This window comes from Vidua chalybeata, chromosome 8 (assembly GCF_026979565.1).
Source record: "Vidua chalybeata isolate OUT-0048 chromosome 8, bVidCha1 merged haplotype, whole genome shotgun sequence".
Lineage (NCBI taxonomy): Eukaryota > Metazoa > Chordata > Aves > Passeriformes > Viduidae > Vidua > Vidua chalybeata.
The window spans coordinates 18,939,906-19,009,796 of record NC_071537.1 but is presented as its reverse complement, the minus strand read 5'-3'; the positions used below and the strand labels follow the sequence as shown (position 1 = coordinate 19,009,796).

Here is a 69,891-nt window from a genome sequence, read left to right as displayed (position 1 = left end):
CCCAGCCCCTTTGAGTCTGAGCTCTCCTCTTTCGCATGCACAGGATGGCTCTCTATTTATTCACTAACCGATCATTTGTCTGCCTTAAAGCACTTGGAAAGCACTGCCGCTGTCAGATCCTGGGGCTTTCATTTTCCACCCCAGCCACCCCCTTTCACTGTAACCCTCATGCAGGGCCATAACATGGGGATTTGCTCGCCCACCGCTGCTTTTTTTGTCCCCGTGTGAATGGGCACTAGCAGACACATCCAGCATCAGGTAGATATACTTTGTCCAGCGCCTGGAAACGGCTGGGCAGTGTTTGTCCAGCTGTGCCTTGGGTGCAAGACCAGTATTTGACAGAACCTTTCCAAGGCAACATCTAATAAACCAGCAACTACCATCCAGTCTCTTGGATGCAGGAGGCAATCCCAGCATCAGCAGGCATCAGCGTCAGCTCTGTCCTGCTGGGAAGGAGTGAGGGAGTCTGAGAGCTGTACAGCAGCTGCCAGAGGTGACAGCAATGCCTTGGCCACTGCACCAAGAGAGAGCTCATCACAGCTGCTCCTGAGGAGCGGAGTCCTCCCTTGCAGACCTGGAGAGTCTCTTTGGGAAAGGCAGGTTGTCATCATAGCATCAGAGACTGCAGGTATGGAAAAGGCAGCAGCCGGCCTGATGGCAAATTCTCCTGCAGACAGGCCAGGCCAACCAGCAAGGTCTAGCTGCTGTTCAGCAAGGGCAGCTGCGGCCTAAATAAACCAAAAATCAGCACAGCAGCTGGAGCAGGACTCAGAGGTCAAAAAGGCAGTTTGAGTATTGGGGGCCAGGGGAGTGTGACCCTTTCCATACAAGTTTCAGATGCTGACAAAGAAAAGAGCCTACAGTAAGCACAGACAAATTTCAGTCAAAAATGGGATTCAGTGATGGGTTTTATATGAAGTGATGGGAGCCTTTCACCTCTGCAGCAAATTCTTCAGAGCAGCAGTATATTTTCTGTCCCAGTGCCTTCAAACCCTGACAGGAGCCCCTTTGGGAAGGAGGGGTTTAGACAAAAGAAACAAGGAGAATTCCCTCAGTTATCCACCAGCTTACACCAAGTGGCTGAACAGCTGCTTTTTGACTTAAAAATCTCTCCCTAGCTGTGCTTGAGCTGCACAGCTCTTTCAGGTGTGACAGGCAGACCTGCCTCAAGTACCATAGCCTCCATGTGAGTGGGGACAATGGGACAAGTGACTCAGGTGGTTTCATAATCTGTCACAACAATAGCCAGCACATGCACTCTATCAACCCTACCATCTTTAGTTTGCCTGTTGAGTGTCAAACCACCTGCTACAGCAAGCAAGTAAAGTTTGCTGAGGAGCATTTTTCTGTTCTTGACCTGTGTAAAGGGCACCACCATCAGTTGCCTGTCTCAGAGAAGTGTTTGAGTCACAGGAGCAGTGGAGGTGACTGTACCTACTCAAAGAGAGCAGTCTTCTGGTTCAGCAGCTAATTACAAAGTCTCTCACGCAATTGCTCATGGACTTTCTCCCCTCCTGGGGTCATAAGACAGAAGTCAGATCCATGTGTCATCCTTCAAAGGACCTTCACCAGGGTGACAGCAACTGTACTGTAATTCTTGGGCATAGAAGCAGCTGCCAATGCAGGTAGGACCTTCAGGGCCAGGGCAGATACCAGCTGTCTACTGGGAACCATAAAGCCCTCCCTCTCTTAGTATTCCTCAGAAGCACCTCCCCTTGTAAGCAGCTCAGCAAAGGCTCTCCCGACTAAGCCCACATTTTCCCAGCAATTCCCTGGGGAAACTGCTACACATCAGCTCACAAGTGCAGGGTCCTGCCTCAGTCTGTAGTTCATTTGCTCATGCTGAAGGGCAGTTCTGTGACTGAGAGTTCACCTAGAAGCCTTCTCTGATGCCAGAGACATCTATCTAGGCCAAAGTATGCCTCAGGAAACATACCATAATAAATACTTCCAAGAAAATCCAGCCATCACACATTTACTTCCATCTGCACTTGAATTCGCTCAGCTCTGGACCACAGCTCTGTTTGCTTCATCCAGAGGCTTCATGCCCGATCTGACCACAGGGCAGGACGAAGGAAATTACCTATGATACATCTGAAATCTATCTGAAGCAAACACAAACCAGAGTGGGGAGCTTTGAGTAGTCCACAGGTCCTGAGGATGAGTTTTCATCTAGCACCATGCATGCAAGGTTCACAAGAGGATTTATGGATGGCCAGAGAAGAGGGCAGAGAGTAGCATATGATACCAGTGTACCCAGAGAGGGAAAGCCTTAGTGTTCTTTAGTCCTGCCCTTCCCCATGGAAATTGGACATTACATCTCCACCCAAAACCCAGCAGACATGATCCTCTCTCTCAGCTGCCAGGAGGCAGGAGTTGCTGTTCTCAGCAGAAAGCTGACGTAGGTAGGTAGGTAGGTAGGTAGGTAGGTAGGTAGGTAGGTAGGTAGGTAGGTAAAGACTTTGTTGCCCTGGACACCACAGGTACATGGCCTAGGAGACCTCTGCCTCCAGATCCATGTGCAGACTGATGACATCAAGCCAGCAAAGGACAGGGATTAGTAACCCCTTCTTTCATCTGAGGGAGGGAGACTCAAACCCACTGGGTTTAGTGCTGCAGGAGCATGGAAATACCCATGCCAATACTGCAGCTGGCCACAAGCTACAGCCTGTTGGTAATAAAGCAGAGAGTAGAACAGGCAGGGAGCTCTTTCAAACAAATGCAGAGCCTTTGAAAAGGGACAAGTCTTGAGAAGAACTTAACATTCAAAACTGACCACAGCAGAGAGTTTTGTGAGTTTCCTGGACAATCTTTGGAGGGCTAGCTTCATCTGATTGTTATAAGGACAGGGGAATTCTGTAGGTAAATGTATCTGCACTCAGTAGTGTTAGACATGCCTCATCAGCTTTATTTCCTAGTTGTACCCTATAGTACTTATGTATCAGAAAGAACAAGAATGCTTATAGATGTAAACACCACAACTGCCTAAACCAGCAGGTGACACAAGGCAAGAAATACAAGCATCCTTTCTAATACATCACATTTAAAGAGATAAGATTAAAAGGAATAATTTCTTAAATGGATAAAAACATATACTGAAAATAAACTTTATTTAATAGCAATTCATTAAAAGCTTCTCCCACCATTATTTTCACCAATTTTATACAGAGTTGAATATGCAAGTGAGGCAGGTATGTTGTCTTACCAAAATCTAGCCCTAGGCAGCCTGCTAGATGAAACCAAGGCCCACCATCACATGCCTGCCTGTAATCTCACCAAAGTTACACTTTGTTAATGATCCAGGTACTTGGGTCTCCATTTCCAGGATCAAATACAAGAAAAGGCATGTTCTTATGGTTGTATATGAACCAGTCTGAAAATTTAAGAACCCGTGCAGAGACCAGAAGAGAACCTACTGCTCTACTTGGCATCAGCTTAGGGCCCCACTGTGTTCCTTGGATTCCTGGAAAGCAGTCACTTATGGACACGAAACACTGATTTTGTTTATTTTTATTTCACTTGGGTTACTCACAGGTTAGTTTGAGAAGATTTCTCCCCAGAGAGCATTGGAATCAGCCAGGCTTTGCTGGGTCAAACTGCCAATATCCTTGGTTTTCCTAGTTGGTGCCCTCTTTACTCTTTCAGAAGCTGTTCTCCATTAACTGCTGTGCAATTTTGTCTCCCATATCCAGGACCTCAGGGCAGTCAGTAGAGCCACCAAAGCTACATGCCTCCTAGTATTCAAGCTACTTTCCTGTGTCCTTTGGGAAAAGTACAGTCAGGTGATACCAGCAAGGTGCTTTCTTCCCCCTACTCACAGGTAACTTTTATCCTGTCAGAAGAAGAGGAGTCAGCAGTTGGTAAGAGAAGAAAAACACCTTTCTGGTACTCCTGTCACTCAGGTAAAAATCATTTTAACATGCTGGCATGTGTCCTGTAAGTGGTGGGATCAAAGCAACAGGTTTGGAGACAGACAACTTGCTCAGGCAGTGATTCCCATGGTTTTAGATGTGCAAAATCCAAGGGCAGTTCCAGTAGATGGCAGAGCTCCTTGGCAAGGTGCAAAATAGTTGCCCCGAGGAAGGATTTGGACTGCTGTGTTTTCTGCAGTAGCTGGAAAGGTGCTATCCTGGGCAGCATAAGCAGATGGAGCTTGAAAGCACAGGAGATGAACAAGACCCAGCTCTCCCTTTCTGGGAGGCCAAGGCAGCCACTGACCTGCAGTGCCTTCACAGCTCCCAACCTGAGCCAGGCCTGATCCACCTCGCCCATCAGTTCTGCCTCATTGACCACACACAACCTCTTCCAAATGCTGCTGTAAACAGCAGGCTCTTGGAGGGGGCTGGAAGGTGGCAATGGTAAGGTTCATGAGCCACCTCCTGGCTCTCTCCTCTCCAAGCACAGCCACATTGCCATGTGGAGGAAACCTTTGGCAGCTGTTTTGTGCTGGGAGACAGGGCTTGTTGAGCTTGGCTGAGTAATCCCAGCCGCTCCCGTCACTGCAGCTGCATGCATCCTTGTTCTCCCAACCCAAGGATCGCTGCCTCGCTGAATCACCCCATTAAATTGCTAATATCTTATTGTTCTTTAAGATTTTGAAACTTGCTGCGAAACGTTTACAGATAATTTTTTTTAGCCTGCAGTCACTGTGCCTAATGCCCAGTCATTGAGTGCCATATGTGTTTATATGCACTGCAATTTTCCACTTGATTACATTTTACCACAAACACTTTCATCCACTCCGCAAAGACAGCAGCAACACATCCATAATGTTCAGAGCAGCCCAGACAGACAGAGCTCAGACACAAATGTCTCCACTGGATGGACATTGCAAAATGTGAGATTCTTAAAATCAACTGGCCCAGTTTCCAATTCTGAAGTCTCCAAAGGCACAAACACCTCAGTCACCTAACAGAATGTGGGAAGGTAACGTCGTGCTCCAGCTTTCCCATTCAGCACCAGGTGCTGCTTGTAAGTCTGGAGCAGCTACACAACATGGACATGCTTGCCAATAACCAAGGGTATCTCAGATTTTCCAGGAGACAGGGGATGACCCAGACTGCTATAAACTGCTTGATTAGCACCTGAACCTGAAAAAAATCCATTGGGACAGCAATGGCACAGCACGCAGCACAGACAAGTTCTGAAATTAGATCCTAAACCTCGAAAAATGAAGGCAAGTTCTCCTTCAGTCTTCAACTAATTGGGCATAGTCCAGCTTGTCCATTGTGGGGGATTTCAGCTCCTGATGGCTACACTTTCCCATGTGCAACTAGGCAAGTCACCTTGTCACCTCAAATAGCACAAAGCATCCTGGCCAGAAGGTCAACCTCTACCTGGGGAAGGGGGTCCCGTTAACTCTACCTGGCTCAGGGCCACAGCTGTACTGGTGCAACCAGGTCAGTCTTCCAGGAGAGGAGAGGCAACATGATCTACACAGCGACACTGGCATCCCCATGTGAGCTTGTTCTTTTCACCAGTTCAGCACAGAACAGGGAATGCTGGCTCAGCTGCAGCAGTGAGCCAAGCCTCAATACTGTCCTGATGTGGCAACAGTGCTTTTGCTTCTACAGTCCTTGCTCTGTGATGTCCCACCCTCTCCACTGCCTGGTGGCACTCACTGTGGGGAAGTGGCAAACATCTGCCATGTAATGATCAACAGCTCTCAGTCCATGCCTATCCACCTGAGCCTGCATTGCTGACCAGCTCTGCTGACAGACATAAGGCTAGTTTGATGAGGAAGCTCTTCATAACCCTGGAGATCAAACAAAGTAGCCTACAACATCCACAAAAGATTTTACATAGAGAAATAGAATAACCTGGTACTTCCCTTACATCCTGGGTTATCTGGAATAACCTCGGCCTTCAGATCTATGTTCTGCCTTCAGACAGTTTCTTGTGTTATGCCCAAGAAATGTTACTACCTCTTACTGGATGCAAACTGTCCAGGGACAGGCCAGTTTGCATGTCTGCTGCTAATGGACATCCTTGACCGAACTCATGGGAGCAAACATAACCACCCTACACTGGAGAAGAGGCACTAAAGCTGTTAGTGGCCACTAGTCAGGCAGCCCAAAGCCAGTGTTCCTCGCCCTGGACCCATGAGCACAAATGTGCAGAAAACAAGGCAAATGAGAGAGCCTAGCTGCCAAGAAGGGCCACCACTGTTCTGCCAAGCATTTACAGCCTCTCTTTCAACAACACTGATTAGCACCACCAGCACAAAATCAATATTTACTTGAGAGAAATGCCGGTTGAGAGAAACCCAGCAGTGACCCTGGCAGAGGCCCACTCCCAAGACATGGGGCAGCATGTCTGTCAGAGGGAGCACACACTGCCGGCTGGAAAGTGCCTGTTAACTGCCCTTTTGTTTGAGACTTCCTACCTTCCAGATATCTGATGCAGTCAGCCCTCAAGGGGCACAGATGTTTATTTTAGATGAGTTCATTGCCCTCCTTTGGGACTCAGGTTATATCAGTTTTTAGGTCTGTATCTAAAAGGCAACTTTTTTGAGGAGAAAACAAACAACAAGAGGTGTAGGAGTGAGATTATATTTTTTTCCTTGGCTGCTTCACTGAACCCATTCAGCCTGCTGCTAAAACTCCCATGCCTTTCATGCAGGGCAAGAACTCAAGCTCACATGGCAAATAGGAAGAGGGTCTGAGCTTCCTAGACTCAGTTGAGAGCTATCACCTGCTTGGCTGTGTCTCACAGAGGAGAAGCTACATTTAGCTTCTGTGTTGTTGCCTCCATCCCACTGCAAGATCTGGCAATTTCAAAGCACAGCTCGTTCTATCCACCACACTCCTTGGTCTATTAAAGAGTTGGAACAGTCTCATGCTAGAGCCTTTTATCTGGGATGAGCCTATTAACTCTCTTCTAGGCTCAACTCAGGGCTTATTTACTTGTTTAATGCACGAGACTAGAGAGGATCCCTCGAGTCACTGTATTCAATCTCCCACCTTACAATACTTGACCACCTTGTCCCAGATCTTTCCATCACATTCCATCTGACTTCTATAGCACATCACCTACAACTTCTTCTTCTCCTTTACAATCTCTTCTACTTCTGTAAATGTTAGTAACAATCTATCACCCTGCACAAAGGGTCTCTAGACATCCCCAGAGACGCTAAGGAGAGTGGTTATTACTACCTCTCATTCCCACTGTGGAGGATATCAGCTTTCATGCATACGAGGGAAGAAAATAATTCTATATGTACAGCATTCCTCAGTTCCTTGCTGATGGGACAGTGGGTACTGTAAGGCTTGATAACAGCAGATTATAAAATCCTTTTGGGAACATCATGCATCTGATGTACCCCATTTTCATCCTAGCTAGGTGACAGGGCATTTGCAAGAGCAGGTACTGTGGCCCAAGAGCTTCTCAGGCTGCAGGTGTATAGAAGTCATCCTCAAGACATGGCAAGTCCAGGTGAACCATGGCACAGACTCAGAAGCAACTTCCTTCTTGCACATGACAAAAGGGAGTTTTCCAGGAATACTTCCACATCCATCTGCAAAATCATCCCCATTCTTTTTCACTTGACGATCTCAGCCTGCTCTTCTTCCTCTTCTGACAGCTTTTCCCTCCAGTCACTCTGTTGGAGGCTGATATTTTCCTGAGAAGCCCAGTTTCTTCTCAACTGCCTTTGCACTGAAACCAAGATTTGAAGGAGAGCCTCAGGAGAGGGAGGGAGCAAAGTATGACACATTCAAGCTATAGTGAAATGACTTATTCATCACAGCTAATGGGGGCCCACATGGCACCCCAACTGGATGCTGCCCCACTGGCCATTTCCCAGCTGACTCTGCTGGAGTTTCCCCCCTGCTCCCCTCTCCATGTTTCTGACGGTGTCACTCCAATGGAAGTGGCTGATCTGATTGGCGAGAGAACACGAGGGGTGTCAGAGAAGGTGCTCACAGACATTTCTTGGCTGCCTCAAGGAAATAAAGGCCATCGCTGAGCCTGTCAAAATGATTAATCGCTTACAGAGAATGAGGGGGAGGAGGGAGAGGGAGGGAAAAGGAACGGGAGGAAGGAGAAGAGAAAGACAGATGGGATGGGGAGAGCTATAAACAAATAGGAAAAGCAGGAGACACAGGATTGCTTCTGTGCTGGGGAGGAATTGGAAGCAAGAGGCCCCAGGCTGTGCTTGGAGTGAACTGGTGGCAGATGAATGGGTCCTTCACAGCCCCCAATTCCACTTGGAGATTTCTTCCTCAGGTGTGCACCACTCCCAAACACAGGCTCAAAGAGCACTAAGGCCCTGCTCCACCAGAGCAGTGTCAGACCTGACAGCCCAAGTAACATGGTCCTGTGACACCTCAGTTCTATAAATCTCTGCAGTTCCCTTGAGCTGACAGACCAGAAGGTTATTACCTCAAATGCCAAGCAAGGCCTTGCCTCCAGCTCCACAGCCTGTAGTGGCTGGCATTTGACTCCAATACCCACCAGCACCAGTAAGCTGCCAGGAGGATTTTAACCCAATGAAACACAGATGACTGGGAGCAGCTTCTGAATATCAGAGGTCCTGGCAGGGAACTTGCAGCAGAATCAGCCCTTTGCCTGTGGTACTAATCTCTTCCACAGAATCTACCCCCTTGGATGCTATTATAACCCCATGTACCCTCTCTGTGGACATGGGGACTGTCCTTTTATAGAAGCAAACAATTTGACCTCACCCCTTTAGCTGCTTTCAGCTCAGCTCGAGCCCTCACACAGCTCACTGCATGAGGCTAGTACTGCTTAAGCATCTCAAGGGGCACAGAGCATGCAGCAGATCTTGTAACACAGATTACCTACACACAGGAGAGAGCCTCCCTTCCTGGCTTCCCAAGAGGTTAAGTCATATCCAAAGGTCCTCCCCATCAAGCCATTCAATGGCAAATCCTGACTATTCAGAAAAAAAAAAAAAAAAAAACAAACCCACAGCTGACACTGAGACAAAAGTCACACTGAGCTCCTGCCATCCAGTAAGAGTGACATTTCTTACAGAAAGGGCAGTGCCCTGCCATGTCAAAGTCTGGGATTGCTCAGGGTTTGCTTCAAGTTTGTGAATTCTGACCCCACTACCTACTACACCACAACTTACCTTCCCCCTCTATACAGAGCATGAGGTGCACTCCAAATGTAAACACACATTTAAAAAGTTGCTGTAAATGAGAAGCAGCCTTCCTCTTGTGTTCAAGAGGGAATAAAAGTCACTACCTGACATATCTTCCCATCCTAAGCAATATGACCAGTGATTCTCCTAACTGCTGTCTTGATGAGCTCTGGATGAAAAACCCTGTTAGATTCTGTCCTGAGATCTACTGTTTTCTCTTTCATTTGAGTTCCTGTGGTGAACACTAGCCATGGAAAGAGGCTGAAAATCCAAGCTGCTGTCATTTGTCTGAGCTCAGAGCCAGCTGGGAATGAGACAACATGGCTTCAGCTCTCCCCTTTTGTTCTGGTTTAGGGTAAATTTGAGAGAAAACCTCTAAAGAGGTTCCTCTAGAAAGCAGATTCAATCAAGCCCCTCCCCCAACTGGTCTGGGAAAATATTTCTTTGGAGAAAAGTGGAAAAAAACTGTTTATTTAACAGGCAAAGTATTCACCAGCACAAAAAAAATGAGCAATACTAAACATCAAAACCTCTTGCTGCTCTGAAGAGATGGCAGATTGAGAAAGTCCTCTTCATGGGCTGTTGCTCAGCTCACTCAGTCTGTTAGTCCTTCCTGTGCTGGAATACAGTGTCCTGGGCCCAGTGGGCCACAGGTGTGAGCTCTTGGTGTTTTACCTTTGTATCTGATTTGATTTCCAGTCACAGAAAGAATAATCACCCTGATGGAGACCTTCACCTCAAGTAAATGACCCAGCCTTGCAAAGACAGGAACTGCCACTGAAATCAATGAATCCAGTAAGCTTAAGTCTTCAGATGAACCAAGCAACACTGTATGCCCTGCAGATGGTCTGCCATGCCTCCTCCCAGGTTAGAACTGTTGATTTAATCAGAGGCAATGCCTCTTCATGCAAACTATACCAGTGTTTAACCTGACAAGACCATGAATGGCAGCTGTAGGAAAAACAGGTAACATAGATTTCATTGGTACGATAATTTGATCAAAACCAACAAAACCCAAACAAAAGCATATAGTGGATTGTGGATGACTGGATGATGAGGTAAGACAGCAAATGACAGACACAGAGAAGTCACCATTGCCTTCTTTTCTTTACCTGTCATGCAGTCCATCAGGTTCTTCCTCGCTCTTGTAGAAAATGACATTATCAGGAAAAGAGCCTGAAACTGCTTTCATGTTGCCTAGCCTAAGCTTTCTGCCTGCCAGTCAAGGCCTTTGCCTCCTCTCTTCCACACCACAAACTGCATGTAAGATGTGGAGAAAGGAGACAGAAAATTTAAGATGTTGTTTCTGTGGTTTTTGCTGTCAGTTTGTGGCCAGGCACCGAGATGGAAGCGCAAGGTGTCAGTGGGGGAAGGACTGGTCCCCCAGATATGTTCTCTCCCTTACTAAGTAGGACTGGAAGGATTTAAGCTTTCCAAGCCAGACAAAACCCTCTTTGCTGCTCTGTACCTAGGCAGAGATGGCTCTGTGGAGCAACAGGAGCACTTAGTTATGCATCTTGTGGACTTCACTGTGGCTCTAGTGGCTGCCTCCATTGTTTGTGGGATAATTCTCCCCCCCTTCCCTCCTTCTAACAAAGATTCTGATTAATGATCGCTCATTCCTAATTGTCAAATTTCTTTTCCTTCATCCTGTGTCTAATCACCAGTGACAGAAGCCATTACGCAAATGAGAGCATACGACTTCCCACAACTGTTCTCGTTGGTAAAAGCCTTGTAATTTAAAGCTCTGATTTGTAGAGGAAAGCTGCGTTTCCCCAAGGCGTCCGGGCATCTGTTCCACTTACACTCCAAGAGCCTCGACTTCCGCTCCCTCCCCCCACAATTAGTCCTCTGCTTGCAACAAATATTTGACTTTTCAAGGCAGTAATTAGAACTTACTTTGCATGTGTTTGTCACAGTAACAGCATCTTTCCCTTTCCGTCTAGGCAGCAGCAACGCAGAGATGTGCCCAGGGAAGATGGTGGCTTCATGACTTCCAAGGACATTGATGCTTTCTGTTCCAAAACAGGAACAGAAGATAAAAACCAGAAGCAAAAGTGCAAGGAAGCTTCTCACACACAAGGCAGAAATGCATTTCTCTAAGCGTAGAAACACGTGAGCAAAGGCATGCTCATGCTCTGCTGCAATTGCTGCTATGCTGCCAGGGCTGAGACCATGCATTAACAAAGGCCTGCCAGGAGATTGCTGAGACCCTGAGAGCACTACCTCCATTCTAGGGCTTTAAAGCACAGTTGGCTGTGTTCAAGGTCAGCTTGGACATTGATAAGAGCTGTTGCAAACAAAAGAAGTCTCGGCCCAGGCCTGCCCCTCTCTCTCTCAAGAGCTGCTTTGACGCCCGTTGCCCCCAGCTGAGTTAGACTGCACTGCAGCTGTGTCTGATACCTCCTCAGCCCAGGCCTGATCCTCACCTCTTGGCTTTGCCTTGCACCTGATTCATCACTCCAGATTTCCCTACACTGAGCATGACCCTGCTCAACAAGGGAGTGAACAAGTGGATCAATTCAAAAACCACTGTGCTTCTTTTTACACAGGAAAGATTCTGCAGCTATGATTTACAAGGATTAAGACTTCTCCTCAGAAGAATCCCACTTTTTAAGGAGCAGGGAAATGAGGAGAAGAAAAAAAAAGAGAAGAAAGGTATTAAGTTAATAAAAGAAAACAAGACTATATGTAAAAGTGAAAAATCTTGGCCTCTGACCTAGTTTTCAAATGACACCATTCTCATCCCTAAGTTTCCTCTGCTCTTTGCACAACCTAAATATTTCTGAGCTTTGTGATGCCACCTGTACATTATCCAAGAAGCAATGCAGCGCTGAAAGGATCAGACACAGCAGACCACAAAGTTTAGTGGAACACAAGCAAGGGTGTTCAGAGATGATGATCCCAGCAGGCACAGCAGGGAAGGGTGAGCACTCACCGTCAGACTTCCTGCCCTTGGCTTTCCTACTCCCTTCACATTCACCCTGTCCCCCAAGGGTGTGAGGAGAGTGCCATTTGCAGTGGCCCAGGCTGAGGCATCTCTCTCTCCCACCTCACCTACTATTCAACTCTTCCCCATTTTACTACATCTTAGCCATTTGTTCAAAATTAGTCAACATTTCACCAATAGTTAGACTTCAAGATTGCTGTGGAGTTAATATTACTGCAAAGTAACTTCTGTTTACTAGGTAGAGAGGACTCCATCTCCCAAGGCTGCTAACATACAGCACAGGTACACACAGGAAGCTTCCCCCCAAAATCTCCGTGACAGTAATTGAGTTCATTAGGCCTGCTTGTGTAGTTTGCTCTGTCATCCAGTCAGAGTATGGTGACACCCTTCAGGTCAGCAGGGAGGGGAATTTTTCCCTTCTCACCAGCACTTCTTGTTGACAGGGTACAAGCACACCATCTTATTCCCAGCTTTCCTTTCAGGCTTCTGGAAGTAGTATGGAGAAAGTTGTGAAGACACATAGTAATGCAATTGGTATTGTTGTTTTGAAGGCAATTCTGGACACCAACAGCCTTCACCAGCAAAGAACACAAGTGGAATTGTCAGACTGAAAGGTACCTTTATATGCACATGTCCTTATAGAACTCTTCTACACAGCCACTCACAAAATAAAAGCCACACCATTCTGTTGTTCAACATTGGTTGTATTTAAGAACTACACTTCAGAAGGTACCATGTGTTTGTCACACCCCACCCCCTGCACACACACCCCTAGCAGAGAACACACAGCTTCCCAATACCATGGCAAGGGGCATTGAAAGCACAAGGTGAAAAGGGAAGGGGGAGGGAGTCAGTCCATCAGTGCATTGTAAATGAGCTTTCACAAAGTCAAGTGCAGCAAAACCTGTTCAGACACTTTAAAAGTTAGACCTTTGGCAAATAAAAGAAAAAAAAAGGATCCTAAAAGTTCTGTAAGTACCATTCTCTCTCCACATGGGATATGAGCTCCCACCCTGAGCTTCAAGAGTTGATGGTGTCTAACAAGCAGTACTGAAGACTACCATGTGCTGAATAACTAGCACAGAAATGGGATTTGAGCATCTTTCAACAAAGGGCATGTGCCCAAGATTCCTGGAAAGGCCTTGCTTTTGGCCAGTCAGAAGGTTCTTCCCCAGTTGTCCAAAGGCTGAGCATTGATAAGCATCCAGCTGAGTGACCTTCGTCTGGATCTAACCACAGCTCTGCAGAGTCTGCAACATGGCAGTCAGACTACTCAGTGACACACATTTCTTGAACAAGGACCCTGTAGCTGCCAATTAAACTTCATTTATTCTGACCAGAAAACTTGCCTCAGGACCTCCTGTTTGAGAAGCCTTTCACTTTTGTGAAAGACAAGCCTACTGCAAGTGGTGCATGAACTGTCCCAGTAAAAGACAGGACCTGAGACCAAAGATGGAGCACTTCCCAAGTAGCATGTTACACTTTTATCAGAACCCACATCAGAACAAGCCCAGCACAACATGAAAACACTGGGGAAGTCTCAACAAAACAAATTTTACACTTTCTGGGATGAGATACATGGGCTATGAAACAGCTTCTCCCACCTCTAGCTTTTGGAACCCATTACAACCGCATCAAAAGTACAAGACCTTTGCACCACCCCCCAAACCAGGGACAGCAGTGCAGCACACCTCAGGGAATAAAAAGCCAGCTTCCACATGAGCCTAAGGCCTCTGCGTGGAAGAGGAGAAGGAGGAAAGCAAAGTTATTTTTCAGAGTGATTACTGAGGACTCAAACAGAGGCTTATCTGGTTCCTGTGCTCTGCTCTTGTCACTTCCCAGTCTGCCATGTCAAGTCCCGCAACACAAAAAGTATCAAGATAAACTTCATCACATTTAAACAAAAAGCCCTGAACTCTTTCACATGACTGTACAAGGAAGAGAACCACACACTGGCATGGATTTAACTGATGGACAGGAGCCACACAAAATCACACAAACATGCGCACCTGTGCGCAGCCACACACGCTTGAGTTCTTGCAGTTTCAGTAAAATAGCACTTTCCTGTGTTAGTCTCAGGAGCCAGCACCCTGCTGGGGAGAAGTGAGGCTCTGTACCTATCTGACACTGTGTTTTGATAGTTGAGCTCAGCATCCCTTGGAAATTTAATTTAAAAATGTGGCTTAATCATTCAAGACTTGCAGAGTGCCCTGGCATTTATGCATCTCCCTTCATAATGCTACATCCCCTTTTAACCATACTGCAGCTTCAAAAGAGCAGGAGAGAAACCTCCACTCCCCAGAAAAAGCTGTCAGAAAGGAGATTTATCTAGACTCATACAAGACAGATGTTATTTGGACAGCATAGGATTTGGTGCTCACACACAAGATAAATTCATTCTGATCTCTACCCTGTACTACATCCAAAGCATAGATGTCTTAGGTTGAAGTAACTGAATCATTTGTCCAGTTGCTCAATACACACAGGCCATCTTACATGTTCATTTCCATTAATACAAAAAGGTGCCAGAGTTGAGCAGGGACACGCCCTCTAACAACAGAGGACTGTGAAACCTAACATTTCCCACCTTATATCCACTGCCACCACCAACACACAAACCCAGCCAAGAGGTCCAAACCCCATGAGGCTGAGGAAACAATATTGCTCCTGGTTATCCTCCAAGCTCTTCTTCATATGCCTGAAAATCCTGAAGTGACACATCCAAGTGCCAGAAGCCATGCTCCTTGTTGTGGCAAACAGGGCAGAGGGAAGAAAATAAACAAGTTAGTGAGCATGAGTCCAGCTTCCAGTAAGTGCAGACTCTTTCTTGGGAGGTTCAGTTAGATGAGAGTGGAGGATGAGTAGGGTACTAATGGTTTTGCAGTTCCAGTAGCCCCTTTAATGTAGTGGGGCCAGGATAGGCCAGGAAACCCATCAGTCTGTTAAGTGCTGCGTGCAATACTAGCGCTCAGTATCTTCCATTGCTTGTGAACAAAGCAGCTCCAACATCAGCCAGGGGCACCAGGCATTAGTCATACCGGCCCTTAATCATCATATTCAACAAGGGACCCACCTGTTCAAAGCAAAAACAGGTCATTAGCCAGGACAGTTACACAGAAATGGCAGCGCAGAGCCTGCTCTCTCTGCATCACAGAGCCAAAGATACACCTAATCACTTTCAAAGTATTTTCTAGGAAAACACTGGGGCACCCACAAACACATTCTTAAAATACACTACCAAAAATGCAGGGTTCTCTGCCAACACCTGACTTCAGGTGACACCAAAACATTCTATCCAGAGTGGAAACATGCTTGAAATATTTTCATTTGCCACCCAACATTTATGATTTCTAAGCTATTAAAGGGAGCCAATAGTCATCACGGGTTGCTTTCTTCAGGGAGAGAAGAAACATTCTCACTCATTGAATCCTCTCTGGTCCCTGGGGTCAGTAAGAGGTGGGGGCTACAACTGATGATTTTGCTAAGGGTTTGTTTTTTTTTTTTTCGGTCAAGACCACTCCCACTCTCAGGACTGCCTAATCACAGAGGGAAGCTCAGAATGCTATGGCAGTAAAATAATCTCAGGGGAGAGGTTAAAGAGGAGTGTCTGCACAGTGGTAAGGATTACAGACCATGAAAACATTTCTATCCTTGACCTGCATTTCCACTGTCAGATGACCAGATCTTCAAAGGCATACTCTTAGTACCTCAGTCTTTTTAGACTTGGTACATCAGGGTTTGTTTTTTTTATATATACCAGATAGTTAAGATTGCAAAGAATTCAGAGATGAGCAAGAGACATGTTAAAGATGAAGCTCATGAATTAATAGAGATTTCTGTTATTAAGACTTGGATTCAACAGGTGAAACAGTTTCTTTTGTTTTTTTTTTTGTTTGTTTTTTTTTTTTTTTTTTTTTTTGTTGTTTTTTTGTTTTTGTTTTTGTTTTTTTTTTTTTTTTTTTTTTTGCAAATAATGAGTATCATTGCTGCACAGAAAACTAAGGAGTGTTTGGGAACAACACTTTCCTGGAAGTATCCAAAGTCAAAGTACACTTTTTCCCACATACAAGAACAACTACTTAATTGTTTGTAGTGGTCCTTTCCAGAATTATAATTTTAAGAGCTTATGTTTTTGTAAGCAAATGACCTTAAATGACCTTTTGAAGACTGCAGGAAGAATCAGCAAAAGAGCAATCCTGCTTTCTCCCACCCTCACTGTGACACCTAGAGAGCCAAGTAGCTGTCATCGCAAGTTTTGTATTATGCCTTAATGATTTCAACAGCAGTGACCACATGGTTCTCTCTATACCTCTTGTGGATTTCCTAAGGCTTCTCCCAGCATCTTCTCAATGTTCCTCATTATTGCCACTTTCTGATGAGCCTTTAATGGATACTCAATTCTCTTTGGAGTTGGGGCACCCTGAAATATCAAAAAGAGCTCGTTTGCATGCTTCCTGTATTGGCAGCTTATTCCACTGTACCCCAGTCACCTAGTTCTTCACACACACAACTCTGAAGAGGAAAAAGTAGCTTCCAGAAGCAAAGGACTTGGTGCCATGAAGTTCTCATATTGACAATGTATGCCAATATATCTCTACCTGAAAAAAATCATCTGGCATGGAGCTATCCAAGCTGTGCTTGTACTCACCTTGTACCAGAAGTTCACAGTGATGGTAATCCCCCCATTCAGGAGAGACTCAATGTGGTGCCACCTGCATGGAAATCACATAAGAAAAGAAACTATTGCTGACGCTTACAGTGAAATACCTTGGATGATGAGTTCAGACAGCACTAGACAAGTCTGGCCCTATACCTCCTGCATCAAGACCTCAAAACTTCTGGAAAGCTCTCCTTATTTAAATACAGATCCTTTTCTCACACATGTTAGTGAGTACATGGACAATTAAAGTGGATGTTAGGGAGAATTACTATTCCCATCCAACAAACAGGAATTAGAAGCATGCTGGCCCAAGATATCACAGAAAATACCACAGTTGCTGGAGAAGTAGAAACAAAATACTCTTAAGAGCCAACCCAGCACTAAGTAGAAAACACTTTAAACCTCTGGTTTTTATCACAGTGCAGTCCTGCGATCCTTCTTACCAGTACATAGGTATGTACAGCACGTCTCCAGGACCCACCACTGTCTCATAGCCAACCACATTCCGGAAGTTTGGAAACTTCTCATAGTCAGGATTGTCAAAGTCCACCTAATAGAAGAAAACATTAAGAAACTCAGAACTATTTCCTGCAATGACAGTCCTCATTATTGGCTCTCAGTGTCAAATCATCCTGGTCTTCCTTACATGGCTTTTACATTTCCGTTTGTATCTTAACTTCATTGTGAGGTCCTGCAGTACCCTCCAAGTACCATACAGGTAGGACCTTGCAATTTGTCCGTCAGCAAATCTGTGTTTGACCAAGTGATCAGTGAAACAGAACAGAGAAGGTAGCCAGCTGCAGACTCGTTGTGTATCAGTAAGAAGGTTCTTATGGCCCTAGAACTTGCGAGTCAGAACCAGATACAAACAGAAAACCACCAATGTATTCCCCACTTAACAAAACTGAGCAGAGGTTTTGCAAAAGCTCAGCAAGTGTTTTTGCAGCTTCCTCCCACCTAGCATCTTTACAAATGTCCATTTTTGGCATGGAGCAGAGAACAGATCTGCTACTCTCACCTGGCTCTGTCTGTCACATGGATGGTGCACAGGATAAGGGTAGAGGCATTCAAACTGATCAGGAGGAAACAGGATACACCTCTTGTAACCTTTAATCTGAGCAAAGAAGTTTTGTTGCTCGTCATAATGAGCTGGTGTCACATTCCCTACACAGAGAGAAAAGATAATTAAGACACTCTCAGGTATGAAAGAGAAGCAAGTTATATTCCTTGCTGAAGACAGAAAATATACTCCCACATATTCAGAAACTAAACAAGGAAAATGACAACAGGAATGTTACAAACACCCTATCAGTCAGCCTTTATTGAGGAGTTGCCACTCCTCTTAATTTCTACTCTAAATCCATACTCAGCAACTTATGCTCTAGAGGATTAGGATTTCCAGCTTGTTTCAATGAACAGCAGATGCTGAATGTTGATAGGAAGCTTTTTCATAAAACACTTTGTTTAAATGAAAAGTTGTGGAACAGACTGTCAAAGATTATTAGTCTAGAGAAAAGGAGTTCAGTGGTTGGATTTGAAAAAAAGTCCCAGAAGTTTTTCAAGAAAACAAGTAAACAATCTCTGTCACTGGAGCTCCCAATAGCACCCACTCAACTCTGATTAACAGTGCTTGACTGTTGCCACTAGATCTTAAATTTAATCAAATCTTTAAATACAGTGGGATCTTTTGTACCCCTCACAGCTGTTTTTCAGGCTGTTTGCCAATTCAGGTATTACTCTCTTGGCCTGCAAGAATTAAGATAACAGTTAACCCAGTAACTTCATTAAATAGATCAGATGATCACATGCTGCTCTAAAGACATTCCTCTTTCTAGCACATGCTGCTTCAAGACAATTTCTTGGTTCTTGTGCTAACCTGTTAATAGGATTTCAGTGATTATATGACCTGTAAGGAAGTGTTGGTCCACTGATTTTATATTATGTTCTCTCAGCTAGTAAAACAAGTGGCAAAGACAAACTACTGTGGGTTGAGTATGACTTGTGCAAAGGGGAGAAAACCATCCAAGTTGTGTAATTGAACAATTATAATTGGATATGTTGGCTACATTGATTATAGGCCCTTCCACTTCACAGAACAGTGTACATTTCTTCCCCAGTTACTGAGATTACTTTCTAAAAGAATGTTCTCCTTGTCAACAGCCTAGTGGTACCTCTGTCTTCTAAGGCACCCGCCTCTAAGTCAGGCTCCATGTGAATTTGGAATTCTATTCTATCCAAATACTTTTAGAATTTATCCATCTTCAAGTTTCCTACTGTCCTCTAGCCTTTCAAGGAAAAAAAAATCAGGTCTTAACCAAAAGAGAATTCCTCCTCACAGTGTACTAGCTCAAATAAGAAAAAAGGCTTCACAAAATAATCAGATTTCCTACTGGGCAGACATTGGACATACTCAGAAAAGCCCAGAAGTCTAACACCGTTCAACTTGCAAACCTTTCTGCATTTTGAATCTGCAGGCTTCGAGCTTTTTAAATCTACAGTGCCTAAAGCATGCAAGCAGTAAATGGATCCCAGGATATAATTAGCAGTTAACTAGAAACACAGTCCCACCAGCATCACACAGAGCCTTTCCATGAGCACATTACATTCAGGCATTCACAGTACATCCCTGGCAAAATGCAGACTATTCCCTTCCTTCTTTCCTCTTTATAACCCAAGTTAAGGTGTGACAACAGTCTCCTCCCAGCACAAAGCTTTACACTACCTCCTCTGAAGAAACACACAGAAACTAGGAGAAAATCCATTTGAAAGACCTTCTGGAACTGAAATACATAACTGCTGATGCAATCTGCTCCCTTTCTCCTCCAGTCTGAGGAAGCTATTTACCTTCCATGCCAATAAGAAGCAAGTTAGAAGTCAGTTGACCCCAACCACGTTTCCCTTGCTGCTTGTTAATCCAGTTCCAGTTGAAGCCAAGGAAATCCACTACAATCTTCCTTCCAACTGTGTCATTTAATGTTTGCTGTAGATATAGCCTGAATTGTCCAAGAGAGAAAACAGAAATCAAGTATTAAACTTTGTCATGAGCAGAGACATACTCTGTCTCTTCAGAAAGATTTCAAAACCGAGAAGTACTTCCTAGAGATTCTGTTCACTACACAGCTTCAACTCCTTTGGAAGGAAACAGTTTCAAAAAGTCAGCAAACTTTGCTGTAAGGTTTCCCAGTACAGAAGAGAACAGATCTTTGTTCAACTTGAACAATTACAAGGGAAAACCATAATTTTAAGGAAGAATAACCCTCTTGCAGGACAGGAGGTGGAAACTCTAAACAGACTGGCCATTATCAAATATCAAATATGTTCACATCTAATCCCTAGATGAATGCCACCCCTCTAACTCACCATCAATATCAGTTACCTCTTCTAGCAGAACTACATGAGGGAAAGAGAGGGCTCAGGAGAGCCTGCACATTTCAGTATCAAGTTACTTAAAGCCATGCTTACATTTAGACACAGAGGATCAGAAGAATCTAACATCTGCATCAACAATCACAGTATTACAGACTGTTGTCTGCAATGCTGGAAGAAAACACATTTTTAATAGCAAGGACTGACTTCTCTCTTGGAAAAAGCACACCCAAACCTGAGAAAGGCACAGATGACAAATGGACATGGGTACAGTGTTGCTTCCAATTAAGACACAGTTAAGCACCTGTAAATCCTTTTAGAGGGCTGTGACTGAAAACACTAAGGGTTTAAGTGCAGCTGCTGTATATTCCATGTGCAGTTGAAGCTCCTCTCAGTAACTTACAGCTCTGTTAGTGGCACAGGCCATCACCCCCAGTACACAGCACGTGCACAACCTGGCCTCGTATTTCCCAAAGAGGGTTAGCTCCAGCTGTCTTGGGATTCTGTGGGAAAGCCTGAATGCCACAGTCTATACCTTTACATCAGACAACAGGTTTCTCTACCAATACCACAGTCTGCCAAAAAAAAAGTGAAGTTTAATTCTTTCTCTATACAAATCCTGCCTCACACAGAGGATAAAAAAATAAATTGCCACAGCCAGTGTGAACGGTTTGTTTGGTAAGACTTTTCTAATAAGGTAATAAGGCTGCTGTCAACTAGAAGCCCTGCAGGAAAAGTAGGATTACTAACAAGAAACAAAGGAAAAGTACAAAAAGTTCAGGATACTTTAATCATCAACACCCACTGAAGAGAAACTTAGCTCCTACTTAGGTTTGAAGAAACAAAGAAACCTCCAGACTCCACTTACCTCTCAGCACTCCCTTTTTGTTGTATTTCTTTGAGTCTGTCCACAAACTCAGCAAACTTCATTTCTTCCCTACTTGACTTGGGTTTGAAGTTCTTAAAATTGGCCATTTTTTTCTCATCATAGTACAAAAACTTGTGTGTGCTGGCACTATACACTGAGAAGTCCCCATTGCCAATGTTTTCCTGGAGGTAGTCCAGGTCCCATTTCAGGGCAGGATAAACCAGATTTGTATCTGTCAGCACCACTGGCTCCTGGAGAGAAACAGGAAGTTTATTGATTCAAAGACCTCTTGAACTTAAGAACAAACACATTCATTATTGCACCCACAAAAACTCCCTTTCAAAATGGGGAATTGGAAAAGGCATTTGAAGTAATCGTATACCTTGTTCTGGGGAGAAAACCAAGCAAGACATGCTAGGAAATTTTAAGAAAGTGGTGGCCTGGGGCTACAGTCAGCTCCTGGTAGCAATGGGATGACAGATTGTACTATCTGTTTAGCCAGTCTCTATCAGCAAGGTTAGACAAACACCAGCTGGCAACACTTCTGGGCCTGCTTGGTCCTGCCACGTAGCCAGGAGACACAGGAGATTCTGGCTGATCACTTCCAGCCTCAGCTGTGAGGGGATAAGTGCCAGCAAAAAGATCCCTCTGAACCCAGAAACAGAACTCATCTCTTTTCTCACAGGACTGCAAATAACCACCAACAAAAAACTGACCATCTCTTCTACAGCAAAAAAAGAACCTTTGCAAAGGGAAGACAAAGTACATTGTCTATCTCCTCATCTACCAGTAGAAAGCAACCTAACCAAGGCAGCACTGTGTTTCCAAGCTGTGCATACACAACTGGCTTTCTTGCAGACTTTTCTCAAAAAACCCAACTACCAAACCTACCAAAAGGAGATTGAGCTGGTACAGAACTAATACGAGAGCCACCACTGCAAAGGAATATTTACATCTGTGGTCGCTGGCACTTAGAAAATAATCAATTTGTGCCCAGGGGTTTACACAACGTTCCCACAACTTCCATCCCGACAACAAAGAGCTTAAAACAAACGTTTCCTGCGATTTTCACAACTCAACGCTGTAGCACCGAAGAAAAATGTCCACTACAGCAGAGAGGAACGGGACAGCGGCTACAATAGAGCCCGCGCGGTACCCAGGACGGACAGGGCCGGGACGAGGAGCTGACTGCGCCCGGGACCCCCCTCACCTCGTTCTCGATGAGCTCCTCGGCGCGGGGGTCGCTGTGGCTGAGCCGCGGGATGGGCCGCGTCTCGAAGGAGTAGCGGCGGAACTGGGAGTCGCTCCAGCCGGGCCCTGCCGCCACCGCCGGGCCCTCCCGGCAACCCGCGGCGGCCGCCGAGGAGGAGCAGGAAGAAGAGGAGGAGGAGGAGGAGGAAGAGGAGGAAGATGAAGAAGAAGAAGAAGAAGAGGAGGAGGAGGAGGACGAGGCCGCCGCCATCGCCGTCTCCACCGGAGAACCCGTACCAAGGAAGCCGGAAGCGGAAGCTGCGCACCCATGGCAACGCCGGAAGCGGAGGGCAAAGGCGGAGGGCAGAGCACCATGGAGAGGGAGGGAGAGAGGGGGCGGCGGCGGCAGCGCCCCCGCGCGGGCGGAGGCTGCAGGGGCTCCGCTGCCCTTGGCCTGGCTCCCTTTCCGAGGCGCTCGGACACCCCTGGGAGCGCTGCAGGAACCAGAAGGGATCGTCTCTGCAGCCTCCTTGCCCTTTCCGAGGCGCTCGGACACCCCTGGGAGCGCTGCAGGAACCAGAAGGGATCGTCTCTGCAGCCTCCTTGCCCTTTCCGAGGCGCTCGGACACCCCTGGGAGCGCTGCAGGAACCAGAAGGGATCGTCTCTGCAGCCTCCTTGCCGGGCCCCGTGCCGCCCCGCCGGCAGCCCCTTCCCCTGAATGCCCCTCGGGCATTCCCATTGCCCCGACGGAAACAGCCGCGCCCGCTGCCGCAGTCCGCCCAGGGGAGGGGAGCTCTGCGCCTGGAGACGAGCGCTTTAATTAACACTTGCTAAAAAAAAAAACATGTAGCACTGCCTGGTGCAACTAACACCCAGCCTGTGATGGCGGCTACATCAGTTTAGCAGGATTTCATGAACTGCGTGACTGAAGCTGGAGCTGTTGAATTATTTTCTTATTATATGTTTATTAAGTGAGACAAAGTCTACATTTGGCTTTTAATCTGCAAACAGCAAGACTGATGATCGCTATTTCCCAAGAATGCGCGCCACATTAGGCATCAGCTCTGGAGAAAATTTTGGTCTCTGGCATACAGGGGTTTTCATCTTACAGTAGCTGGGATTTGTTCTGCCTGCATAGAACTTTGCCTTCATGAGAATAATGCAATTTCCCTTTGTCCTTCCAGAATTTATTAATATACTTAATTTCTGGGAAAATGAATGCCCTCTCGCCTTTTAAATCGACAGCTTTTTCTCTGCTGTACAGGTTAACAGCATTTTTTACTGTGTATTTGCAAACATATTTGGGTGTTTAGGAAACTTGAAACGCAGCTGTGGAAAACTCAAACGTAATTCAGAAAATAAATACCCAGTGGTGAAGAGCTCATGTAAGAAGTAGCTGACCACAATCCAAGCCTGCAGTGAGGCCTGAGCCCGAGTCAATGGGAATCAAGGTCCCCACTTCAGTGCTTTCCCCACGGCACTGTGAGCTGCAGAGGTGGGACAGGCACCAAATGCTGCTCCATGGAAAACAGCAGCAGCATCTGCCCTGGAAGGTCGGGCTATGAGTTAATAACTTTATTAGATAACTGAGTAACTTCACTGCATACTCGTTTGTAAGGGAGTTGGCTGAATTAAGGTACTGTCCCTAAAATGACATCAATAGGCCTTTCTTTGGGATAAGTAAAAGGATCCTGTTCTTTTTGTGCAACAAAGCCCCCATCTCAGGCATGCTGTATCTCAGATATAGTTTTATGGTTCATCACTATCTTCATTCAATTGTTAGGTTTAAAATTAATGTTGTTATTAGAAGGAATGGCTTTAATGACAAACTGCGATAGTTTTTGAGCTGCAAAGCTTTATAATGTAAATCGTTATAGAGACATTACCCATTATGGCTGATGTGAATAACTGAAGGAAAATGAGTTCAACTACCACAGAGTTTACATAATGAAGTAAACTGCAAAATCCTTTAATGCTCATATTGATTTTATTTACAAAAATACATTGCTTACATTTGAAGAATCGCATTGCTAAATTAACATGCCATTTCTGCTGTCCACCATGGAGAAAAGACGATTACATTTGGGTATTGACTTTAATAATATTGATACTGATACAAAGAAGGCGATTTGCATGACGCCGGCGGGCACGGCATCGATCCGACTGAGCATCGATCCGGCTGCTCCGCAGGAGGCTCCCCGCGTGTGGAGGGCAGTTCCTGCCATACATTCCTGTTGCCCCGCTTCAGACGGTGACAGGCAAAGGGAACTATCGCAGCGCCGCCTCTCTCGCCACTAAGCTCGTGTCAGTAGCACAGCCGCGGCCCGTTCCTCCTGCCCCGGCCCGGCTCGGTACCGGCAGCCCCGCCCCGCCCCGCCCCGCCTCCCGCGGCCGCGCCTGCGCGCTGGGGGCGATGGCGGCGGGCGCTCTCCGCGGTGTCCTCTGGCCCCGGGCGGCCGCCGGGCTCAGGGCGGCCCGGGCCGCCTTGGCGGCGCCTTCGGGGGCGCGGGCGGGTGAGCGGGCAGGCGGAGGCCGGAGCGAGGGGCCGGCGGTGGGGTCGGGGTGTCTGGGGCGACGGGCCGGCGGTCGCGGGGTCGGGGCGGGAGGGCGGCGCGACCTCTCCGGCCCGGCTGCGGCTGCCGGCGGGGCCCGCGCCCACTGTGCCGCGTTGATGTCCCGCAGCCTCGGAGATGTCCAAGGACATGATGCCTGGGCCGTATCCGCGGACTCCGGAGGAGCGGGCAGCCGCTGCGAAGAAGTACAACATGCGGGTGGAGGACTATCAGCCCTACCCCGACGATGGCTTGGGGTGAGCTGCGTGGTGTCGTTGTTCCGCAGCCGGGGGCCGGCCGGGGCCAGTAGCTCCTGGCTTTGTGGGGACGTGCTGTAGGCTCGTAGCTCCTGGTGACTGCCTGCCATTGCTGTACTGTGAGCTAAGAGCTTTGAAGACACCTCAGTGTTTTAGAATAGGAACGAATGGAATGAGTTAGAGGCCTGTGTTGAATAAAACACGAGGGACTTCGTGAGAGAAACTTGTGAGACTTCATATGCTGTTGTACTGTAAGGCTGAGTGGGATGAACTGAAAGCCATGTCTAGAATAAAGGTTTCAGGAGATATTTAAATGTTGGGGAATACTTTGACATGTGCTAAGATAACTAGGGTTCCATATTTTAGTTAAGCTTGCATTTTCTTTCATCTAGTAGAGACCAATAAGCCCAGTTTGGGGAATGCCATTTGTTATGGCGCCTGGTGTCAAGGTAATTATTGTTGTGCTTGTTGTTTCGATGCATTTCAAAAATCTATATGCATAAAAGCTATAAAAACAAAGTAGTATTTAATTCTATTTCCTTTCTTATACTGTCTCCTACAAATTATATCTAAATTAGTACAGATTTCTTTATGTTTGGTCTTTTGTTTGTTTCTCATAGGTATGGTGACTATCCCATGCTCCCTAATAAGTCGCAATATGAGAGAGACCCCTGGTACGAGTGGGACCAGCCAGACATGAGGCACAACTGGGGAGAGCCGGTAGGAGCACCAATTCCACTTCTCAAGTTGCTCACCAATGCTCCTGCTACTAAATTCTAACATGTGCCTCTTGTTAGTGCTTTCTGTTTAATCCTTTGTGTAATTTCATCACCAGTGCCGGTGTGTGTTGCCTGTGCAAGCAGGAACAGTCAGTTCAAGGCTAAGTTAGGCTTTGGCCATCTGGGTGAATACTGTAAAAGTACTGAGGACAGTTAGCTTATTACATATGACAAGGGAGACTTTACAAACTTAACTTTCCCTGCAGGAGTAATTTTATTTGCCTGATTGGACTCAGTACAAGAGCCTGGTTCAGAATTGTTTAGCAAAGAAACCACTGTTTGAATAAAGTCCTTTTAGTGCAATGGAAGTAGCTACTGTTGCTTTGTTACTCCAGGGCTTTTTTGAGGTAGACTACAAATAAAGATGTTCTCTCTAAAGCAAGTTTGCAACATGTCTTTAAGATAAATGTGAATAAATCATCTGTGTTAAATTTGAATTTAACTTGAAAATCTAAGCTCCTCAAAATCCTTTCAGGAGTAGCTCTTCTCCTAGTGCATGGTCTTTTAATAACTGCAATCTAACTGCAGTTACTGAGCTTGGTCATTGACTTGTGATCTCTTTACTAAAAGCAAGAGTTCTCTAAGTATGTGTGCTTAATATGTCATAGTAAAACCATGTCAGAGCATTTCAACATGTGTACCACAGCAAAGTGCATGTTGTAATGACCATAAAAGCACAAGAAAAAAACCCTTGTTGATTCTGTGTTGTTGTAGTGTTTGCTTTAGGAAGGCTTGTGTGCAAGCCCTTACACGTGGTGTGGCAATCAGGAACAGAGAGGGCTGTACTGTTTTTTTCCAGGTGTCAGCAGATGCCTCTGTTTAGGCAGCTTTGATTTCTGCTCATTCTGGCTCTGGGTTTGATAGGAAATGGCTCTGGGAGAACTAGCACTCTAGTGCTAGGGAATCTGGAAGCAGTACTTGAGCTGCAAATTAATAAGTTCTCTGCATTTATTAATGTGAAAGGAGACTATAGACAGAAGATGCTTGAGACTTTCTTATTTATAGTTCAGGGCATTAGCTTGCTACCAGCCTTGCTCTTGTCCTGGAGTAACAGCAGCAGGTCCTCTCCCTGTTTTGAGGGACCAGCTTCCAAGTGTCAGGTAGCTGCTTCTTTGTTTGAAATAGCACTGCTTCTGTTTGGCTGTGTGACTGAGCTTCCATTAATGAGGGTTCCAATTAAAACCATGCCTTTCCAGTGGTCCTGGGGAACAAAGCTGAGGTGGAATGATTATGCATAGAAATAAACACTACTGCTGTCCTATATTTTAGTATGTTGTGTGGTGTAAGCATAGGATTAAATGTAGAGTCTTTTGAGTTTTACTGTAAGCAACAATTTTTTGTGACTGTAGGTAAACCATATACCTCCTCTGTGGCTTTATCTCTACATTTGAGGTGGAGATGAAACAGCTTCTTGCAGTTTTGTGAATGCTGTAATGTGCTGCTTCCCTTGAGAGAAGCAGCTTGACCACTGTTGGTAAATGTGCAATTGTTTTCCTTTGTTCTTTAGATGCACTGGAATTTTGACATGTACATTCGGAACCGGGTTGATACATCCCCCACTGTCGTTCCCTGGCACACCATGAGCAAACACTTCCTTCTCTTTTTGAGCATAATGCTGATCATGTTTGGTCTTGGAGAGATCTACCCAGCCTACAGGCCTGTGGTGAGTGAAACCTAAGGGTAAAGGGAGAAAAAGTATTTCTTGTCATTGCCAACATCCATAAGAGTGGTTTTGCTGAAGCGATGGGTGTGAGTGCAAAACTGCTGCTGGCAGTGGATGGGCCAAGGAATATCCTGTGGCCTCATCTAGCTTCAGTTGTTCTCTTGACTGGCCTGGCTCAGTTCACTATGCTGCTTCATAGTGTGCAGTCCCTGTTCATAGGGAGCTAATTTGAGCTATGCTTCTTACAGTACCCCATCTGTGGTCTAGGTATTCTCCTTCCCTGTGTGTGCATCTACTCAAGTGAGATGCTTTAACTCTTCTCTTGCTCTGTGTTTTTAATTATATCTCATGAACTGTATCATTTGGGAAATGTACTCTTGAAAAATGTGTCTGAATACACAAGCCGCTTTTGCAATATATTATCCTCATGCTGTGAGATAAAATGTTGATTAAGATTAAAAGCAAGACCGCCTTGATGTTTCTGTTAAAAAAATAATTTATGCAAGGAAGCCCATATTTCTGAATTTACTTTCCTCATACTCTAATATTCTAGCTGAAGCACTTAAGAAATAGACATTTAGGTCATAAATTACAAGCCTTCATTTGGGTGGGGGTGGGATGGGATGAGACATTATCCACTTACCCCTTAATTTGCTTGGTGAATGTGGTGAATTTACCACTCTTTGTCTCTCCTTGTAGGGACCGAAGCAATATCCCTTCAATGACCTGTATCTGGAGAAAGGAGGAGACCCCAATAAAGAGCCACCAACGGTGATACATTATGAAATTTGAAAGTTGTCCAAGTGCTACATTTCCATCAGTTCTGCTGGGGAAGAAATCTTGTCTGGTGTTCACTGGCATATGTTAACACTTGTTCTTCAATGTTCAGCTGCTAACTGCAGTGAAATATATCAATGACACCTACTGTGCTAGTTGTCTTCTGTTGGTTCTAGAAGGCTGAATTATAGCTAATGAAATGGAGTGACCTTTGCCATTTTTCTAAAAGGGATATTATCTATAGGGCAAAGTTATGAGTGCAAACCTACGACTGCTGGTCAGTTATGTGTCTTGTGCACAAACATTCCTCAGCTGTGCCTGTTTGTGTAGGCAATACTGCCTGTAACCAAGGCATTTAATGCAGGTACTGCTGGGATTTGAACTGCAGTGTCACTGTATACTGCAAAATGACAGGCAGAAATACATTGGCAAGTGCCAGTCCTTGGGAGTCTTGTACTGTGTCTGCCCTTACTGGGAGTTAACTTTGATCTCTTCCAGGTTTAGATGCCCTCTCAAGTGAAGTTTGCATTACCAGTAGGAAGCACTTGTGAGGCACAGAGCCTTGCAGTGTGTAGCTTGAAGCTGCCAGCAGAGCTGTGTGGACAGCAGCAGTATGAAAAGGCTAATGAGCAAGTTCAGCTCTGGCCAGATCTGCTTTGATACAAGTGTACAGGTGCCCATAATTGTTCCTTTATGGCCTGAGTTCATCCACCTGGCCTGGAGTTATATTTGACCCATGAAATCTGCCTGTTTTGCTGCAAACCACTGGTTTTGGACCTCTTATAGCTTCAGCAACAGTTTGCTTGGGAAAGTTATACATACAGTTATATTAAGCTCCTAAATGTGTCCAGCTCCACTCTAACATAAGGGTTTTTTCCTCTTGTTCCTGGAGGAGACAATACATTTAGTACTAATTTACAGTGAATCTTCTCTCAACTCTGCCATGCTATGCCTTAAGGCCACTGTTTAGTTGCAGGAGTGGGTGATCACAGAAGTCTGAAGGCTTGGGCCACTCTAGGGCTTCCTATAAACTGGGTGTTGTGCTCTGCTTTCAGCACCCTGTCACAGCTCGTTGTTTTGTGCTTTAAGAGAAGCAGGTATATAAAGACAGTGATTCACAGTTTTTCCATATGTAGAGATTTTAAACCCCAAATTCTAAAGAGACTGTTAGCGTGCTTTTGTGTAGGGGTTTTTATAAGGATATATGTTAAAGGGAATTATGGGATTGAATGCTAGGACATAATTTTATTTACACCTAAATATTTATAACTCCTTTGGAGGTGCTGAACAATCAACATTCCTCATAGCTTTCGTAAGGTGTCAGCTTCTCTCCTTGTTACAGAAATGCTTGCTTTTAAATTACAGTTAATGATGTTTTATCTCAAAAGGGTTTTCAGGTGTTTTTTATGAGCTATGGGGACCTTAAAATTGAATTCTCTTTTGCAGGGTAAAACACTCCTTAGGGACACTTGAGTCGAGAATTACCATTCCAAAACACTTACATGACAGCACTGTATACAATGTTATGAGAGTTGTAGGAGTCTTAAAGTAAAATGAAAGTGATCAGAGCAGCCTTGGTGTGTGTGATAGTGTAGCACTTGCACTGAGGCAGGGCTAGGCCCATCCAGCTCATTGTGCACCGTTCCAGCGCTGTTTGCTGCTGCCTGCTTTGGGGACTTCCAATCCCAGTTAGTTCTAAACTAGCAGCTTAATTATGGTTTTCATCATGGGGAAGGAATAATGGGTTCGGCAGATATGGCTCAGAAATCCTAAAAAATGGAGTTTATAATGTAGGCAATTTTTTTCTTAAAGCAGGAGAGATGTAAGGGAAGAAGGCCTGGGTCCTTCTGCATATTTTTTCCTGTCAATTAAAATACTTCTAGAAAAATACGTTCCATTCCTTTCTGCACACCCTCAGCATGCATTACATTTGTAGCTAAGGCAAAGCTCTGAGGGGGATCATGGCAGCCGCAGCAGAGCTCGGCTCCACCAGAGGTGTCCTTGGCCTCCGGCGTGAACCACCCGGTACCGATGCACGGAACCGATTCAGGTACCGTACAGAGGGTGACGCTGCCCGGGGCCGCCGGGCCGAGCCGGGCCGGGCCGTGCGGCGGAGCGGGGCCGCGTTCCGGGGCCGGCCCCGCGCAGGCGCGGTGGGGCGGGGCGGGCGGCGCTCAGGGCTCCCCGCGGCCACCGTCGGAGCGCCGGGCTGCGGGAGCGAGCGGCGCGGGAGGCACGGCAGCCAGCCGGTAAGGGCCGCCCGCCCCCCGACCCGGCCCGGCCCGGCCCCGCGCCCCTCGGACACCGAGCCGGGGCTGGCCCTGCCCCGCCGCGCCCCCGTCCCCCCAGCCCAGAGCTGCTGTGCTGCCCTGCCCGTCTCGCTATCGAGACTCCGCTCCCAGGTCCCGTAGCCCCTTCCTTGCCCCGGGAGCCCCGGCTCCCCTCTGCCGTCTCTCCTCCGCTGGCGGCGGGTGGGGAGCGGCCGGGGATCTCTGCTGTGTGACCTGGGCCGCGGAGAGGCCTCTGGCGTAGCCCGGAGCCTGCGTCTGACACCCGGTGTCCGAGGTCAATGCTTTCCTCCCTCCTCCTAAACCCTTGCTCTTTTTCACCATGCCACGGGATAATGCTGTTGTGCAGACAAGCACACTTGAGACGTGTGTGCACTGCCATCTGAGCAGCGCTGTGCAATGGGCAACAGCTTCTGAAACTGCGCAGAGCACAAGAAGTTTCTTTATATACCATTGGAGCTGTCATGGAGGAATGTGCTGAGCCCTGCCCTGCAACAACCCCACCTTGCACACACCAGTGATTAGCCGAGATTAGCTGAGTGTGTTTCTGCCTTCTGTAATCGGGGTTTATAATAAGCACATACGAAACGGCCTGGCTGTGGGGTGTTGGGGAGCTGCAGAAGGAGCATGTCAGAACAGTGCAAAGGGAAGGGGCAGTACAGAGATTTTAAATCAACGCTGGGATGTGGAAACTCTAGGGACAGTTTGTGTTTTACCCATTGTGTCATGGCTGGGGGATGTTTTTCAGGTCTTAGGGTGTCTACTTGTCACCCGGGTAACCTTGGACAAATCTTTTTTGTTCTGCCCGAGTTTCACTTTTTAGCTAAGTGTGGGGAGATCAGCCTATCAGGTCTTTTGTGTGCAGTGCTGGAAGTCCAATATCAGTAGGAACAGCGAGTTCAACAGCGAGTTGGGTGTCCAGTGGCAGGAGGACTGGGAAAGTCAGTGGGAGGGGATTTCTGATTGACAGTATTTGGGTGGTGCAAGAGAGAGAAGGCCTCACTAGAGTGCTATCAGGGATAATTATTATGGCAGCTTTGAGGGTCAATTAGTTCATACAACAACCATGGTCTTATTATAATGTACTGTAAAGCCATAAGTATTTCAGGTTAGCAAAGGTGAGAAATTCTTGCCTCTGACAGCATTGTTTGCATGGTCTAATGTAACTTGGGAATTTTCACAGTTTAGCTGCATGCTCTCTATTTGTCAGTGGCGAGGTGTGCTCTGACCTGTCAGGTTTTGCTTCACAGGCATTGTTACCCTTTAAGGTCTGTTCAGGAAGCCATTTCTGAGGAAAGCTGTAGGGAATTGCTTCTTCTGTCTCTCTTTGGGGCTGAGATCCATTAATATATTAGGTCTGTAATCGGATGGATGTCTGTAGAAGAAGGGTGAGGAATTGTCATGATTAATTAATTAGAAGTCCTGAGAAAAGCATGAGCTTTCTTGGAAGTCTTCGATGCTATTTTGAGAGATGACAGCAGGTGGCAACATCTCCCTAAAAATTCTACTGTGGAAGCGTTTAATACTTGCAAATTTTTCTTGGGCAGCCAGAAAAGTTTGCTAAAGAAGGTTTTTTTCCTTATTTAAGGATTATGGGTCCTTTCCTGGATACAGATATGCATAGTGTATAGAATGATCACTTCTGTAAAAGCAAGACTCAAATCAGGTTTTTTTTTTTTCTCTTTCAAATTCAGAGCTCACTGACTTAAAGAGGAGGTGCTACTCTATCTCTGCAGATCCTCAGCTGCAGTGGACCTAAACTGCTCAGACATTCTTAAGAGACAGTGTGATACTGTGATCTTTTAGCTTCTTATGCATCCTCTGTGGGCCTTCTCAAGTCTGTTGGAACCAGTGTTGGTTTGCCTTTAGGGCCAGGGACACAGTGAACCTCTTCAGTACCGATGATCCAGCACTTCTGCAGTTGTTCTGTTGACATTGAGCCACTCCAAATGGAGTGTTGTTTGCTTTCCTCCATTTGGGCGGGTTACCATGACCAAGACACTTCACCTTCACATTCTGTCCTGACTTAAGTTTGTGAAAAGAGAACAGTAATGATGCAGTAATTGACTTTCTTATGTAAAACGCTCTATTGACAAGAAAAGCCAAACAATTGATCAATACTGTTCTGCACAATTTTTGTAGCTTATCTTAATTTACATTTAATGTGCCAATAATTTCAGCCATGCAGTCAGTCCAGCACAGAGGTAAGGAGGGGGAGCTTGTGCCATTTACCCAACTAAGTTTATGATAATTGTATTCTTCACTGATTCCTTACGAGTTAATTTCCTGTAGGGAAGAGGTTTCTTGGCCATTGTCTAATAATGTTATCAGGGAAGTTGCCCTCTCAAAAGCCAAGTAGTAGTGAGGCCTGAGTGTACAGCCAGCTCCTACAACTGATAAGTTGTAACTGGAGGAGGAAGAGGCAAGGAAGGGACTTGTAAGGAACATGCCAGCTGTCCTGTCCCCCATAGTGGTGGAGTCAGCTAGAGCCTTGTGCAATAGACTGTTGTAGAAGATTCACCTAAATTCTGTGGATATTTTCACTCGCCTCTGCCAATGAAGGGAGAAGATCTGGACAGAGTTTCTGCAGTAGTATGGGAGGCATGAGTAGGTACTGGAACATCTTGAGAGATGCACCACAGAGGGAGTGTGGTAGACCCCTAATGAGTACCCCACAATGTGTACTGGAAGATTGGAAAGTAAGCTTTAGAGATTTGTTATGGTAATGAGGAGATGACCTTTCCACCTCTATTCATAGGGGGCATGAAGAAATAGTCACACTGCACTTTTTTAAATTGTACAAGAATTCTGTTCAGATTCTGTTGGGCCTTAACTAAGTTGGGATAAGCTTAATGTACGAATAGCAGTTGCCAGTTTGAGCTTTGGGAGATATTGCTGCAGACTAATGCTAAAAAGCATTAAATAGATTCTAGTCAATCAGCATATCCTAATAGTGCATGGGGGGGAGAGAGAGAGAGAGGATGTCCTTAACTTCTGACTCGTGAGGCAGAAGAAACCCTAAAAAGAGGTGTAGAATTATTACCTGGGAGGTCCAAGACCAAGAAGTTATGCTGACCAAACTTCCCCCTTGTGTGGGCCCCGGGAGGCCGCAGTTTCTTATAAGCCCAGCATCTGAACAGAGGGCCATGTTATGCAGGTTGTGGTTTACACAAACAGTGTCAAGTAACCAGGAGAGGTTAATCACAGCAAACTGACAAGATGCACAGGGTTTTGCTGTGCTGCCTGCTGACAGTTTTGCTTTGTTCAGCCTGGTATCATCTAAACATACAGTTCTGTTTAGCTAGAGTTAAAAGACTGCAGTGCAGCCAAGCTCGAAAAGTTTAGGCACTGCTCATGAGAGTGACCCCACTAGCCTGTGAATGTCCACATGTCGTTTATGATGCTTAGAGGGCCTGTTTGTGGTCAGGAATGGAGCACAAGGTGCTTTCTCCTTAGTAAGCATGGGATCCTGCTCAGAACAGTAATTATTTGTATTGTTTTCAGTTGTCTTTATACTCAGTTTTGCAGCCTCCCAGCTGCCTGCTGATGATGTTTGATTTTCAATTAACCTGCTACATTGTTGCCCAACTAATCTCTCTCCAGAGACTTGGGCAAATTTTGGTCTCGTTTTACAGGTGTTGCTCCATTTATCCTGAGTAAATAAAGAGTTGCTGTCAGTGCTGAGATTGAAATTCAGTAGTTACTTGTGGATTACTTCTTAGCTTGTACCATTTGCTGGCTCAAAGAGAAAGTCAAATTTTTTTTTTTCCCTTTTGCTTTTTGGAGGAGCAAGAACAAAGTACATTAACTGAATTGGCACACGATAGCATTGCACTTTGTTTCTGTTGCCACGTCACTTTTCTGCTTGGAATTTAGCCTGCCCAGAGATTCCTTCTGCTCCCTTTTTGCTTATGTATATACTAACATCAGCTTGTTTGGAGAGAGCAACTAGTGCTAGATCAAAATACATTTGTTTAAATTAATTTCTGCAGCTGATTTAAACCAGCCTGCAGTGAAGACTTGAGTATGTTAATTTAGATCCCCATCTTTTTTCTGAAACTCTCCTGTAATTGGGACACATGAAAAAGAGAGCTATAGATGAAAGAAAATCTGGGGTAAGACAGTGGGATTTTGGGTGGGGTTTGGGGGACTTTTAAAGAATTCTTAAATATCCTGATTTATTCCAGTATTCGCTGCCTCAGGAAGTAGCAGTTAACTTCACTGGCTTGAAAGCAGTGCGTTCTCATCATGTTTCTGATGTGAATATATTTTCACGTCAACTGTATTTCTCTGTTCTAAACTCTGTGAAATTTCTTGCAGAGTCTAGAAAATGAAGCTAAAAGAAATTGAGCGAACAGCTGTGCAGGCATGGAGTCCGGCAAACAACCACCCTATTTACCTAGCAACAGGTAAAGTTCTTCACAATTTGGTAATATTAGAGTATGAATCACAGAAAAATTTTATGTAGAGTTGTATGGGTTTTAGCTTTCAACAATTTCCACCTTGATAATCTCTGGAAAACTTACAAGCAATATACCAAAAACATTACATCTTTTATGTTTTTTTTAAAGTAAGTGGTAGAGAATTACTTCTATGCCCAACTTTGACATTTTAAATGTGAGTGATTTTTCAAAGGTTGAATAAATGATTTTTTGATTTCTAATTAAGACTGTATGGACTCCAACACTTCTTGCTGTTCTGCATTACACACATCCTGTGCCTGTGGGGGGAAAAAGTTAACTCAAGTAATGTTTAAGATCACTTGTACTTGTCTGTCTTCAGTCATAATCATGTAGCTTGACAATCAAATACTATAAACCTCTTCTCCCTAAAGTTGCCTGTTTTGGTTAATATTCCATTTTCATTACTTTTGCAAGACTTTAAACTTTACTTTGTTGATTTCATTAATTAATCACTATTCTTACAGTAATTTTATTTCCTGAAGCAGAAAGTGAGCCTGTTCACTGAGTTGGCAGTGGGCACGTTTGTCTGTGTGGAGCTGATGGCTCTGGTGGTTTTGTTGGGTTTGCATGGCAAGGCTTTAGTAGCTGGGGTGGCTCCTGTGAGAAGCTGCTAGGAGCTCCCGCCATGTCCGCTGGTGCCAGTGCCAGCCTCCTTCCAGATGGACCCACCGCTGTCCCAGGCCGAGCCCGGCAGTGGCAGTGCCTCTGGGATAACACAGTTAATAAGAGGGAGAAAAACATGTCATCTGCAAATGAAGCACCAGAGAGGAGTGAGAATATGTGAGAGAAGCAATGCTGCAGTCACCAAGGTCCATGCAGAAGGATGGGCTGCAGGTGCTTCAGGTGCCAGAGCAGAGATTCCCCTGCGGCCCCTGGTGAAGACCTTAGTGAGGCAGGCTCTCACCCCACAGCCCATGGAGGTCCATGGTGGAACAGATACCCAGCTACAATCCACCTTGCTGGAGCAGGTGGATGCCAAAGGATGCTGTGGCCCTGTGGAAAGCCCACCCTGGAGCAGGCTCTTGGTAGGGCCTGTGACCCCATGGAGAGAGGAGCCCATGCTCAGGTTTGCTGGCAGGACTTGTGACCCTATGGGGGACTGAGGTTGGAGCAATCTGTTCTGAAAGACCACCCCATGGAGGGGACCCACACTGGATCAGTTTGTGAAAAAGTGCAGCCTCTGGGAAGGATTTGCATTGGGAAGTTTACAGAGAACAAGGCCAGGGTTTTGGTTGAACCAAAGGTCTTGGCTTCAGTTTGCTTTAGATCAGAAGCTGTGTAGTTTCATAAATTGTACTGCTTTTTAATAGTCCTTTGGGCACTTTCCATGCTGTAAGCATTCCTGTGGTAACTGGGGGACAGTTTGCCTGGCAGTGTCCCACTAGGTAATGTTAAATCAACTTGTAGCTTTTATTCCATAAGAATAAGGAGAAAGAAGGAAGCTACCAGTTTGTGACTGCTAGCTGTCTGTGGGTTGTTGAGGCATGTTTAGTTGGTTACAGTTGAAAAACTTATTCTGTAGAGTAGGTTTACAAGGTCTGATTAAGACATGTCATGATCGAGGAGCGGTATGCAGAAGTACTTGGGATCATAATTGTAGCTGGATTTCATGATGTCAGTGCATTTGTAATTTAGAGAAGAACTTAATATCAAAAGCCATAGTTTCTTGGAGGAGGGTGCATGAGTTGCACCTATCCCAAGAAAGAAAGTTATCTGTGTAACAGTAACCTTGATGACCAGAATTTCCTGAAGAACTTTTAATTTCTTTCAAAATATTTGTCTTAATTGTTGATTCCTTTTTCTGAGGTGTTCAGACATGTCCTCTTTTGAACTATTACAACACCAAGGTTGCGTTGACTATGAAGAACAGGTTTTCAGTGCCTTTCTCTTTTTGTATCTTGTGCTTTTGATAAAAATGCCCACTTGTGTTGCCCTTGTACATCTGCTAGGAACATCTGCCCAACAGCTGGATGCATCCTTCAGTACAAATGCCACCTTGGAAATATTTGAGGTTGACTTCAGGGATCCCTCCCTGGACATGAAGCAGAAAGGAGCACTTCCTGCCTCAAACAGGTACTAGAGGCTCATACTGATGTATCAATTAATGAAACTGAAAAGGGTTTTCTGGTGCAAGAAAGGAGAGGAGGAGATAATGTTTACAGCTTATAAAGTGATCTTTTGAATTAATTGACCTCTCTTCAAAAATTGAACATTTTTGTTGATACAGATCATATTGGGTATAAAAGTAGAGCAGGTGGACTATTAGAGAAATCTAAAATCACTTGTATGGTAGTCAGTCAGTAGAGACATTTTGTATAATGTGAATTTGCTGGGGATAACAATTTGCCCTGAAGAGACTATAGAGAGAGTGAAACTTACTTTCCAGCTTTTTAAAACAAGATGATTTCTTAGGCTTATCAGTGTGGGTGACATCTGCCCCCAGTGTAAAACACAGCCTGGATTTCTAACTAGCAGATTTTAAAGGGTGTAAACATATTTTTCAGATAACAGCTCTGGAAATGAAGGCACGTAGGTCTCTTAACTAATTTTCAGTAAAGTGTAGTCTAGAGGATTTCACCCATCAAATCCCATGTGAAGTCCTAAAAGTTTTAAACAAACAATAAAACAGCCAAAAAATAGAGGCATGCTCTTCTTTTTTAAATTCCCCTGAAAAGTCATTGGAAGGAAGCTTATTTCTTTTTTTGCATGAAAGAGCCGCAGTCCTCTTCAAAGGGAGATGATTGTTTGCAGTGCAGACTGATGGATGTGTTTGATAGGTTGAAACATGGATGTGAGTTTTGGTAATGAAGAGGGTGTTTTGCTTTCCACCAAACATCATAGCCTATACCAGCTTTATTTTCTTCTTATTTTAGGTTTCATAAGCTGATCTGGGGGAACTTTGGAAATGGGTCTGCGGAGTCCTCTGGAGTGATCATTGGTGGAGGGGATAACGGAGTCCTGACAATGTACAGCGTGCACCGCATCGTGGCTTCAAAGGGCGACCCTGTCATGGCGCAGACAGAGAAGCATTCAGGTCCTGTTCGAGCCCTTGACTTCAACCCTTTTCAGGTGTGTAACATTAAGATACCAAAGGAAAGTTAATCTCCATGTTAGAAAATACTGTGCTGTGTATAAATTCATAAAGTGCTGTGTGTAGATTCATAAATAAAGGGACAAGTTTTAACTTAAGAGGCACAGTAGTTGTCACACAAGACAGGTTTGAGACTCAGATTTGGGTTCTTTTCACAGCTTTGCCTCTGAATTCTCCTGTAACCTTGTTCAAATCACTTACCTCTCTATAAAAACGTGTCGTGTAATATTGTTACATGTCAAACCATTGTCCTTTCGAAATTAAAACTTTTATTTTTTTATTTGTTCAGTTGGTGTTTAATTCACTGGGGCTCTGATGACATTTGAAAGGACTGCAACATAAATGGGGAGTGAACAGAACATGTTTCTTGTGGTAGCACAAAGGCAAATGTAAAATTGTCTGCAGTCGGTTGTGAGAAACTTGCATCTTCTCAGGAGAAGTGTCCTTGATGCCAGGCAAAGGCTCAGCTGGCCAGAGATGGTGGCATTGAGGCCTGTGGCAGAATTTCATTGTGATTAACAGCAGCCATCTGCACAAAACAGACACATTTTAAATGTGTCTGTACTATGGCGCAGTGGATGGCACAGAGGCCAGAGATGTGCTTGGTTTATAATCCAGTTAGTATCTTTATGCATGCCTGTGGCTGTGAAATACAGCTCTCATCTCACTTCGGAAGATTTTGGGGGTTTTGCTTCCATTTATTGTTAAGAAATCTGTGAGCAGGAATCTCAGCTGAGCTTTTCCTTTTTTTTTTTTTCTACAGAGTAATCTCTTGGCTTCCGGAGCCAATGATTCTGAAATTTTCATCTGGGACTTGAATAATTTCAGTGTACCTATGACTCCAGGGACTAAATCACAGGTAAATGAGTTTTCCTCTGGGCAATACTCATGCAGTTTTGTATCCCAGTAGGCAAGACGAAAAGATGTGTGTGGGGACATCCTAGCCTAGTCAGTCTGTGAAATGGGAATGACTTTGAAGTCTGTCAGGAGAGAGTTGAATCAGAAGAGACTGATTGGTTTCATTCTTGGGGTGGAAGAAGTGTTGTAAAGGGAGGGGAGGTAGACTGGCAAGCTCTGGAAGGATGCACTTTGCATGGATGGGTAAGCTCTTTGTGGATTTGAATCAAGTAACTGACCAGTTTATCTTGTGATCCAGCTGGGGCATGTGTGATGGATTAAGAAGGTTTATTGGACCTTCTCTGAGGAATGAATTTATTTCAGGCTTCAGCTGAGGCTTTTCATATCTCATGAAAGTCATATCCCTAGCAGAGCCAGTGAGCCATTAAATGCATCTTGGCTATTGCTCCTTGATAATATTTCCCGAGTTTGAAGAGGAAGACGTTTCTGATCTTCTGATGCTTATTATATTATTAATAAGGGGGCAATCAGCTCCTGAAAGTAGAAAAATATAGTAAACTTCAGTAAATGCAGGCCAGTTTTTTCATCCAGTAAGTCTTCTGTTTGTTTCCTTGCCTATCTCCTGCATTGCAGTAGAAACAGTAACAGCAATTAGTCATGAATACTTCATTGTTTTCCGTCTCACTGCACTCCTGAAATGTTGCACAAGGTCATCTTTCCATTTAAGTTCATCTGAGAAGCTGGAGTAGAAACATATATGTGTGCTTAGCTGCAGTTCTCTCTGGAGAGATTTATAACACATTTGGCCAGTGTAGAATCCAGTGCCTGTTCCTCAAATGCAGAGGTACTTTTCCAGGTGACATTCCTCTATCGAATTTTACTCTCCACTGTACTCTGAGTAAAGGACTTTCCCTTGTCTTTCTGGTTAGTGCTGCTGGTATTTCCAGTTAGCTGATCAGCAATTGAAGAGAGGAATCTGTGTATCATCAAATCCCTAATCCCTCAGTTAAACTATTGATAGACTCCTATGAGTGTTCCCTCAGCTTAGGAATAATGGATGTGTGGCCTTTCCTGTCTTGGCAGCCGCATGAAGACATCAGTGTGGTGTCCTGGAATCGGCAGGTGCAGCATATCCTGTCCTCCGCTCACCCCAGCGGCAAGGCTGTGGTTTGGGACCTCAGGAAGAATGAGCCCATCATCAAAGTCAGTGACCACAGCAACAGAGTGAGTGGAGAAAAGGCTGCATTTCTAACTAGCTTACAACGTGCCACATGTGACTACAGTCTGTGGCACAGACTCTTGGGACAAGAGGTTTTATTCTAGGAGCTGTTGGAACTAGTTCTCTTGGAGACGTAGCATCAAAGCACCTCTTTTTCTTCTTTCCTGAATGAAATGGGGAAACAAGACCCCTTACTCTTCTTAAAATTCATGCACTCTTGCATTCAGTTTCTATGTTCACGACTCATTTTTGAGAAGCCTTCCAGCTTTCTTCCTAGGTCAACTTTGGACTTTGACTTCTGTGTGGTTAGTGGGGGATTTTTTGCTGTGAAGAGACAGTAGAAATACTTGCTGTCTGGAGCAAGACATTACTAGACTTGGTTTATGTCAAGTATTCTAGGCGAGTTCAGTACAGAATGACATGGCTTTGGCCCATTTGTGCTATTGCCAACTTGCATTGCTGAATTTTCAGCCTGTGCTATTTTTGTCCCTAGATGCATTGCTCAGGAATGGCCTGGCATCCAGAAGTTGCAACCCAGCTAGTCCTTTCCTCTGAGGATGACCGGTTGCCAGTGATCCAAATATGGGACTTACGCTTTGCTACCTCTCCTCTTAGCCAGCTGGAAGGGCACACCAGGTGAGGACTTGCATGTTGTGTTGCATCTTTTTAAGGCAGACAGCTGGGATTCTGGACTTTGGGGAGCTATGATTTTCTCCTGGGCCTGCTTTCTTTCCCAGGTGAATCTGGTTGAAGGTAGAGGTGAGAACTAGCATTTCTGAGCCAAGGTGCTGTTGCCTGGTGCTTTCTTAGTCACTGGATGGCAGAACAAACTGTACAGGAAATATGACTGATTTCTTTCTGATCTGTTTTAGGGGAGTTCTCTCTGTTTCTTGGTGCCAGGCTGACCCTGAACTGCTGTTGAGTAGTGCCAAAGACAACCGGATCTTGTGCTGGAACCCAAGTCTGGGGGAGGTATGTAACCAGAGCTATCAGTACACGTGGTCTGCTTTATATTGTGTACTTTGCTCTTGTGTGTCCTTCCCTTTATCCTTGTGGAGTGCCAATGTAATTCCCTCAAGCATGTCTTATGCACTCTTTCTGAAGTGAATGAGTGTGATCCATATCCAGACTGAAATAGGTTTTTGCTGATACATCTTTGTCCAGGTACCAGAGAGGGAAGAAAACTTTTAATTAAAATTTAGTTTCAACTATTTATGATTACTCTTGCTATGCTCACACTTTAGTGTTCTCTCTTTCCACGTGCTTCTTCTTTTTCCTTCTTCTAGAATAGTAAGTTCATTTGGGAGGAAATTTGAAGGAGACCAAGGAGCATATGTTAGGGTCACTGAAAAGGGAACAGTGTAGTTAATCAATGCATGTAGACTTTATTGTAGTAAAATGGTTTCACATATATGTGCTTATCTAGTCATGTATCTCAGAATTACCATACTTGGTATATTTAGGTATCATCTGAATTAAAGTGGGGCTGTTTAAATTTTTTTTATGCACACCCATTCATTCAATGCAGAGATCCTGGATAAAACTGAACTTTGGACAATGCAGTTGATCTTGATGATAGCATGGGGAAAGTGCTCTAACAATACTGAACAAAGTCCAGATGGGAGCCCCATGCTAGATTAATTTCATGGGACAATATCACTCAGCTGACCACTTTTGCCTTGGAGACAAGGAAGAAAATGAATCCGTTTTCCTAAAATGCATGCAATGCTGCTTTTGTAGTTTCATGGGATTTGATGCTCACTTAGTCTAGATCTCTAGTGGTTAGAAGAGATTCAGACTCTGAAAGTTCCTGATGTCTAATTTTTACAAAAATATTTTTACTGTCTTTTAGTGGAAAACTTAAAAAAAAATTAGTGTGGCTGACTTATCTTTATGCATGCTGTTGTAGATTTGCAGAGTCCAAATTAAAATTAGACTTTTGTGTATAAACTACTGTTAGGGTGTTCTTTTTGACTTGGTACCAATGAACAGCAAATTTTCAAGTGAAAAAGTTGGGAAGCTTTGCAGTGTTAAGGATTAATACAGTTATACAGAATGGCTGATCTCGTAAGTTTGAGGGAAGTATTGGTTTCTTTGGGTTTGGGGGATGTTTGGTTTCCTGGGATTTGTTTTTAGTTTTTCTATTTGGCAATCTAGATTTTAATATATGCAAATGATATTAATTTGCTTCTATCTGGAACAGAAAACAGAGATCATGTTCCCACAGAAAATGAAGCTGTGATTGTCTATGCTTTGTTTCTGTAAACCATAAAAGAAATATGTTCATTTTACAAATGTTTAAAATCAATGCTGTGTTAATGAGTTGCTCAGCATCAGGCAGGAAGTCTGTGACTGGGCCATGAATTGAACTTTGGCTTTTTGAATGCTGAACCATAAACTTGTTGGCTGCAATGTCCTTCATAGTTCATGTGCAGCTATTACATCCCTCTCTTCTTGATCTATTTCTTTTTCTTTAGGCTCTTTATTTTCCTTGTCACATTTGTTACTTCACACTATTCTTTCGGAGTTCTCGCTCATGACACATTCTTGCCTCTTGACTTCTGGTTTTATTGTGTTGTTTTCTGGCGTCTCTCCCTTAGCAAATGTGACAAAGCTATAGTACTCTGATACAGTAGTACTCAGAAAGCAGAGCAAAAGTGACTTCTCACTTTTGGATTTTTGTTCTGCAGTCAGAATCCAGTTTAACATGAGTTTTCTGTGACTTTGAGCTGTCTGGACTCAAGGCGCTATAATTTGGTTGTAAATGCAAATTCAAGAAGCAAAAATAAGAGACTCGTATGCAATGGTGACATGTAAACAAAATGACAGGCTTGCTGTGGGCAAGTAATTTGGGAAAAGCAGGAAGCTATTTGTGTTGTGCTTCTATCTTCTCTCTTTCTATGATAGGTGGTGTATGAGTTGCCCATTCGGAGTCAGTGGTGCTTTGATGTCCAGTGGTGTCCTAGGAATCCTTCAGTCTTCTCTGCTGCCACTTTTGATGGGTGGATCAACATTTATTCTGTTATGGGTGGGAACTTAGAAGCTCAGCAGAAGACACAGGCTGACAAGGTAAAGTCCTGTGACTGTGTTAGACTTTGCCAGACTGGCAGTTTCTCTCATGATAGCTCAGAGTGGTGGAAGTACACCTGAGTAACAGGGTCACTTTTAAGTGATGCAGCCTGTCCCACACACCTGGACCTATGGCTGTATGGTGTGGGAACCAGAAGCTACCTATGTGGGGGTTTAATAATCCCACCAGATCCCAAAGAGAGACCACATTGACTCTTACAAGGTGTGTAAAGAGAACCAAGAGCAAGCACAGTTGTGATGTTAAGATACATTCTATTGTTATTACTATTAGACTAAAAATAAAGCAGTACACAAGCTTTTCTTGTCATTAGGTTAACATTAAATACATTGATATTAATTAATAGGATATGTTATTCTTCATTAGTTTAGAAGGTAATTTTATAAAGTGGCTTATAAAACACTATTAGCAATTTTCCTCAAGTCTTTTGACTACAACTTTAAGCATGTTAATATTTTTGATACTGAAACCCATTACTTAGCCAATGAATAGATGAGCAAATTCTGAACAGATTAAATGTCACTACTGTCTAAAATGTTAGTTTTAATCTGGTGTCTAGTCTTTTAATTCCCTCCCTCTGTCCCAGCCAACAAATGCCTTACAATACAGGTTTTAAGAGAATACGTATGAACTGGCTTAAGTGTTATTTATATAGTCATTTACAGCTGACTGAGTTCAGTTTCATAGGATTTGCAAGAGACAGAAAATACTTTATCAAGCAACAGCTGCGGGAGATTAAGGATTTATTTAACCCATGGAGAATTTTCTTTCTCTGCATTCTTCATGTGTATGCACCACATTTCCACTGTTCAAAATTGGGGAACAGTAGTGTTGAATAATTCCTGAATAAATTTAATATCAAGTAAGAACACAAGCAGGAGTTAATGACAGTTATGGAGACAGGGAGTTTGTGACCAAGAGATCTCTCTCTTATGAATTCAATAGTCTCAGGAAAGAAACTCTATTGCAGACCTGGTTGTGTATATTTATTTCTTTAAGGTTTAGGGTGTTTGATCTGTTGGATATAAGCTGTTCCTCAAGAACTATTCTTTCTTTGGAATTGTTTCCTTTGAAGAAAGACAAAACATTGCCTGTGATTCTAAGATTTGGCAACCTTAGCTTGATCAGCCTGATCTTGCTTCCTTTCAGGTATGCTGGTTAGCTGAATTATAAAGCTATTCCCTATGGTCCAGTCAAATTTGAACAGGATTATCTATAGCAAACAACAAATCTATGCAAACAATGTTAAAAATGAAAAGTTTTGTGAACAGCATTTTATGTATGTTCACTGACTCTCTAAATGTAAGAAATCTGTCTCAGGGGCCACTTTTGACACTCTTTTGTCTAGACAAGGAGGTTTTATTTCATCAGTCTCATCAGAGCCAAAAAAGCTTGAGACAGTCCTTGAAACTAACCCATTTAAAAGACTCCAGCAACACAAAGGGAGTCAGAATTCCTTTGTGAGAAAAAACAAGAAATAAGCTGGACAACTTTTGACCATATGTTGTCATTATCTTGCATAAAACAAGTAATTTTGCAACTCCTCTGTTTGAGCTGGGTGCTAGGCCTAGCAGTGTTGTTTTTTTTTTAGGAAATTTGCATCTTGCTAAGGAAAAACTACTTAAAAATCTCTTAGGGTAAAACTTTCTTGAGAAACAATTGCTGGAACTGTTTTGAAATGCCATTTCTCTTGCACAGGGACTCGGTGGTATTCCAGAAAGAGGTGCTGTACTAGCCTCATTTTTCATCAGTGTGGAAAGTAATTAGTTCCTAAGCAACAGTTTTTTGTGCTTACTCCATACAGAGAGGAATTGAATTATATTTTCTTCCTTTTTCCATCTGATTCTAGATCTCTTCCTCCTTCAACAACCTGGATCCCTTTGGCACAGGACAGAGCCTTCCTCCTCTGCAGGTGCCAGAGCAAGTAACTCAGACCACCTTGATTCCACCATTAAAAAAGCCACCCAAGTGGATTCGCAGACCTGTGGGGGTTTCATTTGCAGTAAGTGAATGGAGCATCCTTAGCTGAAAATGCAATAGATGTCTTGTCTTGTGACACAATCCTTTGCTTTCACTGGAGAAACCTGTATCTTCCTGTTAGTTGTTTTAATGCTTGTTTAAGGTGCATTGTGGTATCCCATGAAGTGAAGTTTGCTTAGTCTCAGTATTCAGATATATTTCCAACAAGAAAGAGTCCTGTAGTGGAGAATGGGAGATTATAAGTAGAAGTTAACAAAATTGAAAAAAAATTTGTAAAAGCTGTCCTTGCAGGCTGGCATATATTCCCATTCTCCTCTGTCTGTCTCTTTCCTATTCAGGCATTTAATTTTCCTCACATCTTTGCTCCTAAATTGGATGGCTGAATTGTTATTTTAGCCTGTTGCTTGACTTGTTCTTTGTCTGTCTAGTGCCTGCTCTTCACCTGATAGTTTTTATCATTGCAGTCTGCCTCTCCATGTAACAAAAGAACTAACAGTTCTGTTCAATGGTACTTTTTCCTCTGTGCCTCTCTGGCACTTGCAATTGGCTAGGCCTGATCGGATATGCAGAAGTGTCAAATTTATCAGTGTTCAGTTCAGCTGAAGGGCTCATAATGAAGAGCTCCCTCAGTGCTCATACCATCCATGCACACTAAACTCTTGGGTTCCTTGTGATCACTGCTGGAGCTTGGGTCTACCTTGCTAAATGAAGAACTGAGTAGCTTTTACCTTTGTTTATAAGAATACTTATTGTGTCTCCCTCTGTCATTCTCAGTTTGGAGGAAAACTGATTACCTTTGGTCTTACCAAAACTCCTGGACAGCAAATGCAGCAGACTTATCCACACCAGGTATTCATCAGTCAAGTCACTACTGAAACTGAATTCCTACTCCGATCCAAAGAACTGCAGATGGCCTTACAGTCAGGGAACCTCCTTGATTACTGCCAGGGCAAGATCCAGACAGCCAAGCTGCCATTTGATGAGAACCTTTGGAACTTCTTGAAGGTAGGATGGCTGTGGTGAAATACAGAGGTCAGTTCTATGGTCCTGGGATGGAATATGGTCCTCTCTAGCCCTTTATATTCCTGTTCTTTAAAATATAAAATGGAATTGAATGAATATGCTTATTATTTTTCTAAAGAAAGTTGAGGTGTTGGAGATTGTCTTGGTTTTCATTACGAATGGTCTTTTCAGTGGACTTGTTTGGGCTTCCTGAAACAGGATCTTTTCATCTCAACACACTGCCAAGCTATATCTGCCTGCAACCTGTGGAACTGTACATTATTATTTTTTAAGATGAAATGCAAATGGATAATGAGATACCCTAGAACAAAGGAGAGTGCTGTGGTAGCATGAGGACTGACTAGCCTTCATGGACAATTTGGTAGCATGAGAGTTTGGTAATAAGAAGAGGTCGTCCTTCTGAAGAGGCAGAACTTAGTCTTGGCAGTGGTTTACAGACACTTGTGTGTCTGGTTTACAGACACTTGTAGCAGACTTTATGGAGGGCAAAATATTGAGATATTTGCCATAGTATTATATTTGTGTGGGAAATCTTGAACAGGATGGCCAGCTGTTAACCTAGGTGGTGAAAGTGGTCTCCATTGCAACAATGTCTTTGGTTGCATTAAATGAGACACATCAAACTAATTTTTAGTCACTTTTTATAATCCATCTGGTGTGTGGTCCTGAGAGACCACTTCAACACATAAAGAATATATTACACCTGATTGTCTTAAACTACAAAGTAGGCTTCTGTAGAAAAGTGTCCTGCAGCACCATTCCTACTTCTGCAGGGGCAGTTTCTGAAATGGACTGTTTACAAGTATCTTATACATGTACAGTTTGATCCTTTATGTAGAAGAAGCAGCATGGGACTTAACTGAGACAGACAGATTCTCATTGCAGAATGTAAATCATGCATTAAAGCATATAAATAGTGCCTGTCATTTAGACTGTGTTTAGCCTGTGGGAATTTTTGGGAGTGTCTGAAATCCTCATCCAGGGAGCTTCTGTAACAGTTAACTAATTCTTATGAAGCCAGCTAGCAATTCAGGCAACCACCTTGTCTCAGTTTCATCCAGATTCAAATCAATCAATTTTCTCTATGAAGATATTAGCTTGGCAATTCCTAGACTATCCATGGAATTAATGACCAAGTACACTAGGTATGTATACAGTCATGGTCCTGATACACAGTTGTACCTCAGTTGTAACTGTGGCAAACTTGAGTTTTGCCCTTTTATCATGATTGTAACTTAAATTCCATACATCTTTACACAATAGTTACTAAGTGGACTTTTCATAGTTGAATTCTTTATCTATAAACTGAGTTCTGAACTTTGCTGCTGTCAGAAGCAGCTAACTATTGTCAGTGTGTAGATGTCTATGATTTTACATATTTTTTTGTCTTTTTAATATCCATTGGTACTCAGGTGAATTTGGAGCAGGAGTCAAGGACTAAACTTCTCAAGCTGCTGGGCTACAGTAAAGAGGATCTGCAAAAAAAGGTAAGGGGTATTTTCAATAGAGAGAAACCTTTACAGGACTAAAGCTGCTGCAGGGGATTTGTAGGGTTCTACTGGAACTGAGCAAGTGATCTCATAGCACACAAATGACCAAAGTGTGTGAAATTTCAGCTGGGAGTCACATGAAGTATACCCCACTAAAAAGCAAATGCAAGCACTTGTAAGGGTGTAACTGTAGTTGTACTGAATCAAGCCAAAGGGGTCTTGAGCCCAGTTACCTTGCTTTCAGTTGTTGGTGCACTGGGAAGTGTTCAGCAACAGTGCAGTTGTGAGAGCAAGAGCTTCTTTTAGTATTCAGCTCTCTGTATCTCAAGGGATTCTTCAACCAGGAAGAAGGTGACAGGTGGGGACAGTCTGGCATAGTACTGATGGATAATGATCTGAAAAGGATAAATAGTCACTGATAGGCAGCCAGCCAGGAATAGGGTGAGGTGGAAGTTTTCAAACAGGTGAAAGAGTTGGGGGAATTGTGTCTGGGACTTGCCAGGCTCTTGGTCATTTTGCTGTCCAGGTGCTTACTTTGCTTTACTCTGTGTGTCTGTTACTTTTCTAGATTGCCTCATGTTTGACTAATGGGATCCCAGATAAACAGCCCCTTCCTGAGGCAGGTGATAAAAATGCTGCACCAGATCAGGTATGTCCTGTACATCTTGCCAGCTTGGGAGAGCAGAGGAGGGCAGAATGAACTGGAAGGTCTAATTCTAGCCACAACTTGTTGGGCTCAATGCTGGCATTGCAGAGGGCAGTTCACAGGCCTGTCAGACTCTCACAGGGTCAGACTAAATGATAATGATTTTCCCTTCTGGCTTTAAAACTAACCAATGAACAATGAAGGACTCCTGGCTGTTATTCCTGCAACAAGGTTTGCTTTGCCTGTGTTGATTTCTTCAGTGGTAGAATTAGCCTCACCCCAGCTTAACTTGAAGCTACTGTTCTGGCTTTCCTCTGTGAAGCTTCTGCTGTGGTTTTTCTTTCTTTTTCACCTCTATCCTCTGAAATGTATTTTCACATAATTTTGGGATGTCCATCTTCAAATGCCTTCCAAGGCCTGGTTCACTGTAAATTTTTCTCCTCTGAGGTATCTAAAACTTATATCCTCTGATTAGTAATCATCTTCACAAGCCTCAAACACTGGATGAGATATTCTAGGAGCAGCAATTGTGTCCGGCATTTCAGTAAAGCACCACACATGGCTGTGATCCAACCTGTTATTTACAGATTTTACTTGTTGTTCTTGTCTCTGTTCCATCCAGAGTAGTTCAGCTTGCTCAAGGGCTGACAGTTGACGAATGCTGCCCAGCAGTGCTGTTGGCATTGCATGTCTTGCACCATCAGTCTCCTAAGCTTTGGACAATTGCAGCACTGCTCTTGTTGCTTCCCTTGTGAAACTGTGCAGATAGATTATGCAGTGACAGGAGTTTCCAAATTGAAATTAGATTTATATGAGCATGCACAACCAAATGGAGAGCAGCCCCATCCCACCCTGTAATCCAAAAAACTGTTTTGGGTAGAATATGTGTGTACAGTGAATTAAATAAGCTCTTGCACTTTTTGCACAGCTTTTGATGAATTCCAGCGATGATGTAGCTGCTGTTTCTTCCTCTTCAGCCTTTTTTGATAACCTCATCCCACAGAATATGAGCACATTGGAGATTCCTGTCACAGAAGGTATGTTACATAAAGAGTGTTTCTGCCCTCTTAAGAAAAGGGGAAAGGAGGGAAATCCAGAAAATTCAGAGACCAGGAAGAATCTAGTTCATTCCAGCAGATGATCACTTTTAAAACATATGATCCCTTCAAGTGTTATGCAGCATATTGCATTGAGCATAGAAATACTTCTCCCAGGTGAGAGACCCATTAAAAATATAGAAGAATCTTCTAGATGATGGAAGACTTAGAATCAATTCAGTGGCTTTTTTGCGTTTCCAAATTTTCTTTTTGCTGGGCTTTTAGCTGTTACTGCTTTTTACTGCCTGCTCTTTAAAACAAGCATCATCAATGCTTATGAGTGTTGACTCTTTGAGTTGACTCTGCTTCTCACCTCTGTAGATACAGATGGACTCATCAGCCAAGCCCTTTTGCTGGGGAATTTTGAGGGTGCAGTGGAGCTGTGCATGCGAGCAGAGCGCTTTGCTGATGCCATCATCTTAGCTATAGCTGGTGGGGATAACCTCCTAAAGGAAACCCAGAAGCGCTACTTTGCCAAGCAGAAAACAAATCTCTCTGTGGTAAGTGATGGTTTTGTGTACACACTGAGCAGGGGAACGTGTGCACTGTCTTGCTAAATGTTTCTCTGAATATATGTGGAAATGTTTTTTCTTCAATGAAGGAAGTAGAACGTCAGCAGAATCTGTGCATCTCCTATTGCATTTACTCTAATATCTTGGTAGTTTTATGACAATTTTTTGTTATCTACGTTGTATGTCTTTGTACTCTATTCCTTTTTTTTTTTTAACGGTTTCTGTCTCAGCTTCTCATGCTTATAACCTGCGGTGCATACTGCCCGTTTGCAGCTCAACTAGGAAGTTCGTAGCTTATTAATTTACAAATGGGGAAGTGTAACAGAGGTTGGGATATCTTAACACTGTGCTTCCAGTCATTGATATCAGCTGCTCTGAAACAAGATATGTGTTAGATCTTTAGTCTTGTCTAGTGTGGCTGTTTCCATATTCTTTTAAGTGCTTTGTTGGGCTTTTTTACTTTCCTTAGAGGCATCAGGTTCCAATTACTGTTAACATAGGAATGCTGAGATTGTTGGACCTTAATGTATAGTGAGGTAGTCTCTGCATGGTGGAAAGCATGTTTGAAAGTGAGCTGTTGCTTAGACTGTCAGCTCTTTTTCTTCAGTGACTGACAGGCCTTCTGCTTCCCTTACAGCTGCTTTCTTCCATTGTGCAGCAGAACTGGCAAGATATTGTTTGCACGTGTGATTTACAGAGCTGGAAGGAGGCACTGGCCATCTTGTTAACATACTCAAAGCATGAAGACTACACTCAGCTCTGTGGTATGCAGTGTACTATCTTTTGATACAATTTACCTTGCAGAGGGTACCTCTGGGCTGCTTACAGAAAGAAGTGGATAGACTTAAGAAAAGGAAGCACTTCTTAATCATTACAGCTATCTGGAACTTAAATAAGTGTGGACTGTTGAGTTAGGAGAGTGATAGGTGCACACTGTAGTTGAGAATCATGGTGTAAAGTTGTCTATGTGGATATTTCCTGTGACCTCTAGAAGTAGCATGGAAAAAAAAACAGGATAGATGCTATCCCTAGGCTGAGACATGAAGAGGGTGATTTTTATTCCGTAGAATAGGGTATTTAGTATGCAGTAAAAGGTCCAGTGGGCTTCATTCCACTTAAAACAGGTTTCAGCACCCTACAATTGCCCAGAGATTCCCACACCTCTTTGGGAAATTAAAAAAAATAAAAAAAGTGTTGGATTTTTTTCACTGAATTCATCTGTCATTTCTTTCTTTTATGTGTTTGGGCAGACATAAAAATTGGCAGATGTAAAAAAAATTTTTTTTTTTCAAACAGGTTTGCTTTGGGTTTCCTTCCCATTTCTCTGTTATCTAACAGTTATGCAATGGAGCTGGTGAAGGGTCTAGATCCCAAGTCTTATGAGGAGCAGCTGAAGGAACTGGGGTTGTTTAGCATGGAGAAAAGGAGGAGTGGAGTGACCTTACTGCTTTCTACAACTCCCTAAAAGGAGGTTGTACTTCTCCAAAATAGCAAGTGATAGGAGAAGAGGAAACAGCCTCAAGTTGCACCAGGGGAGGTTTAAACTGGACATTAAGAAAACCACCTACACTCAATTGGTTGTCAAGCATTGGAGCAGGCTGCCCAGGGAAGTGGTGGAGTCACCATCCCTGGAGTTATTTAAAAAACAAGTATATGTGGCACTTAAAATCTTGGTTTAGTGGGACTTGGCAGTGCTAGGTTTATAGTTAGATTCAACCTTAATGTTCTTTCCTGATCTAAATTATTCTATTATTCTAATTAGGTGCAGATTCAAAGCACTAGGGTTAATGAGCTCTTCCAAAGGGGAATGTGTTAAATGTTGGCTACATCTCTTCCTCCCTAGACATGCTGGGTGCCCGCCTGGAGTCAGAGGGAGATGCAGCCCTGTCCAATGATGCCTGCCTTTGCTATATCTCATCAGGCAATGTGGAGAGGCTGGTGGAATGCTGGGTAAAAAACCATGAGACTTCATCACCACTTGCCCTACAGGTACAGGCATTGTGATGTTGGTTTGACTCCTCTTTAGGCCAGTCTGGTAGCCCTGAACTGTTTCCATTTTCTCATCAGGGTATCTGGCTTCCAGCAGACAGTGGAGACCTGTTTGTACTTACCCAGTTATCTCCTTCTAGCCTGGATTATGGGCCTACTTTGAAAGGAGGCTTGCACTCTGAATCAGTCAGGGTTCGTGTGTTTACATTGCACGTAAATCCAGCCATGGACAGGAGTTACTTGCCTCTCACATACTGTTGTCATCACTGAGCTTCCTTTTGGTCAGGGAAGTTTGAGCTGTACCTTCTTTTTTACTGGTAGTAGCCTGGGATACATTTGCTGCTGTGCTTGTCATGTATGACTTAATGCTGCAGTTATCTGGCTGTAGCTTCGGAACAGCCTTAGCAAAATAAAATGAAGTCTGGATCATGATATTCCCACTGCCAGTAGAATGATCACATATAGGAAGTCACACCTTGCAGATAAATCAGGACTTCTAAGTCAACATTGTTACCTACCTCTCTTCATTTCTATTGATTATTTAACAGAATCACAGAATAACCGGAGTTGAAAGGGACCCACAAGGATCGAGTCCAGCTCTTAAGTGAATGGCCCGTATGGGGATTGAACACACAACCTTGGTATTACCAGCACCATGCTCTGACCAACTGAGTTAATCTCAGTAATCTGTTGCACTCAAACCAGACCCGGCTAAGTCACTAAGTCCTGTTGTGTCTGTCACTTGCTAGAATGAGCTAGACAAGTCTTCCACTTGGATAGCTGCAGATAATGCCCTCTGCTACATAGTTCCTTGGTTTTGTAATCCCACTACTGAGTAAAAGCAACAAAAAGACATCTTTAGCACTCCTGGTTGTTTTTGAAACTGGCCTCCTCCCAGTTGCCAGATATCAGCATGTATCATTCTACAGCTGTAAACACTGCTTTCAGTGCTAGGAGTTGAAGGAGTTTTGAGTAACTAAAACCCTTCTGGTCCTTTTGCCAGTAGTAGTTTTTTCTAGTGACTTTCTCTTGGTATGGTTTTAAGCCTTCCTCTTCCAAGTTGATCACCTGTAACAATAGTAGCTTCCTAGTAAAATGGTCACAGTTGATTGGAACAATCTTGTGGCTTCTGATTTTCTTTTTTTTTCCCTTACTATTAAAGTAGCAATGTCAGGGTTTGCTCCCTGGTTCCTGTTTTTTTCCAAGTGCATCTGAGGAAATGGTCATCAGTGACAGTATTTGGTGTAGAGGGGAGTAACTTCTGTCCACATTGGCCCTGATGTCACTGAAAATGGGGAGAGCCATCTGGTATTGTCTCAGCATGAGATAGACCAGTAAAGCTAGTCGCATTCTGAGTAGTCTTATTTCTTCCTTCCCCCTGGATTATTCAGGATCTTATAGAGAAGGTGATGGTGCTGAGCAGGTCCACTGAGATGCTCCGAGGCACAGCAGGACCAGTACCAGGCCCTGTCTTGGCAGAACGAATCACGCAGTATGCCAATCTCCTGGCATCACAAGGATGCTTGGCAGCTGCAATGAATTACCTACCCAGCAGCTCTAAAGAGGTAAGTGAGCAGCAAGCTGTTGTGGGAAAGAGTAATATAGGGAAGGAAATTGTATGAGAGAGAGCTGGGGTTTTGTCATGCATCAGGACTTAAAGTTTCACCTTAGTTATGCTAACTTGAGAATAGAGGGGGAGGAGGGAAGGAATTCCAGGATATGGGTTTTGTCTTCATTTGCATTTTCTTTGTAGTGCCTTTGATTCAAGGAAAAGGAAAGAGTTTTAGAACTGTAAAATGGTTGATGGAGAACAACATTGGGAAGCAGCTTGCCAGGGAAGCTGCTTCTCTTCTTGAAACTAGCTGGTAGAGGAAGGGAATGAGGAGATCACCTGGCAGTTTGAAATAAATCCATCTAGTGCCTAAATGTGTGTAGGGATTGGGGAGGGAATACTATAAAGACTGAGGGAAGGATCAGGGAGCCTTCATCTGCCTGATAGTATGGCAGGTGATGTCCTGGATTGTCATTTTCCATTTGTTGAGTTTTTTTTCCTGGTGACTGTTGGGGACATGGTTGGTTTTGCAATTTGATTCATAGTGCTTTAGGTCAGTGTCTACTTTAAGTGCCTCCCCAGCATTTTCCATCTGGGGCTCTCAAAGTGCTTCTTCTAAAGCACAGTTTGTTTCAGCACCTGATTGAACAGCTCCGAGACCGGCTCTTTCATGCTCAAGGAGAGAATGTGGGTAATCAGCAGCCACCCCCTTTTCCCTACACTCGTGTCAATGTAGGGGTCGTTAAACCCACAGCAGCCAAGGGTGGTTCCATCCTTGAAGGAGCAGCCCACAAAGCAGGTCCCAGATACCCAGAAAAGGTAGGCCCTAAACTCAGGTGTTTGTGGCTTGGGAAGAGGGAGGAAGGCTACTGGGTTGTGGAAGGCATATGAAGTAGTATGAGATGACATAAACTGCAGACACTAAGGAATTCCTCATTGATGACCTTCACTGGAGCAAATGCAAGCTCTGTGACAATCCAAAAGTAAGCTATCTGGCATCTTTTCACAAAGCCCTGTCCTACTCGCAGTCCCTGGAAGAGAATGTTACAAGTGTAGTGATCCACTGAGATCTCAAATCTTAGGGTGAAAGGGGCTGGGGTCATTTTCCTATGCTCATCTTACCCTGATATCTTAGTAAAATTAGTATAGTATGGCTTCATGGCTTCATCTCAGTTCTTGCACAAGACTGTTTGCAAAGTTTTGCTTCCAACCTCTATTATTCCATTATTGTTCCTTCATTATTTCCTCCTGATTGTGCTTCCAGGAAGGCATTATATGGGAACTTGCTCCTGAGGACTAATCCTTTTGAGAGCTGGAGGATAGTCTGAAGAGTGTGGTGCTCATCTTGTTGAGCAAATTACATGGTGGGAAAGGCCTTTGATCGAGTGCATTCAGGGCACCAACAGCAGCAGCAGCTTCTGTTGCCTGAGAAGTGACAGAGATAGAAATTGCATCTGCTAGTATTGTGCATGCATATGATTCTGTCGGCCATTTGCAAGTTCTTTGTTTTTTAATTGCAGCCCAACTTTCCGTCATCATCGTTTGCCCCTTCAGCCCCATCTCAGCCTTCAGTGCCTTCCCTCTTCACGCCTCAGCCAGTGCCAACGATGTCTGTGACACCTCACCACGTTGCCCCTCCCCAGGCCAGCACGGGTCCACAAACAAGTGTCTATTCCAGAGGGCACCCATATCCACAGTACAACTTGGGCTTTAATCCAGCAACTGTCTCAGGGCCAGGTAAGCATTGTCGGATAGTTTTGTCCATTTCTAGGTTCTCTGAGACTAAAGCCTTCAATGTGGGTGGTTGCTCTAGTTTTTTCCTCACAGGCCTATTGTACTGACAAAGAACAAGTCAGTTGTCTAAGAGGTTTCTCAGTGCTTCTGACAGATCTAGTTGTAGTAACTGTTGCTGCATGTGTGCTGATACTAAGCATATATTAAGGTGGAAAAGCCACAGCTGGCTTGGTGGCAGTTTCACTGATGTAGCCTAGGCTAGGGGGGCACGGATATTAAAGGGTATGGCTTGAGGAAGGGAAGTTACTTACTACCAAGAAGGATAGTGTCACGAGTAGTTGGCACATGAAACAAGTGATGCTGATACACTCTCTTTGTTGTCTGTAGCTGTGTCACAGTCTCAGCCATTTGGACCAGTGGGAGTCAGACCTGTTGGTCCTGCTCCTTTCTCCAGCCAGTCCTCTCTGCCAGGACAGTTGATGCCCATGACATCTCCTGGTGTTCCAGCACCCAGACCTGCCCTCTTCACTCCAGCTTCAGTCCCATCATCTCAGCTTACTGCAGCCTGTCCTCTCCCTGTGGCAAGCCAGTCTCCTCTAGACTTCTCTTCAGCACCTTTCAGCTGCCCCATGAACATGGGTTATCCTCAGGGAGGTCCTGGAGCTCCATCTACTAAACCACTGCCAGCAGCCATTCCTCCTCCTCCCACAGGTAAGTACTGCTTGTGTGACTTGTGTGTCCAGGACAAGCCCAGGTGGGGTTTCCAGTGTGTAATGGACATGGATCTTCTGAGGTCTGCTCTGTCTCCATTAAGGCTGGATGTGATGTTGAGGCAAACCTTACAGGCAGAGAGTGCTGAGTCTTGCTGTGGTGCTGAAACACAACAATGGTGACAGTTTCTTTCAGCTCGCTCAGTTGCTCTGTCTCCCAGGTTGTGTTTGCAAGATGATGTCTCTTCAGGTCCTCAGAGCACCCTGAATAGTCATCTCCTCCAAAGGCATCTGCTCTGGTGGAAAGGCTGGTGGTTCCCATGGAACGCCTGATGGAAGGTTTGCTCATCTCACCCTTGCTTATGCAACTTACATGAGAAGTGTATTTGAAATGGTGGGAGAGCTTCCCTGTCCTTGAGATACCCTTTATTTAGCTTCAGGATTAAATTCCTCTGTCTGCTGTGCTCTAGTGCTACCGTTTTCTTCCTGTTGTCATAAAGGGCTTGTTTGGGAATCACTTCTGGATTCCTCGCTGCAGTGTTTCAGACCCCTCTGGGTCTATAGTTTGAATCCAGTCTATTGTGTGAAGTCCTTGCTAGCATGATGAATAGAAAGTGTGTTATTGGACCTAGTTCTCCATGGATGGGCATTCCTTCTATTTCCCAGAATATCTGGTGTTTATTAATTCTCTGTTTGCTGTCTCAAGGGACAGGCTTAGCCAGGCTGTGGAGATCCCTAACAACAAGGCTGATAATCCATAGATCTTTGAGCAGATGCTTCTCCAAGCCACATGTATGCTGAGAGTGAAGGAACTGAAGCTATGATGTTTGCCTTCACCTGAAATCCTTTGCTGACCTGTGTTTATCCAAGGATAGCAAATCCCACTGTGTGAAGTCTGTGGGGACTACACACCAAAGGCTCTAAGCTATACAGCTGGACAAACTCCTTCCTGAAAAGCTTTTTGGCATAGTAATCCAGTGAAATTACTCTCTGAATTGAAGCTGTTGGTGATTATGCCTTTTCCATCCTGCCTTGATTTTCAGGTTTCTTCCCTTGGCTAGATCCCCACACGGATCATGCAGGTAGTACCCAGAGAAACCTCCAGACCTGTGGGGCAGGCAATGTTGCTGCTTCCAGTGAAATGCATGTTTTGTTGTGTGTGCATGCATGCGTGCTCACTGCTGTTTGCTGTTCCCTTGCATGCCTGGGGAGCTATACAGGTGGGGTAGGGAACATACCTGTCCTGAGGACTAGTAAGTGACAGCTGGGGATACTGGAAGTGAAATGAAAGTACTATGCTATTACTCATGAGTTTGGGTACAGAAAATAGGGTCTCCCACGTCTTCCTTCTCTATTTCCCTCCAGTTCTAGAGGTATTAGACCATTTTCAGTCTCTGTCTTTTCAGGCAGTTGCTGGGCCAGCAGGACAGGGAAGCAGACAGTTTTCCTGTCTTGGTTCTCTAGGTAAGGAACAGGCCAGTAGCTGTAATTCATCTCTCCCTGTCACTCTCCCAGCCTTGTGCTTTCCTCCTGTGGTTTGGAAGAGGTGGAGTCCCAGCAGAAGCAGTGGTAGAGTAGAGCTTCCCAAGCAGAATTTGGCAGCTCTCTTCCAAGGGGAACTGGAAATCCCTTTTGGCTTTAGTTAAAGGCTGAGGTTTGGCTTTGAATCTTAGTTTGACTGTGGGAGAAAATTTGGACCCAGGGGGTTTTCTGACTGATACTTTGTACTGATTTCTCTCCTTGGGATTCATTGGTGTTGGAAGGTAGTCATATTCTACATTGTCAGTGGGGTAAGGCTCAATGTCTTTGTGGTCTGTCACTGTTCTGATTGCTGCTCTTTGGCACAACCATCTACCAGGCACAAATCTCACAGCTTTATTTAGGAAATCCAAGTATTTATAGGCATTTACATCTCCAAGCAGTCTGGCTGTGTGGAGTGGGAGTTGTCCCTTCAGCAGAGAAACAAAATACCTCAGTTTCTCCCTGTTAAGGGAAGATGATTCCACGGCAAGGATTTCAAGCACTTCTTTAGGCTCAAGATGCCCTTCAGGAATTCACTACTGAGAAATTCCCTTCTCCTTGGCAGCATTTGCCCCCAGTTTTAGTGGCAATGTATGGCATGCTTGGTTCAGCAATACAAACCGGCTTCCTTGAGAGTGCTTTCTTGCCTGCTATTATTGTTCTGCTTTTGATTTGTATTTTTCTTAATCTGAAAAGGGACTGTAAAATCACTCAATCTGACTGGCCAAAATTGCTTGTTTTGGAAATTCCTGAACATAGTATCTACAGCTCATGAACATTATTGCTAACACAATGAACAGACACCTCCACTTGCAGAAATCCCAGGATCCTGAGAGTGTCAGGGACAGGGAGAAGGACAGCAACATGTGTGCTCATCTCCTTTCTGGCCAGAATAATCCCTGATTCCAGCCTCTGATGGTCTTGTTTTTTCTAGGACAGGCATTGCTGGAGACTGCTGCCATGGGGCACTCCTTTCAGGGATGGTGAGAAATCCTATTTCACAAGTAGCATAGGGAAGATAGCATTTCAGCCAAGCAAAATGCACCAGGGTCTGTTGTCTCTCATGTCTGATGATTAAGTGCCTGGCTTAAAGGGTATAATTTAAATAGCTGTTTCCAGTGAGGATACAGAGTGCCACTGGGTTGGAGTAGTGCCAAGGACTGCTGGGCCACAGACTCAGTGGGGGCCAGCTGAGTTCTAGGGCACAGAATCCCCAAGCTAGAAATAGGTGCCAACTTAATTAAACTTCTGACCCAAACTCATCAGAGAGCGAGTCTTGAAATCATGGGAAAAGGGAGGGCAAAAAGAGGCTGCCAGAATTGTAATAATAAAGGTAATTAAAGTAATGAAGCACCTTTTCCATCTTTCCCCCTGTGATTTTTAAAGCTTAGTTCAGGATCAATAGCTCATTAAGTGTGGCTCTGAGCTCCAGCAATTCTGATATTGCCCCCTTAGAATTCCTCTGTTTTCTCACAGATTATTCCTGTTTCATGGGCTTGAGGTTATTAATACTGGGGTTTTGTCTAAAGATGCAGGCACCTTTACAGGACAGCAGCAGACAAGGTAGTTGCAATTTGACCTTTGCAGAATGAAGAGTGGACTCAAGTCTTTTGATGTCATGTTGTCTGATGGATTTTAAATTACCTGGAGTGAGGTTGGAGTACCACAGAAGCGTCTGCTGAGACACCCCTCTGCTCCCAAAGCATTTACTGGTTAAGTCTATTCCCTTCTATTTGGCAGTCAGCAAATTTTGCTAAGCTTTGGTTCTGAACATGATTTTGGAAGGGAACCCACCCCTAAATCTCTCTGCCTTTATCAGAACAGCCTGTATTACTTTGGACTGCCACCATGAGCATGAGAAGCCCTCTCACCTGTAGCATAGCTCTTGCTGTGCTACCACAGTGCCAGATTCTCTGAGGAACCCCAAGAACTTCTTGAAATGTGAGGTGCACACTTATGCAGGTCCCCACCAAGGTTCAGGCCTGACTCTGAGGCTGACTTCTGCAGCTTATACAGAATCTAGGAAGCTTCAGGTAGCTAAAAAAAAAGTTACCTGTGTGGAAGTGGATGTGTGCCAGTTCAGTCTGATCAGACATCACCTCATTAAGGCTGTGCACACACTAGGATACTAAGAATGAAATTAAGAAAGGGAAGGGGATGCAAGAGCATCTCATGGGCCTGTGAGCTGGGTTTGAAATTCCTCAGCTGAAACAGTCTAAAGGTGCAATGACAAGGGAATTGGAGTTAAAGGGCCTTCTCCTGAAGAAAGTTCTAAACTGTGCATGAATTGTTGCTGTAGCCAGCTTCTCACAGTCTGGGGTTTGTGTTTTGTCCTCTGTCCTGGCAGCTCAGGAATCTTGGAGTGATCCCTCTACTGGAAGAGGAGGCCTTCAAAAGAAAAAGGTATGTTTTCAGCTACAATATGTGTTGGTTGTCTTTTAGCCAGGGAGTTCCATGTGACAGATACATTCCTATAAATGCTCGCTGTCAAACTTCGCAGGTCTCTATCCCTGTTGCTCTGTCTACATCTGCACTGCATGCATGGCTAGGACTGGAGTCTAAGTAATCTTGACTCTTTGCCTGCAGGGTGACTGTTTTGTTATCAGCTCTAATGTTGCATCCTCTGTCAGTACTTCCCAGGCTGCCTACAATAATTTGTTGTTAAAAATATGGATTTAATCTTATCCCCTTGCCTACACAATTTTTTTGATAGTGGCTGAGGAAGTCACATTCTTTTCACACCTGACAGCTAGGGGCAGCATTTTCCCTCAGAACAGTGAGACCAACAGTGATTTTCCTCAGATGCTGATACCAAATGATAAGGCACTGGTGCTGAGAGACGTTAGGACAGGTGTAGCTGTGAGCTGCCTGCTGTGTTGGTCCTGCAGCTCTCTGCCTTGATTGCACTGGAGGGCCTGTGAGCTGAGCTCTTCTGCAACAAATGGTCTCAGTACCCCATTTCTATCACTGGTGCCTGCTGGCAGGTGTGATGAGAAGCTTCTTTGGCATCCTTCCCACCCCCCACCCCTCTTCTTTAGCTTGGAACAGACTTCTCGCCCTTTTTTCTGGCAGCATAGCTGGGAACCTGCTTCAGGCTGTGCTCACTACAACAGGATTAGCCTCTTGTTAAAACCATCTCCTTTTGATCTATCCCTGTTGGAGAGAATCTGTCATGACTCTCTGGCTTAGCAGGGGCATGATGAAGTGTTTGCAAGAGGAATCTCCCCCCATGTCGTGGGATTTTCCCCAATACTTGCTCAGTTGGACACTTTACTGCTGCTAATCTCTACATTCAGGACTCGTGCCGTTGCAGAGACCAGGCGGCTTTCTGAGGACCAGTGCTCTCGGGGTAACGGATCTGTTTGATTGAACAATTCCAGAGGGGTTTTCTTGCTGTCGCTTTGACTGTTCATCTAGGATGGAAGAGGAAGGGCCCTATTCTCTGAGTCAGGGGGCTGAAAGAACAGGGATATGTTCTTTCATCATCTTAAGAACTGAAGATTCTTCAAGTTAGAAAGGATGTTGAATTTTTCTGTGGAAAAGCAACCAACCCTTCTTCCTTGGACTTGATTTTCTTGATTTTTTTTTTTCTTTCCTTTCTTTGCTGACAGTTGCCTGAGAAATTTACTCCTCTGGCCCCCATCACAGCTCCAGTAATGGGTGTGGCTGCTGAACCCCAAGGGATCCATCCTCAGCTATCCAGGTTGCAAGAATCTGGCCAGTCACCCCCAGGAGCACCCAAGGAAGGCAGCTTACAGGTACCAGGGAAAGTGGGGCATTCCCCAGCCACCAGCATCTTGTCAAGTAGAAAAACAACTCAGCTTTTGAGGTTCTTACTACTTGGCAGCTTCAGAGGGCTTATGCTGCTCCCTAGCCCCTACAAGGCATCTCTGCTGAGCATTAGAGGAGTTGCCAGGTTGGAAAAATGACACCTGGGTATGGGTGGGAGAGAGCAAGGGAGACCAGGCAGGCTGTCAGCCTGCTGGGAGTTGAGAATCCACAGAGGCCTGGAGCTGTATCACAGTCTGAAGATAACTTAACTCTGTGCTTCCAGATATTCTCTGAGTTTGTGAAGGGGTGAAATTCTTTCTGTTCTCTAGTTTGAGGAGGGGAATCTACCTGCTCTGGCCTTTCATGCTTCTGTTGCATTCATGAAGCTGCATTTTTTTTCTGTCAGTATCACCAGCTACCTGGGGAAAGCATTGAGAGGAAGGAGCTGCCCCCTGAGCACCAGGCTTTGAAGGCCACGTTTGAAGGGTTGGTGCAACGCTGCTCGGCTGTTGCCACTGATCCAGTAAGTCCTCCCTTCTCTGATCTTGGACTTCTTGTCCCTTATAGATGTTTGACTGGTGTTTCCTTCTTTTGGTTGGGTAAGGAAAGGAAAAGTCTTGTCCCTATAACCAAGTTAATCTCCATTTGCCTCTTTCCTTTAGGCTGCAGGCTTGTTCATCTTTGGGATCTGAGATGCATTCTCTAACTTTTAACCCCTGCTTCTCATTGCCTTCTTGTAGCAATGATTCTGTCCTCCTGGCTCTTTCTTTTAAGGAAAGCAGAAGAATTTACTCAGCTAATTCAGTTTCACTGGCTTGATCTGCAGATAGTTCCTGCAGAGCTGGTATTACCAGATATCTTTAGACCTTAGAGGGAAAGGCTGAGATATGTCAGGTGGAAGAGAAAGCCAAACAATCTTTATGTCCAAGTAAATGTAATTTCTCCACCCTGGTTCCTGAAAGGCTTTTGGCACATCACATTGGATGAATGTGTCAGACCAGACCGTCTGGAAGCAGAAAAGCAGTGTTTGCACATTGTGTTAGGTTGCTAAGTTTTCTGAGTGCTTGGGGCCTCTAAGAAGCCTTCCAGAATAACTGCTTGATAGGTGTTAGGATGAACACTGAGCCCAGACTGCTATGCCAGAGTCGGGCAATTACAGCAGCATCTTCAGTGTGTTTGCTCTGTTCTTTCTGAGGGTGCAGCATAGCAATTTCTGGGGGCATAATCTAAGGTTCCCTCTATGGACAGAAAGGCCTGTTGGTTTGGGCTTAAGCACTTAACTCAGGTGGTGGTTGAATAGCTGTCTCTGTACAGCAGTGCAAGGCACCTAAACTCCTGTGGCTTCCAGCCTATTCCAGCAGTGCCCAGAGCCAGGCATTTGTGTTCATGGAATAAGTTACCTGTGAGTGGATTATTCAAGATAGGGTTAATGAGGTCAGTCTTATCAGAGCTTCAGTACTCACTTCACACGCTTTCCTTGGTGGTTACCTAGAGTGGGAAGGATATTCCCTCTTTTCACGAAGGAGACCAGGAAGAAGCTCTTTTTTGGGCCAGTCAGGGTGAGGCTGTCTGAACACCCCATGGGTCAACTAGCAGATGTTTCTCACACTTTGGAACTTGTCAGTCTATGGTCTGCAAGTACTGGCAGAAGGGAGGAATGCCTGGGCTGGGAGATGGGAAAAGGGGCAGTCCATCTTTCTGTGCTGGGGAAAGAATGTGTATAGATGTACGTGTATGTATATGCGCAGAGTGAGGGCATGGATGGCTTGTATCACAGACCCTGGCTGTCAGAGGCTGAGATGCAGCTGAATGGTAAGGTGCTGTGGAAAGACAGAGGAAGGGAGGGACTGAGTGCGAGCACTCTGGCTCTGAAGAGGTGGCTTTGAACAAGCAATACCTATTTTGCTTCAGAAAACGCGAAGGAAGCTGGAGGACGTGTTGCAACGGCTAGAGTGTTTGTATGAGAAGCTGCGCGAGCAGGCGGTGAGTAGATGCCACCATTCCTTCTGGTCCTGCTGGGTCCCTGAGCCCACCCTGGCACTGGGTTGAGGGTCTTGGTGTCTGTACCAGTGTAACTGGCACATATTCTCATGGAAGACAAGGGACGTGCCAAACCTTGTAATGACCATTAATCCAGCCTGCCTTGTATCTTTTTTCTTAACTTTGGCCCAGACATAGTGTAAGGAAAAGTTGAGGAGGTATCTGAAAGGTGCTTTTACCCTTCAAGAAGTATACTGGCACATAGGTCCTGGGTGGGAAGGGGCAGTTGGGATTGGTTAAGTGTGAACATAGTGTAACTAGCTTAGAAAACTCGGAAGTTGGTGATGCCAGTTGCTGATGCCAGCTGGCAGTTGTAGTCTGGGAAAGCAAGGGGAGAAGCAGCTGTCCTTCCTGCCAGTGCTTGACTGTGTAGGTTCTGTTTGGTGTAGATAAAGTGGAGAACAGTAATGAAGGGTGTGGAGGGAGAGAGACCTGTGTTATATCACAGAATATGCTGACTCATTTCTTCTCCCTCTTCACAGCTCTCTCCAACCATCCTCATGGGTCTCCACGAAATTGCCCGATGCATTGAGGCTAAGAACTACCCACAGGGTCTCCTGGTTCACACCCAAGTTGTGAGCAGCAGCAGTTTCAGTGAGGTGTCTGGTTTCATGCCCATCCTGAAGGTCCTCATGACCATAGCAGGCAAGCTGAATGTGTAAAGTGTGGAGCAGCTGGAACAGTGCACACCAGGAGCTGGTGGACTGCCTCACCTGTTGACGTGCTGCAGGTTGTGGACTCTCCTTCTGACTCTGGAGAAATAGGTCTGTGCCAGTGCCTGGAACTGTTCTAAGCCAGCACGCCTGGCCCCATCCACTTCCAGACAGTCCACTGGTGCCTGCAGCTTCTGGAGACTGTTCTTTCTCTCTTCTTTCTTACTATTCTGAGGCCACTTTTCAGCCTAGGGATCTCAATTTCAGGCTGTCCAGGTTGCACAGAGGTCTTTCTTCTTCCCTATATCCCCAGCACAAAGGGGAAATTTTTCCCTTCTAGGCTGACGTTGCTTTTTATTTTTCAGGAAACAAACAGGGCTGGTACCTGCAGCACCACCACAGAAGAGCCTCAAGCTCTATTCCCTGCTGCAGAGTAAACTTCCTGAGTGGTAGCTGGGCTGCCTTGGGAACCTAGGCTGGTGTGTCACTCTGCTGGGCTGCAGCAAGGATCTCTCCTGGCTCCTTCTTTCTCTTCATTCTCATCCTTGACTCACCCTTTCACCTCTCTGTACCCATATCCTGCTACAGCTGGGGCTAACTACTAGTCTACTCTGGGCCAGCTTTGGTTTTCTTTCTTCTTCACCCAGCTCTCTTGTTTTTAAAAGTCAAGTCTCCTGTTTACCCTCTATCCACCTTCCTTTATATCTTTTCCCCCATCATCTGCCAGCTCAAGCCCATAATGTTTCAGATCCAGGGATGATATCCCTTTCCAGTTCCTGGGACTGTCCCATTCAGGAATGTTGGCAGGTTGTGCTCTGTGTGCTTCTCCCCAGAGCCAGTCACATCCTGTCTTGGGGCTAAAAGCTGCCCTTTCTGGTTCTTGGCCTTTTTCACTTCTTTTACTTTAGCACAGCTAGACTTTTACCTACTGGTATTATCTAAAGGCTTCCTACTTCAGGTTTTTCAGATGGTCTAGGGACTTTAAGAGCAGACTTGTTTAAGTCCCTTAAAGATTTCCCTTGAGCTACCCTGACCAGCCCAGACTTGAGCAGAGAGAGACAGCTCATTGCTACAGGTATGGTGCATTCATACTACCTACAGTTACAGATACATGCAGAGGTGGTTCTTAAAGGCCCATTGGCACTATGGTGGAAGGAATATGCTGCAGGAGGTGATCCTGTCAGGACTTGAAGATATGGATTGTGCTGAGACTTGTCATCACTGTGGCAATTCCTCTGGAAGTAGATGGATGAAGCATATCTGTCCTGAGGAAGAAGTCTGGGAAGGCAAATGGGATTTTAGGGCACATCTTTGTGTGTGTTTATTTCCCTCTTCCTCCCTCCTTGCCTTCTCTCTCAACATCCTTCTTACTAACCAGGCAGCATAATCATTGATCCATAACTGAGAGCAAAGCTTATTCCCAAGATTTGGATGCAGCCAGCTCCTATTTGCTCTTCTTGCTGCTTGAGTGATAATGCTATCGTGGGCCTGCGGTTCAGTGACATACACGAATCAACCTAGTCTACCATGAGACTTAGGAGGGAGGAGAATCAGAGAAGGGAGGAAGAGGACATGTCTCATTGACTTCTTTCCAGGTCAAAGTGCCTCCTTGTTGCTGCTGTGTTGTTTCTATTGCTGCGGTTTGATGCACTGAGAAATTACAGAACAGTGAAATAAAAGCTTGTGTTTTGTGATGCTTTTTTTCATAGGCTTGTTACCTCTGGCTGCATGGGACTTCCTCAGTCTGCATGGCCACCCACAGAGGGGGCAGTTGAGAACCGTGTGGGGCAAACCAGATTTTGGGTTCTGCTGCTATGGGTGGCATCCATCCGGGTGTGGTGAGACCTCAGGTTTTATGCACTCCTTAAGGCTGCAGGGTCAGAGCACTGATCTTCTCCAGATCACCTGCATCAGTTGTTACTGTTCATCTACATCCGACACAAGAAGGCCCCCAGACTCAGGTTCTCTTGAGGAATCTCAGCAGTGTTTGAGATTTTGTACTTGACATCAAGAGTTGGAAGTATGTAAACAGAGCCCTTGATGACATTGTCTCCCATTGGAAATAAATGTTGCACCACTGAAACCATGCAGCTTGGACTAGGATAAGGATTGGACCTGTGTGGAAATTTATACCCTTGAATTGTTAGTTCTTATCATTAGTTAATAACTTAGGAATATGTTGGCTGATTTAATTTAATCTTTTAAGGAGGTGAGAAGGCCTGAATTGAAACAGTACTGAGATAAAGATGGGGGAATCAAACTTCTTTCTTACAAAAGAAAGAAATTCTGATTTTTTTTTTCTGTCAGCTAGCTAGTATGTATGTACAACCCTGCTAGTCAGCGCACATGAAACTTTGAAATATGAAGGACTGTATTACATGACCCAAGGTTGGAGGACTTTGGAGGAAGCAAAGGCTTGAAGAGATTGTTTGAATGGTGAAAAATTGAAGGGCTGTTGCTGAGAAGGGCCCAGGGTTTCTGAAGGTTGTGGGTGTTAGGGACACACCACATGCATTCAAGGAAAAGAAGCCTTTTGTAGTTCTGCTGCTCGCAGAAGCAAACACCCAGTTTGGAGTCTTGAAGAGCTTTTGGTCTGGAGCAGTTAGCAAACAGCCTGGCCTAACAGCTGTCCCCCAGCAGGGACACGCAAAGCTGATTTTCAAAGGTAACACTGGTGCAGCATCAGAGTGGGGTTATCACACAGGTAGCCCAGGTGGCATACATTTGCTTAATGAGTGTATAAGGGAAGTCCCAGCTTTCTGAGATCACTTAACAAGCCTGGCATTTCTTAGATTCTGGTATTTTGGATTCAGTTATGGTACCCTCTGCCATCCAGCCCTTTGCTCTCTTTAACTCGGGCCACTTCTACTGCTGAGAAATAAGCACAGATTTTCCACATATCTCTCCGATACATTTGACATTAGTTCCCTCCAGCATGCATAGCTACTGCTACCCAGTACTTGTGCAGAGACTGGCTGTTTATGCTGCCTTCCCACCTGTCCTTCTGTTGCTCTGTTTTGCTTCCTGTTTACCCCTGTAAGCACCATCCCTGAAGCTCTCTGCTTTGAAAGCACGCCGAAGGGGGAACTGAGGTGACTCGCTTGAAAGTCTTGGAGAGGCTTGTGGCAGAGGCCATGTCTCTACAGCCCTGGTGTGGTATATTACCCTTCAAACCCCGCTGGAAAGTGCTCCTCCATTTATAGCACTGTCTCTGCTGGCTGGCAATATCTCAGTCTACGGGCAGTGAGCATTGCCCCATCCCGTGTGGGCACATGGCTTCACAGCACCCGGGCACCAGTGAAAGCATTTTCAGTTGGGTGAGAAGGCCTTTGGGTTGATAAAGAATTTGGAGGGGGGGGGGGGGGGGGCAGCAGGAAAGGATCCCTAGGCACAGAAAACAGAGCTCTAATCCTGTGGCAGATAACATCATGTCTGCAGGCTAGGCTTGTGTGTGTTTGGGGGAGCTGGAGGGGCAGAGATTGTTAGGCAGTATTTGTTTGTAAAGCCACTTGCTCTGAAGATAATGCTTGCACTAACTTCTATTGAGGGAGCAGTGTGAGTCCCCACAAAGTCCTTTCCCAAAGTGTCTTTGAAGCCAAGAACCCATTGAAAGGAAGAAAGGCCAAGAGAGGGGATTAGTTTGTTCAGCAGCTGTGAATTTCAGTGGGAGGCTGATGAACTCCAAAGTCTTTGTTGAGATGTTTTTTGTAAGGAGCCCTGCTGGAGGGAGAGACCCACACCGGGGCCGCGGCCTTAGACAAGAAGGAATCTGAAGCGGCGGGGAGCTGTAAACGGGCCACAAGGACTTTTCCCAAACACTTTTCGGAAAAGGTGTTGTAAAGAGATCGGAGGGGGATTAGCATGTGAAATGACACTTTCCATTGACTCCACTGAGGGGAGGGGAAAAGGGCTGGCTGGCTGATTTATTAGCATTTTGTTCCCTTCTCTATTCTGCTCCCCCAGCAGCCCCCCTCCGCTGTCTCCCCTCCTCCCGAGCCCTCTAAAGAGGCTTGGATTGGAAAAGGGAGCGGGGGGCTGCCTGTTTGTGTGTCATCTGGGCGAAGGTGACCACCTGGGAAGCTGAATGTAAATATTTCTCCTCTGAGGAATGCGCCTTCATTAAACCGAAATGAATACATGGAAGCATCCAATCCTGCCCACAATGGCAGCAGGGCCTTTACCGCTGAGGGCTCCGTGCGCCGGGAGGGGGGACCCGCTGCTGAGGTCAGCACATTCTGCAGCTGCGGTGTCGCCGTTTCCCCAGCGGAAGCAGCGTGTGGCGGTGGGGCTCTCACTGAGGCGTCCCGCGTGTCCCCTGCGCCTGCCGCCGCCACCGCGCCAGCCCGGGCTGTGCCACGGCCTTCGCGGGCAAGCAGTGTCAGCAGGGGAGGGATGGAGCACGAGTGGGAGGAAGAGGGAAACGGCTTCTACAGCTTGTCCAGCTGACTGTGGAACGGGAGAGCCAGAAGGAAAAGGGAGGCCCGTGCTGGAGCTTTCCCTGGTGGTCGAGAGGCTTTTGCTTCCTCTTTCCTGGCCAACCACAGGGACATAGAGGAACTGCTGCTGGGGATGCAAGAGACCTTTGACAGGGTCACTGTGCTAGTAAGAAATTCTGTGCAAACAGTGGTGGTTTGTGTGTGAAGTGGAAGTGTTTCGGTTTTCCCTGAGAATGGGCCAAGGTTTCTTGCAATTTTTGAAAGGCCAGATTCTTGCTTGACAGGAATGCTCTTGCTCTGATGAGACCCTAGGTCCAAATTCATGCTCCCTGTGAGGTAGTCCTAGAATAAAGGGCTAATTGATAATGAAGAGACAAATACAGGCTTCTGAGTGTCTTTAATATATCTGCTATGTAGTGGACAACTGGGCCCTGCCTGCCCCCTCCCACCCCATTTCTTCCTGGCAGTTGCATTGCAGTTGGATGCATCCTCAAGCAAGCTCAGGAGAGAGCACATCATTTCCCCTCGTGGTAGGGGCTGAGCTTGTGCTGGCTGGAACTGGTTAGGTCTTCTTGGGCACAGATGGGTAAGCAGTGTGTTTTGATCTCCAGGACTCTTAAATTTATACATACACACACAAAACGAGGCAAAAGAGCACTCAGACACTTAAGACACAACAGCATTTTGCAAGCACTTGGCTACTGATTTATTGCATTGGCTATTGGTTTAAAATATTGGCTACAAGATGGGTCTAATGGCCAGTAACAGCTCTGCTGGCTTCTTGTCTGGCTAAAGGGCACTTCAAACAGCAAAGTAGATGATATTATCGCAGCACAGGGGAAGATTGCTGTGATGGTGTAGTGAGCTTCCCCAAGTCCTGCAGCTGGCAGCTTCTTACCTCCCTTCCCTAGCCTCAGCAAGGGAACAGAGATGCATCAAACAAATCTTCCTGCTGCTTGCTTAGCCTATAGAATATATACAATAAGTGGTAGAGGAAAAACTGTTATGTATACATCACAGTAACTGTGCAATAAATTAAACTTCAAAGTGCTTCACTTTCCTATTTACACCACCATTAAATAGTAACTGACATTATTTTCTCAGACTAGGAAGACGTATTTAGTTAGTTAGCTGACAGGGTAAGAGTGCTTGGCAAGTACACCAGGACATGGGGAGTAGGCTCAGCTTGGCAGCTCCACTCTGGGAGTGATCTGGGAGGAAGGAGGTAGTGGAGAAGTGTGAGGGCAATTCATGGCATCAGTCAGGGGCTTTGATAGGAATGCTGGCCTAAAAAGGGAGACCAGACCTGGAGACTTGGAAGACACAGAGAAAGCATGTAAAAATCAAGTGATGGGACCCCGATTTTGGACAGCTGTGTAATGGGCAGATCAAGCAGCAGTTTCGATCTTGCTGCTGCCATTTCAAATGCAAAGTAAAGCACTGGAGAGCTTAGCAAAGCTGTCAAAGGGTGGGAAGCAAAGCTGTGGGGTCCCTGGAGGCTGGCTTGCTGAGAAAGGAGTTGCACGTCTTTTGCATTTCCTCAAAGTGTAGGCCTGAGGC

At 44.9% G+C, this 69,891-nt stretch overlaps 4 protein-coding genes across 7 annotated transcripts in view; 2 read left to right on the top strand and 2 right to left on the bottom strand.

Moving 5' to 3' along the window:
• Nucleotides 1-14,365: 14,365 nt before the first annotated feature.
• Nucleotides 14,366-24,468, bottom strand: HIF1AN (hypoxia inducible factor 1 subunit alpha inhibitor). The gene is given in 9 exon segments (XM_053949570.1): nt 14,366-15,129; nt 16,366-16,476; nt 16,705-16,768; nt 17,160-17,266; nt 17,735-17,880; nt 19,561-19,709; nt 20,951-21,201; nt 22,161-22,530; nt 22,532-24,468. Coding segments are annotated over 9 exon segments (1,593 nt in total). The 5' UTR covers nt 22,882-24,468; the 3' UTR covers nt 14,366-15,084.
• A 65-nt stretch (nt 24,469-24,533) lies between these two features.
• Nucleotides 24,534-28,318, top strand: NDUFB8 (NADH:ubiquinone oxidoreductase subunit B8). Its single transcript, XM_053949572.1, has 5 exons — nt 24,534-24,655; nt 24,825-24,951; nt 25,572-25,671; nt 27,238-27,393; nt 28,093-28,318. The coding sequence occupies exons 1-5, from the start codon at nt 24,556-24,558 to the stop codon at nt 28,183-28,185; spliced, it is 576 nt and encodes a 191-aa protein (XP_053805547.1). The 5' UTR covers nt 24,534-24,555; the 3' UTR covers nt 28,186-28,318.
• Nucleotides 28,319-28,409: 91 nt separating this feature from the next.
• SEC31B (SEC31 homolog B, COPII coat complex component) lies at nt 28,410-65,589 on the top strand. Of its 4 annotated transcripts, none has more exons than XM_053949568.1 (27): nt 28,410-30,220; nt 34,779-34,867; nt 36,871-36,994; nt 37,795-37,990; nt 38,776-38,871; nt 39,954-40,094; nt 40,583-40,725; nt 40,962-41,061; nt 42,997-43,158; nt 45,027-45,179; nt 45,932-46,162; nt 47,593-47,667; nt 48,239-48,319; nt 49,245-49,353; nt 49,735-49,913; nt 50,563-50,689; nt 51,769-51,914; nt 53,306-53,479; nt 54,103-54,285; nt 54,987-55,203; nt 55,588-55,911; nt 56,954-56,992; nt 59,779-59,834; nt 61,043-61,189; nt 61,609-61,725; nt 63,114-63,185; nt 63,725-65,589. In XM_053949568.1, exons 2-27 carry the CDS (start codon nt 34,789-34,791, stop codon nt 63,902-63,904), a joined length of 3,651 nt encoding a protein of 1,216 aa, XP_053805543.1. In that variant the 5' UTR covers nt 28,410-30,220; nt 34,779-34,788; the 3' UTR covers nt 63,905-65,589. The 4 variants fall into 4 exon arrangements, with proteins under 4 accessions (XP_053805543.1, XP_053805542.1, XP_053805541.1 ...); XM_053949567.1 differs by lacking the exon at nt 28,410-30,220 and adding an exon at nt 30,334-30,419; XM_053949566.1 differs by lacking the exon at nt 28,410-30,220 and adding an exon at nt 30,442-30,735.
• A 1,695-nt stretch (nt 65,590-67,284) lies between these two features.
• WNT8B (Wnt family member 8B) overlaps nt 67,285-69,891 on the bottom strand; it is a 14,858-nt gene continuing 12,251 nt past the window's right edge. The window contains exon 6 of the mRNA XM_053949729.1: nt 67,285-69,891. This exon is cut by the window's right edge and continues 1,039 nt beyond it. The gene's annotated coding sequence lies outside the window, so the exon portion shown is untranslated.

What these genes read in the sequence shown, in the direction of transcription:
- NDUFB8 (XM_053949572.1), top strand. Translation starts at nt 24,556, where the DNA reads ATGGCGGCGGGCGCTCTCCGCGGTGTCCTCTGGCCCCGGGCGGCCGCC. An exon ending in GGCACAACTGGGGAGAGCCG is followed by an intron (nt 25,672 to 27,237) that starts GTAGGAGCACCA and finishes TTTGTTCTTTAG; the next exon opens with ATGCACTGGAATTTTGACAT. An exon ending in ACCCAGCCTACAGGCCTGTG is followed by an intron (nt 27,394 to 28,092) that starts GTGAGTGAAACC and finishes CTCTCCTTGTAG; the next exon opens with GGACCGAAGCAATATCCCTT.
- SEC31B (XM_053949568.1), top strand. Translation starts at nt 34,789, where the DNA reads ATGAAGCTAAAAGAAATTGAGCGAACAGCTGTGCAGGCATGGAGTCCG. An exon ending in AAAATGCTGCACCAGATCAG is followed by an intron (nt 48,320 to 49,244) that starts GTATGTCCTGTA and finishes CTTTTTGCACAG; the next exon opens with CTTTTGATGAATTCCAGCGA. An exon ending in CCAAGGAAGGCAGCTTACAG is followed by an intron (nt 61,190 to 61,608) that starts GTACCAGGGAAA and finishes TTTTTCTGTCAG; the next exon opens with TATCACCAGCTACCTGGGGA.